We start from the raw sequence: 72,089 nt of genomic DNA on the forward strand, positions 1-72,089 counted from the left end.
GACAACAGAGACACAACGAAGTGGCGCTACTTCAACGACAGCTCTGTGTCAGACGCAGTGTAGTGTACATTCCAGCGACCCCAAACCACTGCTAATTGCAACTTCAGTGGTGCCAAGCGAAAGCTCATTGGAGGCTAGTGTGGAAGTCTGTTGAGTGATGAAATTGTTTCTACCTCGACGGCAGCGACGGCCGTGTGTTGGTTAGAAAAAGGCCAGTTGAGGGCCTGCAACCATCCTATCTGCGTGTTTCACACACTGGACCTACACCTACAGCTACGGTCTGGGGTGCGATTCCGTACGACAGCAGGAGCACTCCCGTATTTATCCCACGCACCCTGACTATAAAATTACTACGTCAGTCTGATGATTCGACCTGTTGGGATGCAATTTATGAACAGCATACGAGCGAGTGTTTTCCAACAGGATAACGCTCGCCCACATACAGCAGTAGCAATGCAACATGCTCTACAGGGTATCGACATGTTGCCCTGGCCTTCTCAGTCACCATATCTGTTTCCAATAGAGCACATTTGGAACATCATCGGAGACAACTAAAGCGCCATCGACAAGCAACATTAACCGTATCTATACTGACTGACCAATTGCAGCCGCGCGGGATTAGCCGAGCGGTCTAAGGCGCTGGAGTCAGGGACTGTGCGGCTGGTCCCGGCTGAGGTTCGAGTCCTCCCTCGGGCATGAGTGTGTGTGTTTGTCCTTAGGATAATTTAGGTTAAGTAGTGTGTAAGCTTAGGGACTGATGACCTTAGCAGTTAAGTCCCATAAGATTTCACACACATTTGAACATTTTGAATTGCAACAGACGTGGAATTCCATCCCACAAACTGACATCTGGCGCCTCTACAGCACACTTGATACATATTTGCAAGGTTGCATTCAACATTCTGGCGGTAACAACTGTTACTAATGTACCAGGATTTCTCACTGGTAATGGCTTGTCTGGCGCTTACATTAACCTCTGACGATGCAATGTTAATCACTTAAACATGTTAACTCGACAAATTTATTTCCAAAATTTGATTGCTCTACATTAATTATTTCATGATGTTGCGATTTTTCCCGTCTGTGTATTTGAATCCCTTTTCAAAGATTTACTATTTTACCAATTTTAATTACATCTCATAAAGACCTTAGGACGGGTGCAAAATTTCGAGCTGCCGTGCACCAAAAGATTTTTATCGTGATCGATATCGCGGTATTTTCCAGGTCAGCTTAATGTGAAATTGCTGTTTAATATTTTCACGTAAAGTATTCGCAGTTGTAGCCCGTGGACGCACAGGGTGAAATCCTGTAGATGCAGTGGGAAATGCTCTGTGCCTGAATACTGCGAGTGGTATTCGTAAAGTTTTAGTTCTCACCTCAGAAACACACAATTAAGTAACTAACGTGTGTTTACTTGCAGGAACCCGTCGGCAGTCGTGGTACATACTGAAATCCGCTCCCCAAAATATACCACCACGCCACTAGCGGAGACGAAACAAAATGGCGCTGACTGTTAGTAAAGTGGAACACCGTGCGGTAATCGGTTTCGGCCGAAGCGGAAATGTTACAACTGCGCCGTGATAATTTAAGTGACTCCTTTAGCCGCGTGCATCTACTGCGCGCCGGGCGCAGCTGCATTTCCGCTGCTGCCGAAACCGATTACCGCACGGTGTTCCACTTTACCAACAGCCAGCGCCAGTTTGTTTTGGCTCCGCTAGTGGCGTTCTGCTGTACTGTGGAGAGCGGATTCTAGAGTGTACCACGACTGCCGACAGGTTTCTACAAATAAATACAACGATAGTTCCGTAATTACGTGTTTCTGAGGTGATAAATGAAACTTTTCGAGTACCCCTCCTACATGCCCGAAGCAATTACTTACCGTTCTAGCCATGAAGAGTCATCTACAGGAGGCTCGAGTTATACGAGGTGCGACAATAAAGTAATGAGACTGATGTGAAAAAAATGTTTCTTACCGTTTCAGTCAAGTTTAGTGTTGTCTCCTTCAAAGAAGTTCCCTTCTGATTGCACACACTTTTTCCAGAGCTTCTGCCATTGATGGTAACATTTGTGGAACTAATCTTCTGTAATATCCTCCAAGACCCTCGCCACAGCTTTTTGGACATCTTGTGTTGTTTGAAAATGGTATCCCTTGACCGACGTTTTGACTCTTCAAAATAGAAAAAAGTCGCATGGAGCGATATCTGGTGAATAAGGTGGCTATGGTAGTACTGAAATTTGTTTTGAGGTTAAAAATTGCTGTACTGGCACAGCAGTATGGGATATAGCATTATCGTGATGCAAAATCCAATTATCATCAATGTTGGCATGGACACGAAGAACTCTTTTATGAAGTCTTTCTAAAATTTCTTTATAGTAATATTGGTTAATTGTTTGTCCAGGAGGCACCCACCCTTTATGAACCACCATGCATGGTCGTCCACTGCAGTCTTCATCTTCAACAATCGTTCTGCCTTCACTAAAGATTTTATACCAACGAAAAACTTGAGCGGTTGACATAACCTGCTCTCCAAAAGCCTTCTGAAGCTAACTGTAAGTTGTCGTCGCGTTTTCACCCAATTTAACGCAAAAAGAAATGGCATACCATTGCGTAATATTATGTGGTTCCCTTTCCATGACGAGAGACACAAACACGTGTTAACTTATTACAGCTCAACTCATGACTGAGCAGTTGGATCGTTGTGCCGCTTGGACTAGAAGCAGCTTATAGACCGAGGTCAAAGATACTGTGCCTACGCAAGCCTGCAGGGTTGCCACATCTTGCAAAGAAAATCAGTCTCATTACTTTATTGTCGCACCTCATATATCGATCTCGACATTCTCGATGAATCTTATTTCTTTTTAAACTTACCTTATTATCTCTACTTCCTCCATTTCACAAGGACTATTCGGAAAGTAAAGGTCCCTCACGTGCGACATAGAAATCACAGTGAAAATCCGATAAATCTTTGCACAGATGTTTGAGCAGTTTCTCTAGTATGCCCGTCGATCGCGTCACATCACTCTTTTCAGTTGTGAACGCACAGCGAGCGCGTAAAGCCCCTAGATCCGTAGTATCTCCCACCAGATATGAGGACCTGATGAAAAATTTCGGCTGATGTCATGCAGGCCACGTATCGTAATTTTCATGCGTTTCCTTCTCCGTGACAATTCTCGGCAGCACTCTGCAGGGGCAAAGGAAGTTCCTCCTGCTGCTTCTTAGGTTGGTTAGTTGGTTTGGGGAACAAACAGTGTGGTCATCGGTCCCATCAGATTTTTGTGTTTGTGACCACCCACAGTACAGCCCATAATTGCCTCCCTTTGAGTTTCATCACTGCTCACCTGAACTGCTGGCTATGAAGTCAACATTTTGGCACAGATAGCGAACAGTAGACCAGTGTAGAGAATTGGCTGAAAGGTATTTGGAAGGGATTTGAGAGCTGATGCAACGTTGTGAGTAGTGTCTGCGGCGGAGCTGCGACTATGCAGAGAAGTAGCTGGAAGGTGTAGCTAACTGTTGCAAATAATACGTTTTTCATTTTTGACAGCAGTTTCCATTTTGCGACCGATTGGACCTTGCTGTCCAAATAGGCGCCGTATTACAGCATGGGCAATGCTCTCATCCTCGTAACGAGACGAACTTCTTTTCTCATAATCAACCAAGATACTCACGTCCACATATCTGACTCCTGTGGCCGAGCTGTTCTGGGCGCTTCATTCTGGAACCGCGGGACCGCTACGGTCGCAGGTTCGAATCCTGCCTCAGACATGGATGTGTGTGATGTCCTTAGGTTAGTTAGGTTTAAGTAGTTTTAAGTTCTAGGGGACTGATGACCTCAGATGTTAAGTCCGATAGTGCTCAGAGCCATTTGAACCAGCCATCTCACTCCTGCAATACAGATAACCTTTAATTAATAAAGATTATTTAAGTAACACAAGTTTTCTTCACGTTTCTCTAAAGTAACAGGACACATTCTCGCTAAAAACAGTGGGACTATATGCACATGTATGTAGACCAACTGTATCTCTTCTTGCAGTGGATGGAAATAACAAAAGCAGCGGCGAGAATCATCCGCTGTTTACAATGCCAGTAACGTGGAAGGTATTTTGCATAGCAAGCGAATCGTACAGAACACTCTGAGAGTAAAGTATACCTGGCTGTGTTAACATGATAGCGGGCATGTTACATTACAACAAGCGAACAACTAGAACGTAGCATAATACGACGCATCGAAGAGAGAGATCATATTGTGGCTGCGTTCTTGCCTTAAGCTACTTCTGCTGTCTCAAAACATTCTCTGCGACAGCTATACCAATAACTATGCTCCCGTTTCTTTAGCGAACAGCTCCTTTCTTTCAGTCACCACTCGGCTGCGCGATATCGACATTTTACACAACTTAATTATCTATCGTTATTTCATAGTAACACGTACTGCTGATGAAAGCGGATACATTACAAATTTTCTACAGTGATGATGATGATGATGCTATTGCTATGTTGTTAATACTTCTGAAATATGAGGGATTTCTGTCACTGTACAGCTCATTCTCGCAAGGCTAAATCTGATACCGCAGACGAAAGTTTAGAAAAATACGGATAAAGTGAGTCATAAAATGTGCCATAGCTGATGTATGGCTACAAATGAATTTAAAGACTGATGAAGACAAAGGAGAAGAGTTTAGACTACTCGCAAACAATATTAAACGTCAGGTAATAGATAAGCAGAGCTGAGAAGCCGGCTGTGTCAAGGGGACTATTCTTCTACAGAAGAAATCAGCTCGTGTCAAACGTTTGCGTAAAACGGATAGACCGTTTCTGAAAAAACGTTTGGTACGGCTCTATTTTTCAGTTTCCCTTGTATGTTTTTGACGTATTACCAGTGCAGATGGGCAGAAACCAGAAAATAAGAATCTGTTGGCCACTGAATGTGGTGGTCTGTTTAAATAATCACGTAGAGAAGTAAAGAAGTGAAATACGTAACGATGATAGATGGAGATGTAGGTCTTTTTGGAGATCGAAAAACGCCTCTATACTGCAAATACCCTAAAATATCGGACCAGTTTTGAATACATTAATGACTTCATAGCGGCAAGGAGGCGTCATGTCCTCTAGAATCTTCGTGCGTACCCGAAAACGGATCGTTAGATTTCGCCCACTTCGAAACGATGCTGTAGTTACCGTCACATATTCTGTCAGACCTTTTACTGGTAATGCTATCATATGGAGGAAAGTAGAAAGGTCTGGAAATTTTAAAGGAAATTAGGAAAACCAGCAGAGGATCGATGGTTGGCGCAGGAATTAGCAGCTGACCCTCAACGAATCGAAATCTCACATACTGCAAATAAAAGGTAGAAATATCCACTATTGTTCGGTCACATGATCAACGATCAATTACTGAAAGAAGCCGCAGTCGGAAAACAGCTCAGGTTACAGTGGAACGACCACATGAAACTAACTTTGGCCAAGGTAGTCTTGGAGATTCATCGGAAGAATAAAAAGGAACCCATTAAAGAACTTCCTTACAAAATCGACTTTGGACAGACAACGTATTACTGTTCGCCCTTTCCAGACAGAATTAATAGAGAGTCTTTTCGGAAGCTTGCTGACAGCCATTCTTCAAACGCAACATTAGCGAAAGCAACATCAATAATTATTGAATGGAAAAAAATATAACAGGTTTTTAAAAATGACTAAAAGTATAAAATAATTTCTCATAGTGCCATACAATCCCTAACCCCACACCGATAGCCCCATAAATTTGTCCTTGTGAATTTTTAATAACTATAACTGTACTTGCAAAATCTAAATCGAAAAAATGGGGGTACTTGCAGTAGATAGCTGATGCACGAGTAATCCACCTAATTCACTAATAATTTTATTGCATTTCAGGTGATATGAACTGTTTTCTGATTTTGCTCAATGAAAGCTACTCTCTACACTCCTTACTATTCTTTGTCTCATGTGCCCTAAGTTCTTCGTTTCATATTTTACGAGTATTGTCATAGCTATTAAAAATTCATAAACAGAAATATTCAGGACCATTTGTATGGTGTTAGGATGCTGTAAGGAGCTATCAAAAATTATTTTATGCTTTACAATCCGCTATAAAACTATTTTACATTAAAAATGGTTATTTAATTTATTTAAATAATTATTTTCTGCTTTTTAGTCTCCTGTGTGTGTGTGTGTGTGTGTGTGTGTGTGTGTGGTAAACTTCCGGTTTCTTTCCGTTTATCTTCCCATGAGACAACCAGTATATCGCTTGCTCCTGCGTATATCTTGCGAAATGACCGTGAAGATAAAAATTAGAGAGAATCGAGTCCACACCGAGGCTTACCAGCAATCGTTCGTACCGGGAAGCATTCGCGACTGGAACAGGAAAAGGGGAAATTAGCAGCGCTACACAAAGTAGCCTCCGCCATGCACGAGACACGAAGGAGAGTTAATACTGCATTGGCATTCAGCCCTGAGACACGCTGAAAGTTTAAAGTCGCTATCTCATCTTGAAGTTGCTTTAGAATCACTTGGAAAACCTGTGCCAAACAGACAAGAAAGAGACCTTATACAAATGCGTTAAAGGGAGGACATAATGGAACTACACTAAATACCCTGTAACACACGTGGTAAAGGGTCTATCTGAGATCAATTAGCTGTGGTTGTGCAAAATGTTGCAACTATTACAGAAATTTTCAAATATTATCTGATTTAACAAGAATGTCTTCTACATGAATGAAGATTTTAATTTCGGTAGGAGAACTACAATTTTGATTTATGGGCATATATGTTTTACATGCATGCAAATAAATCCTTGGAGTGATATTTAAAGATACGTCTGGGACCAAATATTTCATTTACTTTCCACAAAAGTTCAGTGTGTTTTTCACCAGCAGCATGACAAACATCGACACGATAATGAAATTCAGCCCATATTATCGCCAGGTTGTCTGGAGAGACTGCATTCACCTGTTGCTGTCCGCCGTCGCATTTTAACCAAAAATGTTGGCAGGAGAGACAGGTAGACGGAGTCTTTCACAAAGTCGACAAAAAGATCATCTTTCAGGCAGCTCATGAGTAATAAATGCTTTTGAATGTTCACTTATCTACTTAAATGAAATGTGCCCTGTCCGCTGAACAGTAAATCTGAAAAGAAATTTTTATCTCCAAGCTGCACTCCAAGGAACAAATTCTATTCATGCTTAAAGCTTCAAGGTCGCCCTTCATGTTGCCTATTTAAACGGCTTCCAAGAGCAACGATAATTTGATTTTTAATAATTTCTGTAATTACAAGCAGACAAGGGCGAGAACTATCACACAATCAGCTTAACAGCTCATGCATCTAAGTTTATGACAAGAATAATATACGGAATAACGGAAAAGAAAATTGCGGATGAGCTAGATGGCGTTCAGTTTCGCTTTAGATAAGATAAAGGCATCAGAGGGGCAATTCTGACGTTGCGGTTGATAATGGAAAAATCAAGAGATGGTCATAGAGTTCGACAACGTAAAATTGTGCAAGATGATCGAAAATTTGAGAAAAATAGGGGTAAGCTGATAGGAGAGACGGGTAATATACAATATGTACAAGAGCCAAGAAGGAATAATAAGAATGGACGGTGGGACGTAGTCTTTCGCCCGTACTGTTGAATCGCTATATAGAAGAAGCAATGATGGAAATACACATATAAAAAAAAAATTTGCATCATCTCAGTGCCCAGATCTCCTGAATGTAGACATTGAATGTGGATACTGTATCACAGACACAGTCCCTTCCACTGTTCAGAGATGACACTAAACCTGCCCAAAGATGCAAACAACCAAACATGGGCAGCGCCTATTAGACGGAGGGCGTCTGACAGCCGATCAATTTAAGACATTCCACGAGGAAAGAGGCACACGGCTCGTGTTGCCCGTAGTTCAACCCTACCTAGACGGTCAATAGGGCGATTCGATGGTGTCCGCATTGTTACTTTGTGCCAGGAAGGGCTCTCAACAAGGGAAGTGTCCCTGCTGTCGAGACATCTTCGCGGGTACCGGGCGCGGTTAGGCCACCCTCTCCCCAAAGGGAGTGGCGGGTTCAGCGACGTTCGCGGCGCACGAGGCGGTGGGTCAATGTGCAGGCTGGCCGTGTGGCATCGCCCGCTCTGCCTGTGAATGGACATGTGGCCGCTCCTTCAGCAAGCTCCGAGCAGGCACACGGGGGGAGGGGTTTATTAGTGATTGGGAGCTCCAACGTTATGCGGGTGATGGAGCCCCTTAGGGAAATAGCAGAAAGGTCGGGGAAGAAGGCCAGTGTTCACTCTGTCTGCTTGCCGGGGGGTCTCATCCGAGATGTGGAGGAGGCTCTGCCGGCGGCGATAGAGGGCACTGGGTGCACCCGACTGCAAACTGCTGCTAATGTCGGCACCAATGACTCCTGCTGTCTGGGTTCAGAGGTCATCCTCAGTTCATACAGGCGGTTGGCGGAGTTGGTGACGGCGAAAAACCTCGCTCGGGGGGTGGAATCTGAACTAACTATTTGTAGTATCGCGGTCCTCTGGTTTGGAGCCGAGTGGAAGGCTTAAACCAGAGGCTCAGACGATTCTGCGGAGATCTGGGGTGCAAATTTCTCGACCTCCGCTATCGGGTGGAGAAATGTAGGTCAGGCGTGCACTACACGCAGGAAGCAGCTACAAGGGTAGCGGAGTACGTGAGGAGAGCACATGTTGGTTTTTTAGGTTAGAGAATTCCCTCCCTAGGCCCGACAAGACGCCTCCTGAGACGCGGCAAGGTAGGAGTAGGCAAAATGCAACAGGGAATAACAATATTAATGTGCTAATAGTAAACTGCAGGAGCGTCTATAGAAAGGTCCCAGAACTGCTCTCATTAATAAAAGGTCACAATGCCCACATAGTACTAGGAACAGAAAGTTGGCTGAAACCAGATGTAAACAGTAATGAAATTCTAAACTCAGATTGGACTGTATACCGCAGAGACAGGCTGGACAGTGAAGGGGGAGGCGTGCTTATAGCGATAAGAAGTGCAATAGTATCGAAGGAAATTGACGGAGATCCGAAATGTGAAATAATTTGGGTGAAGGTCACGGTTAAAGCAGGCTCAGACATGGTAACTGGATGTCTCTATAGGCCCCTGGCTCAGCAGCTGTTGCGGCTGAACACCCGAAGGATAGTTTGGAAAATATTTCGAGTAAATTTCCCCACCATATTATAGTTCTGGGTGGTGATTTTAATTTGCCGGATATAGACTGGGAGACTCAAACTTTTATAACGGATGGCAGGGACAAAGAATCCAGTGAAACTTTTTTAAGTGCTTTATCTGAAAACTACCTTGAGCAGTTAAACAGGGAACCGACTCGTGGCGATAACATATTAGACCTTCTGGTGACAAACAGATCCGAACTATTTGAAACAGTTAACGCAGAACAGGGAATCAGCGATCATAAAGCGGTTACTGCATCGATGATTTCCGCTGTAAATAGAAATATTAAAAAAGGTAGGAAGATTTTTCTGTTTAGCAAAAGTGACAAAAAGCAGATTTCAGAGTACCTGACAGCTCAACACCAAAGTTTTGTCTCAAGTGCAGATAGTGTTGAGGATCAGTGGACAAATTTAAGAACCATCGTACAATATGCGTTAGATGAGTATGTGCCAATCAAGATCGTAAGAGGTGGAAAAGAGCCACCGTTGTACAACAACCGAGTTAGAAAACTGCTGTGGAAGCAAAAGGAACTTCACAGCAAACATAAACATAGCCAAAGCCTTGCAGACAAACAAAAATTACGCGAAGCGAAATGTAGTGTGAGGAGAGCTATGCGAGAGGTGTTCAATGAATTCGAAAGTAAAGTTCTATGCACTGACTTGGCAGAAAATCCAAAGAAATTTTGGTCTTATGTCAAAGCGGTAGGTGGATCAAAACAAAATGTCCAGACACTCTGTGACCAAAATGGTACTGAAACAGACAGACTAAAGGCCGAAATACTAAATGTCTTTTTCCAAAGCTGTTTCACAGAGGAAGACTGCACTGTAGTTCCTTCTCTAGATTGTCGCACAGATGACAAAATGGTAGATATCGAAATAGACGACGGATAGATAAACAATTAAAATCGCTCAAAAGAGTAAAGGCCGCTGGACCTGATGGGATACCAGTTCGATTTTACACAGAGTACGCGAAGGAACTTGCCCCCTTCTTGCAGCGGTGTACCGTAGGTCTCTAGAAGAGCGTAGCGTTCCAAAGGATTGGAAAAGGGCACAGGTCATCCCCGTTTTCAAGAAGGGACGTCGAACAGATGTGCAGAACTATAGACCTATATCTCTAACGTCGATCAGTTGTAGAATTTTGGAACACGTATTATGTTGGAGCATAATGACATTTCTGGAGACTAGAAATCTACTCTGTAGGAATCAGCATGGGTTTCGAAAAATACGACCGTGTGAAACACAGCTCGTGCTGTTCGTCCACGAGACTCAGGGGGCCATAGACACGGGTTTCCAGGTAGATGCCGTGTTTCTTGACTTCCGCAAGGCGTTCGATACAGTTCCCCACAGTCGCTTAGTGAACAAAGTAAGAGCATATGGACTATCAGACCAATTGTGTGATTGGTTCCTAGATAACAGAACGCAGCATGTCATTCTCAATGCAGAGAAGTCTTCCGAAGTAAGAGTGATTTCAGGTGTGCCGCAGGGGAGTGTCGTAGGACCGTTGCTATTCACAATATACATAAATGACCTCGTGGATGACATCGGAAGTTCACTGAGGCTTTTTGCAGATGATGCTGTGGTATATCGAAAGGTTGTAGCAATGAAAAATTGTACTGAAATGCAGGAGGATCTGCAGCGAATTGACGCATGGTGCCGGAATGGCAATTGACTCTCAATGTAGACATGTGTAATGTGCTGCGAATACGTAGAAAGAAAGATCCCTTATCATTTAGCTACAATATAGCAGGTCAGCAAATGGAAGTACGCATTAGGAGTGATTTAAAGTGGAATGATCATATAAAGTTGATCGTCGGTAAAGCAGATGCCAGACTGAGATTCATTGGAAGAATCCTAAGGAAATGCAATCCGAAAGCAAAGGAAGTAGGTTACAGTACGCTTGTTCGCCCACTGCTTGAATACTGCTCAGCAGTATGGGATCCGTACCAGATAGGGTTGATAGAAGAGATAGAGAAGATCCAACGGAGAGCAGCGCGCTTCGTTACAGGATCATTTAGTAATCGCGAAAGCGTTACGGAGATGATAGATAAACTCCATTGGAAGACTCTGCAGGAGAGACGCTCAGTGGCTCGGTACGGGCTTTTGTTGAAGTTTCGAGAACATACCTTCACCGAGGAGTCAGGCAGTATATTGCTCCCTCCTACGTATATCTCGCGAAGAGATCATGAGGATAAAAATCAGAGAGATTAGAGCCCACACAGAGGCATACCGACTATCCTTCTTTCCACGAACAATACGAGACTGGAATAGAAGGGAGAACCGATAGAGGTACTCAAGGTACCCTCCGCCACACACCGTCAGGTGGCTTGCGGAGTATGGATGTAGATGTAGATGTATAAGTGTCCAGGCGTCTCGGAGTGATAATCACGCCCGTAACATTTTGTGTTTAAATTCTCATGTACCGATTCGTGGCAAGCAAGTCGTTCGTCGGTCGGTCCGTGGTTGTCCCTTGGTTTTGTTCCGACGGATTAGTTGGGCTCACCACTCGTGTCACCTAAGTGAACGAGGGCAGGCCGACCCCCTGAAGGCTTCTGAGTGCTGTTGTCTTTACTGCCTTTCTCACCGTTGCTTAATTGCCGGTTTATAATCTATCACAGCCAATGATAAAAAAATTCTTGGTTTTACTGTGTTTTATGTAAGTAGGCTTGAATTCCGGCAAGTGGATATCTGCTGAAAGGTTATTGCCGTTATGTTGTTTCTTTTAGTCTGGTCTTAGCTACTTAAAACTTAAGGCTTGTGGTTATATTTTTTTTTAATTTTGGAAAATTGAGTATGGGCCTTCAGCTTTGAAACTTTATTTCGAGCTTAAACATTGCAGCCTTCTACCTCTGAAAGGTTATGGGATTTTTATATTAAAATTTTGAAAATTTGATTGTGGGCTTTCAGCTGTTTGTATTGCATCTTTTTTATGTTTGTCTATCCACCCCTGCCTTGAGGCTTCCAGCCTAGCTGTGATAGCACATATATTTTAATTATTTTATTTGGTATTCAACTGCATTTTCATCTTGTTGATTTTTAAGATTTCTTGTTTGGAGGCCTTCGGCATTTCGAAATTCGTAGTTGTAAAGGTTCGGCTATGTGGCGCTTTGGTTGTAAATGTGTTATTAAATTACAATAAATTAGAATTTTAAGGTGAAAGTGATCCCAACCTCATTTGGCCCTTTCCACAATCCTAATCACCTGTTCTGCCCAGTGGGTTTAGCGGGCGTATCAAGGAACTGTCGGTGACATGCCTCGCTCAGGCCGCCCAAGGGCTGCTACTGTAATGGACGACCGGTATCTAAGGATTATGTCTCGGAGGAACCCTGACAGCAACGCCATCGTGTTGAATAATGCTTTTACTGCAGCTACGGGACGTCGTGTTCCGGCTCGAACTCTGCCCAATAAGCTGAATGATGCGCAGCTTCACTCCCGCCGCCCATGGTGAGGTCCATCTTTGTAACCACGACACCATGCAGCGCGGTACAGAATTCTCTTATTATGTCGTGGTGATCATTTCTCTCTATGTAGGTGGGTGCCAACAGAATGTTTTCGCAATCGGAGGAGAAAATTGGTGATAGAAATTTTATGAGACGATCCCGTCGCAACGAAAAACGCCTTTGTTTTTATGATTGCCAATCCAATTCACGTATCATGTCTGTGACACTATCACCCCTATTTCGCGATAATACAAAACGAGTTGCCCTTCTTTGTACTTTTTCGATGTCATCCGTCAGTCCCACCTGATGCGGTTCCCACACCTCACAGCAGTACTCCAGAATAGGGCTGAGAAGCATGATGTAAGCAGTGTCTTTAGTAGACCTGTGAACCTTCTAAATGTTCTGCCAATGAATCTCAGTCTTTGGTTTGCTCTACCCATAATATTACCTATGTGATCGTTCCAATTTAGGTTATTTGTAATTGTAATCCCTAAGTATTTAGCTGAATTTACATCCTTCAGATTTGTGTGACTTATCGCGTAATCAAAATTTAGCTGATTTCTTTTAGTACTCGTGTGAATAACTTCACACTTTTCATTCTTGAGTGTCAATTGCCACTTTTCGCACCATACAGATACCTTATCTAAATTATTTTGCAAGTCGTTTTGAAGCATTCTTGTTGTTTCAAAAGAGATCACTGTCTAACCGCAGATCGGAAAATCAGAACAATTATGAGAACAGAGTTCGAAGCACTGTTACACGGGAGAGAAAAATGGCTGGGATTTTCCGTGTGCTACAGCTGCTGGTCTGGAGATGACCTGATACCGCAATGGCAGATGAGCGACAGCATCCCGCCAGAGATGGATGGGCTGCTTCAAGATGTCTTTGAACATTTGAACAAAGAAGATAACAATCTACTCTCAGAACTTTCTGCAGATACCTTGCCCCTCTGTAGAGGCTCCAATGCTGCTGCACAAAGGATGTCATGTGAATGAATGGAATATTATGATTAACTATTACTGAATTTACCCATCAAACTGCTGCTGTGGGAGCAATGTCCGCCATGTTTTTTTTTTCTGCAGACGAGAATTTCAGCAGCGAAACTATTTTGTACAGATCATCATATTGCACTGACACTTAAACTCTTCAAAAGTGGTCTACACATCGTGAAATATGGAAAGGCACTTCCTCAATTGCACTGTTCTGCTATTGTTGAGCAGAGCTTGAATGTTTCTGTGTGAAACCCGCCAAACTACTGCTGCTGGTGCGGGAGAACCATCCACCATTTTCTGCAGATAAGACTTTCAGCGACAAAACTATCTTGCACAGATTGGCACATCACACTGACAGTTACTCCTTGCAAAAGTGGTCTACAGATCATGAAATAGGGAAAGAAATATCCTCGACTACACTGCTCTGCTACTGTCGAGGATGGCTTGTATATTTTAGCGTGAAGCCCATCTCCAGATCAGTGCTATCTCTACATACCATATCAATGTAGTAAACACAAATTTGTATCCTGCGCCATGCAAAATCACCACTTCTCCATCCTGCAATCCTGCATATAACTATCGACCACTAGACACTCAAACATACACCACGAAGACAGACAGCGTAAGCACATGCACCGTATATACTCCTCGTACCACTAGACGTCCCCCACGAGGTCGGGTGGTCATATACCGCAGCTGACAGTCACACGTCATCTGCGCCCAGACACAAAGTGGCCCATTGCATGACCGGAGCACCCTCGGCGGATCAAGGTCAATCTGCGAACTGTTGTACAAAGTCTGGGTCGGTGCCCCACGACAGAAATGCGTTACTGTTTCCGACCCTGAGCTGCCTGTTTGCCTTCTACACTCATCTCCAGACTCTGGCGTTAGAAGACCATTTGTTTTTTCACATGGTACTAGAATATCATACCATCAACGCGATAGTTCTTGATATCAAGCACACAGAAATATAGATTTCATAGCAGTATCGCGTGCACAGTGTAATTCTGAAGATATAGACTGGAAATTATTTCTCTAGAAACCCGACACTTTAGCGAAATGGAACGTGCCATAAACCTAGGAGAACGAGGAACTTATCTCGTCTGCGAAGTCCTTTATGTGAAAACTCGAGCCGCGCGGGATTAGCCGAGCGGTCTTAGGCGCTGCTGTCATGGACTGTGCGGCTGGTCACGGCGGAGGTTCGAGTCCTCCCTCGGGCATGGGTGTGTGTGTTTGTCCTTAGGATAATTTAGGTTAAGTAATGTGTAAGCTTAGGGACTGATGACCTTAGCAGTTAAGTCCCATAAGATTTCACACATATTTTAACATTTTTTTGAAAACTCGAAAAAAGATAGAGGAAATTGACAGTTTCACTCTCGAATACCGATGTCGGTGATGTAATAGATTCTAAATCATCATTATACTTTACAAAATCAACTAAGGTGTTTCTCATGTCTAGAGTACCAGCAAACGTGTCTTTCACACGTCTTTCACTTGCTAGTTGCACACACCACAATCGATGTTCTCAACCAAGTAAAGATGGGAAATGTGCAGAAGCACTCAACCAGACAATTTACACGGGAGGGAATAATGCTCTTCTCAAATGTCCATGGAGGACGCATGTCACCACGAAGGCTGTCCAACACATACTGAGTATCAGTTGGCTATTCAGATGTCTAGAAGGCTACATGGTTATGTCAGCTGTATTCCTGTACCCCATCCGGCCTTTCCATTCGGACGGCTCCTGCCATAAGCCTGAAATGTGATTGGTTCCCGCTACAGGCCACCGCCGCTGCAAGGCCCAGGCAGAGTCATCCTAGCAAACCAGCCACATATATATTTGATCGCAGTACTTACAATTGAATATAACCATTGCATTCGACAATGAGTGAAGTATCGGAAATACCCCCTCCTGACAACTGCACCATTGGAAATAGAGGTATCTGTACCATTCTTATGAACTGACATAATTTTCCAAGTGAAAAAAAAAAATCTTTCACTCGCTTTGTTGCTATCGTAATTTTCCACTGTCCCTTACGACAGGACATACCCATTTTCTTTGCACATGTCAGAATACTCACACATACTTTATAGGACTGATGCTCAAGAGGAATCTATCACGCATCCCCTACTACTGAGTATAATACTTCGCAGATAGTTGGATGCTTGATACGAAACAATACTGAGGGAAAGTCAGCCATGGGTGGACATGTAACATAAGTTTTTCTTGTGAGTGGTACCACTGTGTCTTAGAAAAAGGAACGTAATCGTCTTGCAAGCTGCCACATGCTAAACACATGATTGCAGTGACTGTTACTGTCACACTCAGTCTTGGTTCTACAGGTGCTCAGAATCTCATTAACGATACCCTTGTTGAAAACTATACAAGCCTTATAAGTCGATGCATGGCCTTACCTCGAAATGAAGTGGTTTTTCCACACAAATACCTAGACACTGAATATAGACGGTGATGGCCAGACAGTGTGTTAACAGACCAAAATTGCAGTTACACGTCGCTGACGGTGTAAGCTCGTAATAAAATCACCGAATTTAGTAAGTGATTCGGCTAAGGAACGTGGTATGAAGCCGATCTTTGCTACTCCTTCATGCCAATGCTAGATATTTCTCCAGTATTTGTAGCACATTCTGTCTCAATGCCACATCAGAGGTCCTGCGATATATCCACTGGGTTATAGGCGATGGTTAATTGAGAACCATGACATACAGTAGATGGTGTGCTGTTTGAGGCAGTAAGAAACGTACACAGGCTTTTCGATCTGGTAGAAATGCTCTCTGCGATTTGGAATCAAATCTTTGCATTCAACCACATACCTGCGTTGAATCCTATGAAGAAGCCTTTTCATGATGACAACTTTTTCGAGCCTATGAGTTACGGTAAAATTTCAATGTGATTTTGGATAGTCCCTATACATCGTGCAATTTCTCTACAGACTCTACCCTGCAATCCCTGCAGCTTGTCGTATGTTATCGTTCCAATTTAAGTCGAAGAGAGAGATTCTGCAACCCGGTTAGAAACAGGATAAGCTTGGTTAGTTCGACAGGACCGTGTTTTGACTATTCGGTGGAAATGAGAACATGTTGTCGTAGCTCTACAAACCATATACGACGTGTAAGGTCAGCATCAAATGAAGACAGATCTTGCAACATGACGTAATATGAAAGACAGTACGAACAGTAACGGTGGTGTTCCTTATCGGGAAAATTAGGAAGACTCAACATCACACAGTCCGAAGCAGATCTACGTTCCTCATGGTCCATTCGCTTCTATCGCACCAATAGTCTATCACCGTTATTCTGTACTATCCAGCAGAGAAAAATTACGAACTATAAGGGCTCCGCTAACTTCATCCGATAGAGAACTCGATAAGATTTTTACCGCATCACTGTCTTCCGATAGATCGAAAACAAATACAGCACATATGCAGGCATCGATTATATGCTGCGATCCTATAAAATATACAGGTATAATTCCATTGCAGAGACCAGTGTATAGTGTCAACGCCCGCACTGTAGGCGGAGGAGGACAACATCCCACAGACTTTCAATTGCAAGAGAGCTACCTTTGACTCTGTGTCGTTGTTTGAAACATTGTTTTTCTTCTGCTGTAACGCACTTTCTACACTGCCATACATTTTGTTTCTTCCACCGCAACTTCGAGGTGGCCGGCCGCGGTGGTCTCGCGGTTCAAGGCGCGCAGTCCGGAACCGTGCGACTGCTGCGGTCGCAGGTTCGAATCCTGCCTCGGGCATGGATGTGTGTGATGTCCTTCGGTTAGTTAGGTTTAAGTAGTTCTAAGTTCTAGGGGACTGATGACCACAGCAGTTGCGTCCTATAGTGCTCAGAGCCATTTGAACCATTTGAACTTCGAGGTCTGTGTCAGGTTCTCACTGACAATAACATATTCTGATCCATTGCGACTCACAGAAAACTAGATGTTGCACGGTGTAAGTCATGTTGTTGCTGCTCCTACCACAACACACACACACACACACACACACAGACACACACACACTGCATGATTTTGAATAAAAGACGGTCATATCATAAGGAAACTGGAAAACTTCTGTGGCGTTGTGGAGCATTTACAAAGTGCTGTCCAAAGGTGATTGACGACATCTACATTTGAACTCATTTGTCACAGTGACAGGAGGGCCGATGGTTCTGTGTTCCGTTTCTATTAATTCCTCATATTGCAGTCATGTACGCAATCACTGTTTCAGTGCTAGCCATCTCCAGAAGGTGTTGCCCCTCCACCAAGACTCTTTCTCAATCTCAAACAAACTATCTCAGTCAATCATTATGAGGCTACCGACAGTATAACGGTGAACAGATGGGAAGGAAAAGATATCCTCGATGTACCATAATAATAAGCATCACGGTTAATTAGCGTGAATAGTATTAGCAATTTTACCTTAATTTCAACACCACTCAATTTGCAGTACGTCCATTCATTGTTAATTCTCGAACATATATATCAAAATATACTGGACAGTGATTTACATATTTCAAGAAGTTCGAGCATAGTGCATAATTTACGATCTTTCTCTGTGTGGATGGGGGTCTCAGGGCATTCTCGCATTCTTAGGATAAAGTTAGAGACTGAAAGATCTCCTTGCGCTGTCTTTGACCAGGCCGCCCTGCAGCACTGTCACCGATGCAATCTGCAGCTGACCAGAAGTAGACCATTACATTCCGCGTCCCGCGAAAGAATGGAGTTTACTGTGTCCATATCTGCTGTTAAATACCCATCCAAGTGCACCAGATTTCTCCAGATAAGCACATGCCAAGGACATTAGAACTCCTTATTGGTGTAGAGTAGTAGATATGAAAGTATTGTAATGTAATAGCAGACGTTTAAGAAGAACAAGAAACATGTGGTTTTTTTGCGTAATGGAGCTTCAGACAGACAGAGTTCGAACCATTTTACGTAAATAAACTTCACTATCAATTCTAAAGTATTGTTCTAGTGTCTGGGATCAGTACAAAGAAGGTATTTGGGTATTTGTAAGAGCGAACATAAAGATACTCCTAAGGCTGCAAATTTCTGCACTTTAAATAGGCTATAATGTTAGATCGTTGCAGTCTCCAACCTATTAGCCATGTGGAAAGCAACGCTGTTAATATTCAAACATAATAAATATATTCCCGGCGCGTGAATACATCCTTCTTGCAGGTTTCTCTACGACAAACTACGGTGACAAACTGTAAAATGACGAAACTACTTCGTTACAAACATCGGGATTCTGTGTGATACATACACACTATAGAATGGTACCGATATTACTATTTCCAGAAGAACAGAGGGATCTCTCCGATATTTCACTCGTCTCCGATATTTCAATCGTAATATTTAATTCTAAGTACAGAAATCAAACATATGTGACCAGTTTCCTAGGACGACTCTGTCTGGGAGTGCAAGGCAAGCAGGGCTGGTGCCCTGTGTTGGAACAATTCACGTTTCTGACTTACAGCAGGAGCCGTTAGAATGGAAGAGTCGGTTCGGGTCATGGAGCAAATATCTCTGGAGTGAGCATTGCGTTCTGCGCACGTTGTCAACATTCAACCAGGATTGTCACGTGTTTTCGGGACTTCGCTGTGCGTGTGTGTTTTGCGCAGCGTTTGAAGTTTGTAATATCAAGAGTTTTTGTTATATTTCACCGTTTGTTGATAGGGTAATAGCGATGGTGAATTTCTATTGTTGCTACGGATGCAAAGAAAAATATGTGAAAAGAGGGATGGTAACTTTTCATGGGTACGTACCAAGCACCTCTAATTATGGTTATCATATTAGTAAGAGACACTGTATATGTTAAAAATTTCGAGACGCATTATAATTAAGGCTTGATTCTGTACACCTATTTTTCTACGATTTTATGACTATATAATAGATATTACGGCTCGTACAAAAGCTTACAAACAATCGCTTCCTCTCGTAAATTTGCTAGTGGAACAGGAGAGGGAATGGTTAGTTGTTTCATCAAATACCATACTCCATGCATTTGTCAGTGACTTTTCGATTATCTATATAGATTACTCAGTCTACTATTTATTTAATAAACTGGGAGCAAGTACTTAAAATGCGTTAAATAAATACTTCAAAGTGTCACCAGTAAGAAAAATTGTGCTTTAGGTCGCAAAAACGAGAAAATAAATACGCAGAAATAGCAGAATAAAAAGGACGAATTAGTAGGGATATAATCACCAATGTGTGGTAAACTCGGTGTTTTTCGGACACTTGCAAAAGTACTAGCATACTGTCGTTTTGTCAGACTATCACTGCAAAATCGTACGTCTGGCTCTGTAATACTATAAAGTGCCGTATCATACCGAAAACTACCAAAAATCGAGTCCATGTGAACTGTGACACCTATCGCAAAGAAGCAGAATGCAATATCACTTGCCCTTAAAAGTTATTCCCGGTATCAAATGGATACTGTTAAAATGACTGCGCAACATACACTCCTGGAAATGGAAAAAAGAACACATTGACACCGGTGTGTCAGACCCACCATACTTGCTCCGGACACTGCGAGAGGGCTGTACAAGCAATGATCACACGCACGGCACAGCGGACACACCAGGACCCGCGGTGTTGGCCGTCGAATGGCGCTAGCTGCGCAGCATTTGTGCACCGCCGCCGTCAGTGTCAGCCAGTTTGCCGTGGCATACGGAGCTCCATCGCAGTCTTTAATACTGGTAGCATGCCGCGACAGCGTGGACGTGAACCGTATGTGCAGTTGACGGACTTTGAGCGAGGGCGTATGGTGGGCATGCGGGAGGGCGGGTGGACGTACCGCCGAATTGCTCAACACGTGGGGCGTGAGGTCTCCACAGTACATCGATGTTGTCGCCAGTGGTCGGCGGAAGGTGCACGTGCCCGTCGACCTGGGACCGGACCGCAGCGACGCACGGATGCACGCCAAGACTGTAGGATCCTACGCAGTGCCGTAGGGGACCGCACCGCCACTTCCCAGCAAATTAGGGACACTGTTGCTCCTGGGGTATCGGCGAGGACCATTCGCAACCGTCTCCATGAAGCTGGGCTACGGTCCCGCACACCGTTAGGCCGTCTTCCGCTCACGCCCCAACATCGTGCAGCCCGCCTCCAGTGGTGTCGCGACAGGCGTGAATGGAGGGACGAATGGAGACGTGTCGTCTTCAGCGATGAGAGTCGCTTCTGCCTTGGTGCCAATGATGGTCGTATGCGTGTTTGGCGCCGTGCAGGTGAGCGCCACAATCAGGACTGCATACGACCGAGGCACACAGGGCCAACACCCGGCATCATGGTGTGGGGAGCGATCTCCTACACTGGCCGTACACCACTGGTGATCGTCGAGGGGACACTGAATAGTGCACGGTACATCCAAACCGTCGTCGAACCCATCGTTCTACCATTCCTAGACCGGCAAGGGAACTTGCTGTTCCAATAGGACAATGCACGTCCGCGTGTATCCCGTGCCACCCAACGTGCTCTAGAAGGTGTAAGTCAACTACCCTGGCCAGCAAGATCTCCGGATCTGTCCCCCATTGAGCATGTTTGGGACTGGATGAAGCGTCGTCTCACGCGGTCTGCACGTCCAGCACGAACGCTGGTCCAACTGAGGCGCCAGGTGGAAATGGCATGGCAAGCCGTTCCACAGGACTACATCCAGCATCTCTACGATCGTCACCATGGGAGAATAGCAGCCTGCATTGCTGCGAAAGGTGGATATACACTGTACTAGTGCCGACATTGTGCATGCTCTGTTGCCTGTGTCTATGTGCCTGTGGTTCTGTCAGTGTGATCATGTGATGTATCTGACCCCAGGAATGTGTCAATAAAGTTTCCCCTTCCTGGGACAATGAATTCACGGTGTTCTTATTTCAATTTCCAGGAGTGTATATAAATAATCCACGACACGTACGAAAAGAATCTGTCTGTACTAAGGATGTAGTGACATTCTAAATATACAGGGCGCTATATGGACAAACACACGACGTCCCGAGAACACGTGACCAGGCCGGCAATGTTGTTAGGAACACAAAATCTGTTCTGCACATGTGAATGCTCACTCCAGAGATATTTACTCTATGGTTCGGGTACAGGGATGTAGCAGACATAACCATTGTAAGGGATCCGTGTTCCCACGAACATTGACATTAGTTTCCGACACCCAGGTCGATAGCAGACCGGAATCGATTGTCGATCGCTGCAGGAGGCAGTGAGACGAGTGTCGTGTGTGCACTGTGCAGTAGTACTAGAGAGACGGGCAAGAATGGTGGTCGAGTGAGTAGTAAACGCTAAATTCACCGGAATTTGACAAATGAACGCGTGCCCCTGATCGTCGTGCGGTTGACAGTCATCGATACCGATTCGCGAGTGATATGAAACCAAAAGTGACAAGTGCCGAAATACGTGTTTCGCGTCAACAGTGTCGGCCAGTAACAACCATGGATTGCAGTGAGGAATGTTGCGAATGTTAACCATCATCATTGCGTGTGACGAAGTACCTAAAATCAGCAACCAGTTAAAGATATAACCGTAATTAGACGTGTAAGGCGAAGGTAGCAACTGCCTCAGAATTTGTGTGTTAAAGAAAATACATATCAGTTTGTACATCGCAACATTTGTGGTCCTTAATAATAGACAAGCTTTCAATCATTTTGGTTTAATTGGAAAGACATTTGCGATTATCGGACGATTGTAGTGCTAGAATAATTCCGTATTGTCGTTACCGTGACTAAAATTAGAGTATTTCAACTAGAAACAGTGTAATATAACGTATTTATTGTGGAATTAGAAATCGCGGGAACAAAGCACTTCATTTGGACAATACAGTGCAAAAGTGGCTGAGGTACAGTAACCAATTTGTTTTTAAAAATTTAAGTGAGAAAATTAGTTTTAATAAGCAATGTATTGAAGTGTGGACACGAAAACCTGCGTGAATTACTGTAAAATTCAAACTCTAAAAAGGCACGTTTGTGCATAATTGCGAGTGAACCAGCCAAAATTCCGTTACGAAAGTATCAGGAGAATGTTCTCAACTGACCTTGTATCCGAAATTATCTTTTGAACGATGTAAATCGCTCAATTTGATGTGGACCTTTAAACTGTTACCGCATTTGCGAGTGTTGACTGTGGCGTAATTGTTGGATGACGTCACACATACTCTGTGAGCGGCTAGCCAAAGTATCTGAAGCAGTGAAGAACGTCCACACGCCGCAACAGCAAGGATTTGGATAGCGGAGATGTACCACACTGACCGGTGTCTACAGCGGAGCTAAATGGCTGACGAAGAATAAACGACTACGCGGAGTACGACATCCAGTGACGAACTCCCGAAGTATACGACGCCTGCGCCACCTACCCGCCGATGAGCGAAATACGTGATAGCAACTCTATCCCGTCGCCAATCACCGAACTACGAGCCTGTGTCAGCGCGATTCGTCGCGGACGTAAGCAGGGCACACGGCTCCACACCAGCTACAACGACGCTTCGCCTGACAGCCGCCGCGCCGGAGGAACCAACGTCAACACGACTAGTAGCGCCTAGCGCGACTTCAAACGTCAAAACATCGTGACTTCGACGAGCGTCGATGGGTGAGTGAGGACGATTTGCTGGCGTGAGACTAATTAGTATTGCACTATCTTGAGAGCGCGGAAGGAGCTTGAAATTAAATTTGTCAGTTGCAGAAAATATAAAAACAAAATTTTTTAAACATTTCTTTGCGAACTTGCTCTGAAGCAGTGCAATGTAATGTGTATGCTAATATGCTTGTGTTTTCATGCTGTACAGCACAGAATAGTGTCTCATTTACATAATTTATTGTAAACTACATGTTTAAGTTGTGTGTATGTTACTTCGAGAAGTGTATAGAGGAGATGTCTAAAGGAAATGAAGGAATCAAGAAAGAAAACAAAGAAATGCTAGGTAAGCATCAGATGGAACCAGTAGCAATCTCAAGATATAGACTGGTCTCCAATCCGGCCGGACGGTCCATGAAGGAATTAAATCGTTTATGCAGCACATACTGTCACAGGAAGCACAGGTCATGGAAGGAGTACCTGGGAGAATTTGAACGTATCAGGAATCACCTCTCATGTGACTCGATGGGATTTGCACCGTATAAGATCTTACTTAACCAAGAACCTGATAGTGTGTTTCGTGAGCTATTAGATTATCAACCTGGAAATGATATAACGTGGGAGGAGAAATAAAAGTTAGTGGAACTGAGTATGAAAGAGAAAGCAAAGACGTGACAGGAGAAACATGATAAATTGGTAAAGCCAATAACTTCTACATCTACGTGATTGCTCTGCTATTCACAATAAAGTGCCTGGCAGAGGGTTCAATGAACCATCTTCATGCTGTCAATCGTTCCACTCTCGAACGGCACGTGGGAAAAACGAGCGAGCCCTGATTTCTCTTATTTTATCATGATGATCATTTCTCCCTATGTAGGTGGGTGCCAACAGAATGTTTTCGCAACTGGAGGAGAAAACTGGCGATTGAAATTTCATGAGAAGATCCCATCACAACAACAAACGATTTGGTTTTAATGATTGAAACTCCAATTCACGTATCATGTCTGTGACACTATTTCCCCTATTTCGCGGTAATACAAAACGAGCTGCCCTTCTTTGTACTTTTTCGATGTCATCCGTTAGTCCCACCCGATGCGGATCCCACACTGCACAGCAGTACTCCAGAATAGGCGGACAAGAGTAGTGTAAGCAGTCTCTGTGGTAGACCTGTTGCACTTTCTAAGTGTTCTACCAAGTCTTTGGTTTGTTCTACCCACAATATTATCTAAGTGATCATTCCAATTTAGGTTACTTGTAATTGTAATCCCTAAGTATTTAGCTGAATTTACAGCCTTGAGAATTGTGTGACTTAACGTAATTGAAATTTAGCTGATTTCTTTTAGTACTCATGTGAATAACTTCACACTGTTCTTTATTCAGGATCAATTGCCACTTTTCGAACCATGCAGATATCTTATGTAAATCATTTTGCAAGTCGTGTTGATCATCTGATGAGTTTACAAGACGGTAAATGACAGCATCATCTGCAAACAATCTAAGACGGCTACTCAGATTGTCTCCTATGTCGTTAATATAGATCAGGAACAATAGAGGGCCAATAACACTAACTTGGGGAACGCCTGGTATTACTTCTGTTTTACTCCATGATTTTCCATGTGTTACTATGAACTGTGACCTTTATGACAGGAAATCACGAATCCATTCGCAAAACTGAGGCGATACTCCGTAGGCACGCAATTTGGTTAGAAGACTCTTGTGAGGAACGGTGTCGAAAGCCTTCTGGAAATCTAAAAATATGGAATCAATTTGACATCCCCTGTCGATAGCACTTATTACTTCATGAGTATAAAGAGGTAGTTGTGTTTCACAAGAACGATATTGTCTGAATCCGTGCTAACTATATGTCAATTAATCGTTTTCTTCGAGGTACTTCATAATGTTCGAATACAGTATATGTTCTAAAACACTACTGCAAATCGATGTTAGTGATATAGGCCTGTAATTCAGCGGATTACTCCTACTTCCCTTTTTGAGTATTGGTGTGACTTGAGCAATTTTCCAGTCTTTAGGTACGTATCTTTGTGTGAGCGATACGTATCTTTCTGTGAGCGAGTGGTTGTATATAATTGCTAAATATGGAGCTATTTTATCAGCATACTCAGAGAAGAACCTGACTGGTATACAATCTGGGTGATTTAAGCTGCTTTGTTACACCGAGGATATCTAAAAAATGGTTCAAATGGCTCTGAGCACTATGGGACTTAACTGCTGTGGTCATCAGTCCCCTAGAACATAGAACTAATTAAACCTAACTAACCTAAGGACATCACACACATCCATGCCCAAGGCAGGATTCGAACCTGCGACCGCAGCGGTCGCGCGATTCCAGACTGTAGCGCCTAGAACCGCTCGGCCACTCCGGCCGGTTGAGGATATCTACTTCTATGTGTCTCATCTTGGCAGTTGTTCTTGATTGGAATTCACGAATATTTACTTGGTCTTCTTCGGTGAAGGAGTTTCGGAAAACCATGTTTAATAACTCTGCTTTAGTGGCACTGTCATCAGTGACTTCACCGTTGTTATCGCGCAGTGAGGTGTTGATAGTCTTGCCACTGGTGTGCTTTATGTATGACCAGAATCTCTTTGGATCTTCTGCCAGATTTCGAGACAGAATTTCGTTGTGGAAATTATTAAAAGCATCTCGCATTGAAGTACGCGCCATATTTCGAACTTCTGTAAAACTTTGGCAATCTCGGGGATTTGGCGTTCTTTTAAATTTGGTATGCTTTTTTCATTGCTTCTGCAACAACGATCTGACCCGTTTTGTGTACCATGGGGGATCAGTACCATCACTTATTAATTTATGTGGTATATATCTCTCAACTGCTATTGATACTATCTCACTAAAAACATTCCACAACTTACACTTACATGATCAGATCGGAAGGAGTGAAGACTGTTTCTTGGAAAGGCGTTAAGAGCATTTTTATCAGCTTTTTTAAATAGATTGCTTTTCTTTTTGATGGTTGTAGGTGTTACGGTATTCAGCCTAGCATCAACTGCCTTGTCTTCGCTAATCCCTGTATTCCTCACAATACTCACTATTTGTCCAGGATTATTTGTTGCTAAAAGGTCAAGTATGCTTCCGCAACCATTTACGCTTCGAGTGGGCTCATGGACTAACTGTTCAAAATAATTTTCTGAGAAAGCATTCAGTACAAAAAAAATGGCTCTGAGCACTATGGGACTCAACTGCTGAGGTCATTAGTCCCCTAGAACTTAGAACTAGTTAAACCTAACTAACCTAAGGACAACACAAACATCCATGCCCGAGGCAGGATTCGAACCTGCGACCGTAGCGGTCCTGCGGTTCCAGACTGCAGCGCCTTTAACCGCACGGCCACTTCGGCCGGCAGCATTCAGTACAATTTCGGATGATGTTTTATGCGTGCCGCCGGCTTTAAATGTATAATTTTTCCAGCATATCGAGGGTAGATTGAAGTCACCACCGACTATAATTGTATGAGCGGGATACTTATTTGAAATGAGACTCAAGTTTTCTTTGAACTGTTCAGCAACTATGTCTTCTGAGTCGGGGGTCGGTAAAACGATCCAGTTAATAGTTTAGTCCGATTGTCAGGTATAACCTCTACCCAGACTATTTCACATGAACTATCTACTTCAATTTCGCTGCAAGGCAAACTACCTGTGACAGCAATAAATACTCCACCATCAACTGTATTTAATTTATCCTTTTTGAACACTGTTAGGTCGTTTGAAAAAATTTCGGCTGAACTTATTTCGGGCTTTAGCCAACTCTCTGTACCTACAACTATTTGAGCTTCAGTGCTTTGTATTAGAGCTTGGAGATCGTAGACTGCCTTGGATTAACACAACATCGTACGTCATCCGAGGCAAACTTTCGACAGACTGTTCCGTCTTTACAAGAGATAAGATTTTATAGACGGATTCACGTATTACTTCCTCGGAAACAGATCGTAGACTACCTGGTAAGCTAACTTAAGCGATTGGTGCCTACCATGGGTGCACTAGTGGCTGGTGCGCCTTTTCCATCAACAAGCACTGACGATAACTAAGATTTGTAAGCAGAATTTCCTGATGAGGTGAGTGACATTGAATTATTATTAACAATTTTTCAGTGCAAGTAACGTCATCAGCACTGATGGAGCTGTATATTAATATTTAAAAATTAAATATAAATAACGAAAGTTTCGCTCCTTGGCGCCCAACGTTGTACGTGACTCCCTCTGTCCCTCGGAGTCCAAGTACGATACGGCCCTTGCTCGCCCGGCAGTTCTCACGCTTTGTGACCATCTGGTGTGTCGTTCCCTGAGACTGCTTTGTGATCCTACTTACTTGCTAGTCCCTCGTTACAAAATCTTTCTGTACTCTGCAGCAGGCCGGTGTGGCCGAGCGGTTCTAGGCGCTATAGTCTGGAGCCGCGCGACCGCTACGGTCGCAGATTCGAGTCCTGCCTCGGGCATGGATGTGTGTGATGTCCTTAGGTTAGTTAGGTTTAAGCAGTTCTAAGTTCTAGGGGACTGATGGCCACAGCAGTAAAGTCCCATAGTGCTCAGAGCCATTTGAACCATTTGTACTCTGCACTAAAATGTACCAACAAAAACGTAAATAATGTGGGTAGGGATGTGTTATAAACGCCACAACTACGTACATCGGAAGGTACAGCTGAATCACGCTTACAAGTGTTCTGTGCTTTTACTCCAAATGTATAAGTGTACACCCGGCCTCGATAACACTCTTAGCCTTGTTTGGAGTACCCTCCACTTACCGACGTTAAGTGTATTTCCCACCCACTCTACTATTGACTTTCATAGGCAACAAGACATTGCCCTATCATAATGTGGCAAAAGCGAGGCAGCCGACGACAAGTGGCAATACACGGCGCAAGAGGGTGGGAAGCCAAACTATGTGACGGCAGTACTTCGTCGGATTAAAGCAGCAGAGCACTCAGCACACAGACTTTATACGCTCTCCTCTCTGCAGCGATGCGGTCCCCGGCGCCGGAGTGCTGATCTTCGCCACAACACAATTTAGCCTTTTGGACCTCCAATTAGAATGAAACACGATGTGGCCCTTTGTTTTCGCCTGTCGGGATTACGTGCGTTCTGTCAGCCAGCTTAACTGGTCACGTTAATTAGCCAGTACTTCGCAGTACGGAAGTTCGGACCACGTGTCGTCTGTGGAAATCCATGAATGTACGGCGCTGGGGGCACCAATAGTAGGGATCAAGACAAAACAACGAAGCGACTTTACTCCACCAGTGACTTCTCTCCTGAAAATATCAGCAGCCAATTACTACAAAATTGACAGGACACATGTTTCAGCTGTAATGGCATTTCATTTTAAGAATTAGTTAATGCCTCGTGTGTTTTATATAGCATATTCGTTGTGTGGAAAAATTTTCCTAGTGTTTTAAAGAGAATGCAGGTTAAATTCACCACCACAAAGGCTATCAAAGCGGGTTCCACACAACAGTTACTTTGAGGAATGGTGAGGTGGGAGGAGTTGTATCCCTCTTTGTGTCTCACGGAGACATTATAGGGGGTAGCAGAAGTCTTATGCTCAACCACCCGCGTTTTCGGAATACTGAGTCCCATCTTGCAGGGCAACTGCCACACTCACTGGTAATATAATTTTCACTTTTGGAAGGTCGTCCCTATTAGTGTCGTCCTCCATTGAAACAGTTTACATTTTTCATGTTTCTGTGGTTATTTGGCCCACAGTGACTGGCTGTGAATAATACTATACATTTATATAAGGTAATACCGTATTTGAAATATTGAAGATAGCAGGGATAATATACAAAGAGCGAAAGGTTATCTACAGTTGTCGAGAGTTTATTTGAAAGAGCTGGAGGAAAATTTTGGGAATTTGTGGTAAGTTCCTAAGGGATCAAACTGCTGAAGTCATCGGTCCCTAGGCTTACACACTACTTAATCTAACTTTATGTACTTATGCTAAGGACAAAACACACACAGACACATACACACACACACACACACACACACACACACACACACACACACACGCCCGAGAGAGGAACACCTGCCAGGAGGAGTCGCGTGAACCGTGTCAAGGCGTCCCAGACCGCGCGGCTGCCACGCTGAGTTAGTCGTAGAGGAGAAAAGGAAAAGGGCTGTAGCGTATCCCCAATGCTATCCAATTTGTACATTGAGCAATCACTAAAGGAAACCGAGGAGAAATTTGAAGAGAGAATTAGAAGCCATGGAGAAGAAATAAAAGTTTGAGGTTTGCTGATGATATCGAAATTTTGTCAGAGACCTTAAGACTGTGAAAACCAGTTAAACGAAACACATAGTGTCTTAAAACAGGAACAAAAGTAAAACTAGTGTAATGGAATGTAGTTGAATTTAATCTGGGAAATTTGATTAGTACAGAAGTAGATGAGTCACGCTACTTCAGGCGCAAAATAACTGACGATGGCGGGAATATAGAAGGTATAAAATACATAAAATTAAGAAACAGCAAGCAACGAGTTTCTGAAGAAGAAAAATGTGTTTACGCTGAATGTAACGTGTTAGGAAGTCTTTTCGAAGATATTTGGAGCGTAGCTTCGTACGAAAATGATGCCTAGATGATAACATTTCAGGCAAGAATAGAAGCCTTTTAGATGTGGTAAAAAAGAGAATATTTAATTTCAGATGGCTGTTTATCTGGTAAGCAAACTTGGGAATTTAAAAAGTTTGGCACAACTTGAGTAAAAAAATGATCAGTCAGTAGAGAACATCCTTAGGGGCAAGGAATCGTCAGTATGGATAATGCGGAGAAGTGTGCGGATGGAGAGGGGTACAGATCGCAGTCGGAAAGCAAATATTGAGTATAGAAAGAGGCATATGTTGGATAAAGATCGCAGCAATTAATGAAGAGACTCAGAGAGGTTATAATAGCGTGGAGAGCTGTATCAAACCGACTGAAGACTGCATCGTTATCAGTGAGAAAATAATGAATAAATAACGACTAACGGTTCTGTACATGTAGTCCGGTAATCACAGGACATTACGTAGCCACTTCGAATCCAGTCCTTTCACATATGGAGAGTTACAGTATGTATACTTCCGCATGGCGCCTCGTATATCTCCTCTTAATGATTCCTACTCTATGATTCGTGACAATAACAACGATTTCGTTGCAATGTTTTTCCTTTTATCTCCACCGAGCATAAGTGATAAAGTTTTGCACAAACTACTCTCATCTGTTACGTTGCTAGCTGATCGGCCCGTGTAATCGACCGACGTCTGCTGTAGTGCCTAACTGCTGCAAGCTGCAGCACTACAGGATAATATGTCGCACTGGTTTCATATATACGGTTTTCTTTGTAAACGTAGTGCATTTCCCTAGAAACCTGCAACATGTCTGATTATTTCATTCACGTTCCCTACTGAAGATTTCATGTATGTATACAAGTTCATACATTTTTTTTCCTTTACTACCCTCAGCATTTAAGATATGCAACTCGTTTCAGACGTTTCCCTTATTTTGCCATCGATACTATCTTATCGCTTCTCCTATTTACGTGCATTATCGGTGCATTTAACAACGTATAAAGAGAGCTGCCATTCAATACAGTAATGAGAAATACTTTCCAGTATTTTAAGCACACAATAAAAGGAGCATTATTTAATGAAATAGGCTGAAATAAACAAAACTATTCCGAAATATCTCGGAGAGGATGTACGAAGATGTGTGACAATGTGATAAGGGAAACAACTGAACACAATAAGAGTATGTTAAGAATAGACCACATTCCAACAGTTAAATTGGCGAACAACTTACAAGGGGAGGGTTTGATATGAGGGTCACCGATTACAATCAAATTTCCCAAGTACAATTTATACTCTATAAGCATCTGTGGACCGCTTTACCCGTCATTGATCTATAGATAAGCAAATCTCCACCTGGGAGGATGATACAGCTGTGCTGAGACACCTGCGTTCTCCAAACATCCCATTTGACTGAACTAAGAAACAGCTTATACAAATCCCAAAAGTATAATTTTCTTTCTTTTCATTTTTCTTTGGTACCCCTGTGACAAATGATACTATGCAAACTTCCATTTGTATTTTCTGTCCTGCCAGTAGGGCATCAGATGCAACACTGACGCACAGGTACTGCCTTGAACGCTTCGACAGGATCCGTTTGCCATGGCTTCTCGCGCAGTCCATATTTCAAATATTTCTTAGAGGTATTTGTAATTCGAATACAGCCAAATCGTTCGATGATCCGGAGTAAACGCTCCAAAGATGTGAAACATCGATAATATTTCTTGGATAAAAATAGTTTTATGGTGGATCTCCCCTTAAATAAAGAGCAAAATCATGCAGGTTTAAGATTTCATTAATATTCGTAAATTTCCAAAGACGAATTAGAGACAGATAGCTAATAATTAAAATAATGACGCTCTGGATGTAATGGCAAATTATATGTATGAATTCATTCCAAGACGAGAAAAATTAGATGTGATTTGTTGTTGTTGTTGTTGTGGTCTTCAGTCCTGAGACTGGTTTGATGCAGCTCTCCACGCTACTCTATCCTGTGCAAGCTTCTTCATCTCCCAGTGCCTACTGCAACCTACATCCTTCTGAATCTGCTTAGTGTATTCATCTCTCGGTCTCCCTCTACGATTTTTACCCTCCACGCTGCCCTCCAATGCTAAATGTGCGATCCCTTGATGCCTCAGAACATGTCCTACCAACCGATCCCTTCTTCTAGTCAAGTTGTGCCACAAACTCCTCTTCTCCCCAATCCTATTCAGTACCTCCCCATTCGTTACGTCATCTACCCATCTAAATCTTCAGCATTCTTCTGTAGCACCACATTTCGAAAGCTTCTATTCTCTTCTTGTCCAAACTATTTATCGTCCATGTTTCACTTCCATACATGGCTACACTCCATACATATACTTTCAGAAACGACTTCCTGATACTTAAATCTATACCCGATGTTAACAAATTTCTCTTCTTCAGAAACGCTTTCCTTGCCATTGCCAGTCTACATTTTATATCCTCTCTACTTCGACCATCATCAGTTATTTTGCTCCCTAAATAGCAGAACTCCTTTACTGCTTTAAGTGTCTCATTTCCTAATCTAATTCCCTCAGCACCACCCGACTTAATTTGACTACATTCCATTATTCTCGTTTTGCTTTTGTTGATGTTCATCTTATATCCTCCTTCAAGACAATGTCCATTCCGTTCAACTGCTCTTCCAAGTCCTTTGCTGTCTCTGACAGAATTACAATGTCATCGGCGAACCTCAAAGGTTTTTTTTTCTTGTCCATGGATTTTAATACCTACTCCAATTTTTCTTTTGGTTCCTTTACTGCTTGCTCAATATACATCAAAGATTTTATTTCTTCTCCATGGATTTTAATACCTGCTCCGAATTTTTCTTTTGTTTCCTTTACTGCTTGCTCAATATACAGATTGAATAACATCGGGGATAGGCTACAACCCCGTCTCACTCACTTCCCAACCACTGCTTCCCTTTCATGTCCCTCGACTCTTATAACTCCATCTGGTTTCTGTACAAATTGTAAATAGCCTTCCGCTCCCTGTATTTTACCCCTGCCACGTTCAGAATTTGAAAGAGAGTATTCCAGTCAATATTGTGAAAAGCTTTCTCTAAGTGTACAAATGCTAGAAACATAGGTTTGCCTTTCCTTAATCCTTCTTCTAAGATAAGTCGTAGGGTCAGTATTGCCTCACGTGTTCCAATATTTCTACGGAATCCAAATTGATCTTCCCCAAGGTCGGCTTCTACCAGTTTTTCCATTCGTCTGTAAAGAATTCGCATTAGTATTTTGCAGCAGTGGCTTATTAAACTGATTGTTCGGTAATTTTCACATCTGTCAACACCTGCTTTCTTTGGGATGGGAATTAATACATTCTTCTTGGAGTCTGAGGGTATTTCGCCTGTCTTTACCATCTGGTGGGCAAGATGTATGAGTTTTGCCAGGACTGGCTCTCCCAAGGCCGTCAGGAGTTCTAATGGAATGTTGTCTACTCCCGGGGCTTTGTTTCGACTCAGGTCTTTTAGTGCTCAGTCAAACTCTTCACGCAGTATTGTATCTCCCATTTCGTCTTCATTCTCTTCCATTTCCAGAATATTGAACTCAAGTACGTCGCTCTTGTATAGACCCTCTATATACTCCTTCCACCTTTCTGCTTTCCCTTCTATGCTTAGACCTGGGTTTCGATCTGAGTTCTTGATATTCATACAAGTGGTTCTGTTTTCCCCAAAGGTCTCTTTCATTTTCCTGTAGGCAGTATCTATCTTACCTCTAGTGAGATAAGCCTCTACATCCTTACATTTGTCCTCTAGCCATGCCTGCTTAGCCATTTTGCACTTCCTGTCGATCTCATTTTTGAGAAGTTTGTATTCCTTCTTGCCTGCTTCATTTACTGCATTTTTATATTTTCTCCTTTCGTCAATTAAATTCAATATTTCTTCTGTCACCCAAGGATTTCTATTAGCCCTCGTCTTTATACCTACTTGATCCTCTGCTGCCTTCACTACTTCATCCCTCAAAGCTACCCATTCTTCTTCTACTGTATTTCTTTCCCCCATTCTTGTCAATTGTTCCCTTATGCTCTCCCTGAAACTCTGTACAACCTCTGGTTTAGTCAGTTTATCCAGGTCCCATCTCCATAAATTCCCACCTGTTGGTAGTTTCTTCAGATTTAATCTACAGTTCATAACCAATAGATTGTGGTCAGAGTCCACATCTGCCCCTGGAAATGTCTTACAATTTAAAACCTGGTTCCTAAATCTCTGTCTTACTACTATATAATCTATCTGATACCTTTTAGTATCTCCAGGGTTCTTCCATGAATACAACCTTCTTTGATGATTGTTGAACCAAGTGTTAGCCATGATTAAGTTATGCTCTGCGCAAAATTCTACAAGGCGGCTTCCTCTTTCATTTCTTACCCCCAATCCATATTCACCTACTACGTTTCCTTCTCTCTTTTCCTACTACCGAATTCCAGTCATCCATGACTATTAAATTTTCGTCTCCCTTCACTACCTGAATAATTTCTTTTATTTCATCATACATTTCTTCAATTTCTTCGTCATCTGCAGTGCTAGTTGGCATATAGACTTGTACTACTGTCGTGGGCGTGTGCTTCGTGTCTATCTTGGCCACAACAATGCGTTCGCTGTGCTGTTTGTAGTAGCTTACCCGCATTCCAATTGTTTTATTCATTATTAAACCTACTCCTGCATTACCCCTATTTGATTTTGTATTTATAACCCTGTATTCACCTGACCAAAAGTCTTGTTCCTCATGCCACCGAACTTCACTAATTCCCACTATATCTAACTTTAATCTATCCATTTCCCTTTTTAAATTTTCTAACCTACCTGCCCGATTAAGGGATCTGACATTCCACGCTCCGATCCATAGAACGCCAGTTTTCTTTCTCCTGATAACGACGTCCTCCTGAGTAGTCCCCGCCCGGAGATCCGTATGGGGGACTATTTTACCTCCTGAATATTTTACCCAAGAGAACGACATCATCATTTATTCATACAGGAAAGTCGCATTCCCTCGGGAAAAATTACGGCTGTAGTTTCCCCTTGCTTTCAGCCGTTCGCAGTACCAGCACAGCAAGGTCGTTTTGGTTAGTATTACAAGGCCAGATCAGTCAATCATCCAGATTGTTGCCCCTTCAACTATTGAAAAGACTGCTGCCCCTCTTCAGGAACCACACGTTTGTCTGGCATCTCAACAGATACCCCTCCGTTGTGGTTGTACCCACGGTACGGCTATCTGTATCGCTGAGGCACGCAAGCCTCCCCACCAACGGCAAGGTCTATGGTTCATGGAGGGGTTATTTGTTAGGTACGGAGAAATTTTTGGCTTATTTTAGTAGTGTAGTAACATTTTATATTTTACGATTTTTAAAATTTACCAAATTGCGGCGACCTTTAGAAAAATAGCTTAGTGTGTAGGAGAACGCCACGAGCACAGGGACACCTCTGGTGCGAGCCAGTTTGAAAACAGCATCAGTCAGGTTACGCCAGTCTCTGTGTGTAAAAGGAAATGTCCTGCCAGCTCAGTGACTCATCACCGCCCAACCCAAACCGCTAAGGAGAGGAACTTGTAATTTGGAGAGTATAGTAAGCATCACATAGAAAGGGGATGTTCGATATTCCATCCCTAAGGGTATGAAGTAGAGAGTGAAACGTTTTCTCATAACGCTTTCGCTATTAAGGCAATTTTAAAGTCAGAAATACGAAAATTGATATTTAGTTTCTCAGTTAGAAATAAAAAAAACAGATGCTTCAACATATTTGGAAATTCAGCCAATAAATAGGTAACATAATAGTTAATTTTTAAAAATAGATCAGTAATAAAGTATCACTGAAGCAGTCTTTGAAAATTGCTATTTGACAATCCAGTTGGAAATAAAAAAGTGTGTTTCAGAGTTTTCGACATATCAGCCGCTATGGGAGTGAAATGGGGGATAAAGTTTTTATGGAAAATATTTCATTAAGAAATCATTTTTGTAAATAAATTTCTGAAAATATGTATTTGTCTTCTCGTTTAAAAAATAATGAAAATAGTTTCAGTGTTTCTTCGAAGTTCAACCGTAAGGGGGAGAAATAGGGGATGGAAAAATTATGAAAATATTCCATTACATTAAAACATATTTAAAACGAAATCTGTGAAAATTTGTATTTGCTTTCAAAAGAAATATGTGTTAAGGGAGGGTAGATTTTATGGAAGTATCACCAGAGGAACTTAATACAGAAGTAAAGACTACCTCAGACTATGGAATCGCCTTCTGGCCGGGAGTAGATTCGGCAAAGACGATGCCTCTATGGGCTTAATTAACGCGAAAAGTTTAAAAGATGTTGCATTTTGTAAGCAAAATAAGTAAATAAAACCGCGCGGCTCCCCCCGTCGGAGATTCGATTCCTCCCTCGGACATGGATGTGTGTGTTGTCCTTAGAATAAGTTATTTAATTTCGATTAGGTAGTACTGTGTAAGTCTAGGGACCGATGACCTCAGCAGTTTGGTCCCATAGGATCTTACCACAAATTTCCAATTTTCCAAATAAATAAATCTGTGCAGACCACAGAGCCTTTCTCAGCTTTATCATTCCACCTAAGTTTCAACATTCTTCTGTAGCGCCATAACTCATATGCTTCAGTTTTCTTCTTTCCTCGTTTTTTCACACTCCTTGTTTCAACCCCACATAACACTGTGCTACAAACGAGCAATAGAAATTTTTTCTTTGTTTTACCCCAAATCCACATTCTGCACTCACTAGACTGTTCAGTACATTCAAGACGTCCTGTAGTTTATCGGCACTTTTACTGTCAATGTCATCAGCTAAGCCAATCATTAATATCTTTTCACCTTGAGTTTTTGTCCAGTTCTTTTATTTCCGTCATTTCTCCTTCACTGTACTGACTAAACATTAGGAGAGAACGACTGCATCACTATCCTACACCCTTTTTAAGCAGATCATTTCTTTCTTGATATTACATTTTTGTTGTTTTCTCTTAGTTTTTGTAGACATTGTACATTACCCGTCCTTCTCTGTAGCTAATGACTAGTTTGCCGATACTTTAGACGATTTTCCGCCATTCTACTTGTCATAAACCTGTATGAATCACTGCACCAATTGCGTGCTTTAGTTACCTGTAAGCTGGATTGTATACGATGCTTTCGAGACTGCACGATTCGGAATTCTTTTTTCTTTTTATTTTACTGCGTTGGGCTGACCAGGGAGATATTTACACCCGTTCCTCAGCCGGCAAGACTTAAACTATAGAAGTAATTTTAAAAAAAGGAACTTCGAAAAGGTATTGCAGTTTGTATCGTTAAACTAAAATACTGATGAATTTCTTGGAGTTATCTGGAAAGATGCAATTTGCTGTGATTAGATCTACACAAACAAACTCATGCCTGATACTGGAGTTTAGCGTTGATGATGGTGGCGGGCAATGACTTTGGACCGAAAGTTCGACTGGAGTAGGACAAAAGTGTGCAGAGGACAAGGATTGGTAATCAAGGAAGAAACAGTTGGGTGGATGCAATTGGTGGATCCTGTCAAGATCGATGGCACTGTAGGTAATCCGATAGTACTCAGTATTGCAGAGGTGAGAGAGGGGAGTGATTAATAATTTAGTATCCTGCCTGGATCTGTTCCTGTGAACTGTTTCTGTAATATAGACCGAGAGTGAAGGACGCAAGTACGAGGAGGAGAGGTGAAGCACTTCAGTACTGCATGTAGCTAACAGTTTTTTACTACTCAAAAACACAAGTTAATAAATGCATACATAACTTTGACTCGGATGAGCATGTAGATGTGAAGCCGTAGTCAATGTCGGATCAAAGGTTGGCTCTGAACACTATGCGACTTAACTTATGAGGTCATCAGTCGCCTAGAACTTTGAACTAATTAAACGCAACTAACCTAAGGACATCACACACATCCATGCCCGAGGCAGGATTCGAACCTGCGACCGTAGCGGTCGCTCGGTTCCAGACTGTAGCGCCTGGAACCGCAAGTCCACTCCGGCCGGCTTCGGATCAAAGTCTCAATAGCAAGCTAGCCCACTCGATAGTCGTAGCGATGTTTCCAGGCCGTCTTCTCTTGATGAAATCGGCAGAAATCAAGACGGCACTCGCTGAGCTCCACGGCGTCGGCCAGGGGGCGCTCTGGTCGGCGTAGTCAGTCTTCTCTCGTAGTGCCAACTTACGAGAGCGCGCACCTACGTTGTGACGTCTTAACTATCGATGCCACACCCCTCCCCCCTGAAACGGCGCACCGTCGTGGAATAGGGCTCCCGACTGTGGGGAGAGGGACCCAGGGGCGGCGCAATTGAGGGGCGGACAGCTGAACAGCGGGGACGCGTTGCCCATCCGCGTCCTCGAATTTGGGGGCGAAGAAAACGCCCCTTGCAAAACCTGGCCGGGTCGCGCACCGCCACTGGGTATGCTCTGACGAAGAAGCGGAGCAACAGCCTCCGTGGGCGACGTCAGCCTCAGCGTCCATCGGCTCCGGCCGCGGCACCGCGGAGGAACACGTCGGCGATGACAGCCGGAGGTGGGGCCGTGGCGGCGAACAGAGGCATCCACCCGGCGCAGCAGACCGGACCGGCGACGTAGGCGCGAGTAGCGGAGGCAGCGCCGCTGGAGGCGTCGTGGGCTGTGGTGGCGGAAGCCGCGAGGCATCCAGTTCTGCTGCAAAAGAACCAGCGGCAGAAAAGAGGCGACGACACAAACGGATCTGGTTCTGGCATCACTTCACAGCGCCGGAGGGACCAGAAATTACAAACAAGGCGCGGCTAAGCTGGCGAAGAGTGCGCCCCTGCTCCCAGCCAGAGAAAACACGATAGAAAACCAAATCGTGGGACACCAAGCCAGAACGAGGCGAAGCAGCGGGAGCGTGCACTGCGGTAGGTGCAACAGCTGCAATAGCGACCGATGTGCGCGGCCATGCAGCAGTTCCCCCGCGGAACGGGCGCCGCGCGGCTGGGAGCGATATGAAGCGAGGGAAGTCCGTAGCACGCGCACGCGAGACTGCATGTGCGCAACTCTTTCGTCTTCGCACAAAGCGTTCAGTCTCGCCGCTCGACTGGGGGTGGAATGGGGCGGAGGTCAGATGGTGAATGCCATTAGCAGCACAGGACGCTTCAAACTCGAGGACAACAATTGGAGGTCATTGTCGGACACGATGACTTCAGGAAGGCCCTCAGTGCAAGAAATAGACGTTAAGGTCCGAATAGTACTGGTAGATGTGGTAGATGACATAGGTACAACAAAAGGAAAGTTGCTGTAAGCATCAATGACTATCAAACAGCGAATGTCCCAGGAAGGACCTGCAACACCAATATGAACGCGCTGCTAAGGCGCAAAGAAGCGCTAGTGGGAGCAGATTGATGCTCTGCGCAAGAGCGACAGTTAGCAAGCAAATTCTCAATTTGGTTGTCAATACCGACCCAAGTGCAGTGACGACGCGCTAATTGCTTCGTCCGCACTATACCCCAATGACCAGTGTGCAGTAAGCGGAGGATTTCTGACTGCAATGAACGAGGTACAACCACACGAGTCTGATCATTGTCACTTCGGAACAAAATAACACCGTGGTGTACAGACAATTTGTGACGTTGAACATAGTAAGGTCGAACAAGGGGATCACTAATCTGCGTAGCAGATGGGGGCCATTGAGTACAAAGATAATGCAAAACTATCTGCAAAGAAGCATCGGCGGCTGTCGCGGAAGCAATGCGACGAAAATCCACCGCAAACCATCAGCGAATTCCTTATCTTGCGAATAAAGGAACATGCATGACAATTCGGAAGAATCAAACACTTCTTCAGGACCGATAGGTAGACGATACAAAGCATCGGCATTGTCACGCTGGGACATAGGCCGAAACAAAATTTCATAATTGCTGTTAGACAAAAACAAAGATAAACGTTGCAATTTTTTTGCAGTACGGGCCGGAACTGGCTTGGTCGAGTGAAACGACGACGTCAAATGCTTATGGTCGGTGACCAAGTACAACCTGCGACCGCACAAAAAAATCATGAAACTTGGTCACTCCATATACAATAGCTAAAGCGTCGTTCTCGATGAGAATAGTTTTGCTGGGCAGAATTGAGCAATATAGACGCAAAAGCGATCGGGCGATCGACAGAAGTAATGCGGTGTGAGGGAACCGCTCCGATGCCGTGAGAAGCAGCATCGACAGCCAATTCAACTGGTTTGGAGGGATGGAACGGAATCAAACAGTGAACACGGTACGTGTTGTTCGGATGCTCGCTGACATTAAAATCAATGTGGGCTCTTGCGCCGTCGTGTTGAAACCACAGTCTGCAAGATCTGTGGCAGCACATCTCGCAGGAACGCCAGGCAACTTGGAACAGTCAAGCAGGGAGACAGCAAATAAGCAGTTGATCCTCGGTAACGCGCATACTTTCACAGAGAATCGTTGACAGTGGCCAGCAATTCGGACGGCGTGGGGATTGTTCTCACTCCATAGACGGCTGTGAAAACACCGTCACGGATGAATGACGCCTCATACGTGAACACTATACAGTGTGCGAAGTTCGGCGTTACAGCACTAAGGTGGATAATGTAATGACAGAAGTGCAGGTGGGGATCAACATCCGTTAGTCGCACTTCTGGCACAGGTTCTTTGTGATAGGGGTGTAATACCTGCTCTCCTAGTACTCTTCACACAATTTTATGAGCTACGTTGATGTTGGGGTCTAATAGGCGCTGCTCATGCATGGTTGTTTACATCTTTGGGCGGGTTTAGTGACCTCTCTGAACAATATACGGATTTTTAATATTAATTATGCAAGGAGGCCAATGAAACTTACATAATTCGCAATATACTTCGCAGTAGATGTGCACACAGTAAAAATCGTGTGCACGTAGCTATTACGAGTGGTAAAAGGAAGTTGGTGATTTCATATTCATAACTATGAGGATGCCTTCTCCGTCACACATTAAAATCTCCTATACGTGAACTGCAAAAACTGAATTGCTACCAACGTCTGCCCAGCGTACCGATCACGTGCTATGGTATATGTGATACACGGAAGTAACAATGTTCAGTGAAATCACATTCTAGGTATTTTCATGTTCACAACTGCTAGGTCGATGATGGCAACAATGGAAATCAAAATATTATATTAACGATGCCTGTAAACAACTTTATGTATTTGCGTCGTTATTTCGCTTACTTTTCTGTAACTTTTTGGTTATTTTGCGGCGTTACCAGAAAATTTGAAGCAGGTTCTTAGTTTTTTTACTTCTTCATTTTGAAGAACTACGATATCCGACTTCCCGTATTATGTGGAAACTGTATTTGTTTTAGTCTATGCCTAGGAAGAGATCGCTAAAGGGTCAGAGTGAAAGACAAAGATCCAGAGCCAGACAACATTTGCAAGGATGAAGTAATAGGAATAATGTTGGTACTGATGATGAAAATTTTATTGTTGTTCTGAAAGACACTTTAAAATATTCAAATGTGTGTGAAATCTTATGGGACTTAACTGCTAAGGTCATCAATCCCTAACGTTACACACTACTTAACCTAAATTATCCTAAGGACAAACAGACACACCCATGCCCGAGGGAGGACTCGAACCTCCGCCGGGACCAGCCGCACAGTCCATGACTGCAGCGCCCTAGACCGCTCGGCTCAAAATGTTCGCTGAACATAACTACAAATAATTATACATTAGATTTGATAAATTTACTATGCAAAAAAAATCACATCGGAGGTTGCTTTACGTGATACAACAGCATTCACATTGTGTTGTCATGAAAGAAAATTTCCCGCTGTTGGTATAAACTTCAGTTTTCAATGCACTATATGAAAGACTCACTTGAAGTGATCGAACAATTGAAGAGAAACCAAAGAATTATTTGAATAATATTCGTAGCTCCAATGCAGCATCTTCTGAGGACAAAATTTCAGACACAGTTTTACCTTGAGTAAATCACTTTCAGATAAATAACAGTTTTTTTTATCATAGATATGGTGCAATGACTCGTGTGTATCGTCGTTTACCGTGTCATGGGCAGTTTTATTGTTATGACACAGACACTGCTTGCTCTTCGCCCTTTTTTCTCATATTGTTGTGGTAAAAACTAAAAATCTGCAATTGCTCTTGTAAGAACTAAGAATTCGCATACGAATAAATTCCAGTTAATTAAATGGATAAATTGGACCTTCATTACTTTATAAATACAACTGGTCGAATTTCGACTACAGATGACACTAGTCCATATTATTGAGCATAAATCCCATTATCGTTTAGATACTTAGTGATGGGAAAGCTAGGCACTCCAATAATTGTTGACGTGTCAGTTCACGAACTGACATGTTAAATGCTTGAGCTTTCCCCGTTATGGGACGAGAAACAGAATAGTCTCTCCGCCAGGGAAACTAGAAAATCATACTCGTATACTACATGTTACGTAGTGCTGCACGTTGAGGTCGAGTGCCGCAAATCCGCCGATGCTTCGTGCCTCGCAGTGTGACGGAGCGTTCGACGGCAACCGAGCCGAGCCACTGCCTGGCGCCCGTCGCTGGAGGACAGGTGAAGAGAGCGCGCCGCGCCGCCTTCCCCTTTGCGCAGCCCGCCCGCCCGCCCGCCTCACACGCCGTAATCGCCGTGCTCGTCCCGCACTCACGGCAACAATAGCGTCGCCGATGATCAAAGACGCTTCCAATTAAGGCCACTCGACGCGCCTCCCGTTTCTGCCGCCATTAATTCCGAAGCCCGGCGGCCTGTCATGTCGTCGCTTGTTAGGTGGGCGCCGTCAAACAGGCGCCGCGGCGCACCCCGCGACAAAGCAGGCGCCGAAGCCACTTACGTCACAAGGCGGCGGCCGACGACGCCCGGCGTCTCCCGCGGAAAGGCAAACCGTGTCTCCGCCCTACAAAGGCGTCGCCGCGAAGCCGCCCCCGCTACCTTTGTAATGCCGTATTTACTGGACCACCTGCAGAAGGTTTGCCACTTTGCGGTGCGGTTCTGTCGGTGGCGGTATCTTTGTGCACAGTTCCCTTTTATTACTACACGTGGCTGTCAGTGATGACAGCTCCGTCCTACACACAGAGATTTATAATTTTCTAGTTACACCGCCACCTCCTTCGGCTTCGTAGTGACTACGGTCCGACGACTTCTGCCGTAGCGGTAATTTCCTTTATAGCCAACCGGCCAGAGTTGTGACTAACATTCAGTGAACAATGTTAGGTAACAGAACATTAGCGCTGTAGCTCAGGACATAGATGGAGGGGGTTTAGCGCTGCTGGTAGTGCAGGGGTTGGCTTGTCTTACAGTAGCATTTATTTTACAAACGTATATAATGTCATACAAACAGTAACATGTACAGAAGTGATAGGCAGTTAATAATAAATAAACAGTATTCTGTAAAAGTGGGTGCTGCATTGCAATAAATAACAAAATAAAATACTTAGTGGAAGCAAATATAATATGTAGAGCTGTAGTTTGATTCGGCCTCTGTGACTCACAAGTGAGCACCAACCACGAACAACAGACCAGGAGTCACAAACTTCACAATTTCAGACCATAGTACACTATAATTGGGGAACCTTAATAGCACAATACAATAAATGAGTAACTCATACAGGAACCACCTCTACTACCAGAACCTCCGCCAGCTAGTCGTCATTGACACGTACAACAGGACTGCACACTAGTCCACAGGCAACAAACATCAACATAAAAATCACAAAATTTACAGTTGTATGCAATAGCTGAATACACCTCTAGCGTGGTTATAAGACGCAATACGGAACTCTCTCTTGTACACTGTCGGACACCCTCTCATTGCGAAAATGAAACACAAAGGAGACAGCACACTCTTGCGCCTTCACGGCCACACTGTGCAGTGTCACTACTTGTATCGTACACACATCAACCAGTGGCATCCTTTACTGTGCTCAGAACCGCCACAAAAGAAGGTGAGCCTGAAAACTTGTCTGCTGCCCATGAATCACTGTGGACAACCGAAGCAGGCCCTAGTGTTCAATACACTACAGTAATTGAGGTGTGCGTACTGTAAGACCTTCGGTACACACACCATCAGATTATTTGACTTGTCGCTCTAACGAAGTAGGCGAGTGTCAGCAATATGTTTCGTGATCTTATCGTGGCGTGTTTGTCTTCTGCCGTTAGGTCAGACGATAGAAATGCCACTTGCACGCTTAGAGTAGCAGATTGACGGTGACCAACTTTAAACAGAACTTGATTAATCTACACACACATTTATTAAAATAATAACAAGCATAAAAATAACTTAACTTGGTTCTGGATGCTATTTACAATTGAGAATCTGAAGTTCCTTTGGTCTTGGTACGTTAATCTTATTCTCGCATATCTCTGATACTTGACAAAGTGTCTATACATTTCTCTTCATGGCTACGTACAGGAATGTGATAATCTTATTAGGCGCAGACTGAAACTTGACTATAGACTGGTACAGACAAATGCAGACTGACTAATCGGAGGTCTGTACACTCGTTATAATACCTCGCGCGTTCAGGTATCACTACTCGAGTGTGATCCGCGAGTAGAAAAGGTTCTACGTTAGCAGCAATCTCATTTGCTGCGTTGCATATTAATACGCGGATCGGCGGAAGCAGAATTTGGTCTGTCTCTGAGGCAGTGCCATCTCGTAGTGCGGAGACGGACGAGCGCTGCGCCTGCGCTGTTGTGCTTAGCGGGGCGCGCTCTAGTGGGAAAGTTGTGTACGCGCTGACTACGCGGAACTATGTACACAACAGTAATAGCAAATCTCCACTGTTCCCCATTTCTGGCTGTACTTGTCTTCGTCTCTGGCCTCGAAGAACAGACACCTTCCGCCATCCAGGTAGGAGGTGTCCACGACCGGTCGGTCACGTTCTGCGTGGAACGCTGTGACTGTGTAGGTTATCACGCCACTCAGCACGTCACGTCGCAGGCAGGAACTTCTACATCTGAATTCTGCAAACCACGGTGACGTTCTCGGCCGAGTGTGTGCCACATTGTACCAGTTATTAGGTTTTCTTCCCATTCCATTCGCATTCGGAGTGCGGGAATAATGATAGTTTAAATGACACAGTGCGTTCTTTAATTAATCTAATCCTCTTCACACGATCCCTACGTGAGCGACATTGCGGGGGAGGGGGGCGGGGAGCGTTAGTATATCCCTAGTCATAATTAGTAGACGGTTCTTGAAACTTCGTTAAGTAGTGTCTCTCGCGACAGTTTACGTCTGTGTTCAGGAGTCGGCCAGTTCACTTTCTTCAGCATCTCTGAGACACTCTCCCACGGCTGAGACAAAACTACGACCATACGCGTGTTTTTCTCTGTACACGTTTAGCATCCCCTGTTCCACCCATTTGGTAAACGTGCGACAAGCTTGAGCAATATTCTACAGTCGGTCACAGTCATGACTTGTAACCAATCACCTTAGTAGACCAATTGCATTTCGCGACTAGAACCGCATTTCGCCTGTAATCTACCAATAAACGGAAGTCTTCCACCTTCTTTACTCCAGACTGAGGTTATGTGATCGTTTCATTCCAACTCTCAACAGACTGTTACATCATGGCATTTGTATTAATTGGTAGATTCCTGCTGTCAGTCACTTACATTACATTCATAACATACTCCATTTTCTTCTTTTTGTGAAGTGCAAATTTCTGAACACTTAAAGCAAGTCGCCAAACTTAGCATCGTTTTAAATGTTAACAAGATCTGGCTGCTTATTTATGCGGCTTCTTTCAGACACAACCTCATTACAGATAACTGCATCATTTTTGAGCAGTCTGGGGTTGCTATTAATATTGTCTACAGTGTCATTAATATACAACATGAACAGCAAGGGTCCCAACGCACTTCGCTGGGGCACACTCGAACTTATTTCTACATCGGTCGATGACTCCCTGTCCAGGGTAACTTTATACATCCTACCTACCAAAAACTCCTCAATGCATTCACAAGTTTTGCGTGACACCACACATCATCATATTTTTGCTAATAAGCATAAATGTCGTGCTCCGTCAAATTCTTATCGGAAATTTAGAAATACCACACCTACCAGTCTGTCTCGATCCAAGGCTTTCAATATGTCATGGAGGAAAAGCGCCAGTTTTGTTTTACATGATGGATGTTTTCGAAATCCTTACTGGTTGGCATAGAAGAAGTTATTCTGTTCAAGATACCTCAGTTATATTTGAACTCAGAATACGTTATATGATTCAACAAACCAACGTTAAAGCCGACCACAACTCCCGGTCTGCTCTAACTGTGACCCGCGATGACAACCTGGGCGCGCCAGGCTGCATCTACAACAAGTGTGGACAGAGCCCCATAGTAGGACCGGCGCCACCCGCAGACTTGTTCGCCACTAACCAGTGCGGCTTTCTGGAGGTGGCTGAGGTTGACGTTACAGCATCTCCCCGCCTGCTGAACATCACATTCAGGCGCAACCCGCAGACACGAACAATCCCAGCCGCCGCTCCTATACTCGGCCCTGACAACGCGCCACCGGCTCGTCAACCGCTTTCGCCGCGGCGGCAGCGGCGTAGGGCTCCAGATGGTGATGTCGTTATCTCTCGGCGCAGCTGGCTAAACTTTTACGTGTCGCGACACTCCAGACAGTCTAGTAACAGCGCTGCTGCAGCTCAGACCCGATCAACTGCAATGACTGGCCAAACTACCAGCGGCATAGACAGCACTACCGGCACTGGCTGCGCAGAAAGAAACTCAGCCTTGCCGTGAAGTTCAAGGCACAACTGCAAATACTACAGCGTGAGAAGTCGCTCCTTAATTTTAAGTGCACACAATTTTTTTATTAACGAATATTTTCACACTAAACAAGTTGTAGCTGGTTCTCAGGATCATGAGAATATCTGTACTGCGCTACAATTCAACACATGCTACTGCGTTGTTGAACAAATGACGTAAAGGAATACAAATGTCATCAGTCGATTTGTGTAGGAAAGTCACAGGTACTGCTCCGAGGAAAACTGTGATCAAATGGTTCAAATGGCTCTGAGCACTATGGGACTCAACATCTAAGGTCATCAGTCCCCTAGAACGTAGAACTACTTAAACCTAACTAACCTAAGGACATCACACACAGCCATGCCCGAGACCGGATTCGAGCCTGCGACCGTAGCGGTCACGCGGTTCCAAACTGAAGCGCCTAGAACCGCACGGCCACACCGGCCGGCGGAAAAGTGTGATCCTCTCCTCTAATTCGACTAGAGTGCGTGGCTTTCTTCTTTGGCCCAATCTACCAAGAAGTCTCTGGCGCTTGAGATAAGGACTTCTTCGAGGCCTTTCGTGCGGTTCTCGCCGTCCCAGCCAACGTCCTGGAAAGTGTTCATCCAGCCAGTCACGAACGATGCAGGAAAAATGATGATGTACTGCGTCTTGCTGAAGGACATCTGGAACAATTGTCGCAATGTTAGTGCTTAGACATATTCTTTCAACATCTGATGATACCGTATCCATGGTGTCTCGCAATATGGATGGGCCAATGAAACGATCCGCGGTCATATCTCAGACTGTCAATTTTGGTCGACTTAGTCATTTTTCAATTGCCCAAATTGTACGAAATTTCGGCAAGCTGACTTGTTGCCATTTGCAAGTGCTCCTGTTGACTGATGTTCCGGAATATCTGGAACATGTAGACTACCCATGGAGGACCGGCTGAATGTCCCCACATTCCATAATGCCGCCTTCACTAGCCTGCGTCTGTGGCGAGACGCGTGTTTAGAGCAGCCATCCGTTCTAGAGGACGGCGTATCCGGGCACGACTACAAACTTGGTGCAACAAGGAACATGTGTCATCAGTCTGATCAGACGGCACACGTTCCCACTGATCCGCCGTCTAGTCTTGATAATCCCATGGACTCTGCTATCGTATCTGGCGATGTCGTTGGCCCAAAATCGCACGAAGGGGCTGTCTGCTGTAGAGCCCTAGGTTGAACGATACGCGCTGAGCATTCTGCTCCGAAACACTGTACTCTGTTATCAGATCTGCCGTAGATCGCCGCCTATCCTCCTTTAAAGAGAGGATAAGGCTCCGACCTCCTGTGACGAGGCGTGGACGCCCAGTACCGCCTGGCTTACCCTTGCTGTCACTGTGCTTCACCCGATGTCTACTCAGGTACGACCTCTGTGAATGATCGAACTTAACGTTTTGTACCACAGTTATAAACCTTAGAAATGTCTTTCGCGCATTTAAGTTGAAACCGCAATCCGTAATAGATAAATAAATAGTGATTTACTTCAAATACATTATATTATCTTACTTTTTAGGTACGAATACAATCTCGACTTGCGTCATGTTGGGACATGTACAGTCACAGTTTGAAATTGCGAGATCGTGACCAACACAAAAACTCCGTGATGCTATTCTGAGTTCAAACAGTTGTAGTAGTCACATACGTTCTGCCACGGCAAAGCGGAATATATTTAGACTCATGAAAAGGTGGAATTGAATAGTGAATTTCCATGCAATAAAACCAGTTTGGATATCTTACTAAGTGAAAGATTCAGCTCCGTCAAGCTGCAGGCTATTGATGTAGATTATTCATACAACATGCATGATTGATTTCGGCATACGCATTACATTCTCAGACGAATCTGGGAAAGCAATGACGTCTACATTTATGCAAATGACAGATCACAGTTCAACAATATATATTACCTGAAAAAAAGTAGTAACATTATTATGACCGTACGTAAGCCGACTGGATTCGTACACTGAAAATTCGGAAAATTTCCAGTAAACTAAACGGCATAGTGGTACAGCCGGAGGACACATTACTTAGTTTTGGTGTCGTATCACTATTCACTATGGTTCCGCTGAATGAAGTATTGCAACATTTGAATCGGCTTTTTCCTCCCGATGTTGCAGAACTGTTTACATATTTCCTCAAAACAACTCATTTCAAATGAAAGGAAGAGTTCTATCAAAAGACGGATGTTGTCTTTACGGGGAGCTGTGGGGAACCCCTTCAGCCCAGTTACAGCGAAATTCTTTATGGAAAAATTCGAGTCGCAGGAATTGGAATCTGCGAACAAGAAACTGAAAATTTGGTTCCGGTAATTCGATGATACGTCCGTTTTGTGGCGGCATGGCTGGGAGGAACTAGATCGATTTCATAAATACCTGAACGGGATCAATCTTAAGATTCAGTTTACCATGGAGGAGGAGACAGGCGAAATTGAATTTTCTTGATGCGCTAGTTTTCAAGAAACAAGATTATAGCTTGGTCCACACGTTTCACCGAAAACCCACGCACACAAACCGTTACCTACACCGGGAATCGGACCACCGCCAATAACAAAAGCAAGGCTTCATATGAACGTTGCAGGATAGAACAAGGAAAATCTGCGAACCAGAGCTGCTTGACGCAGAATTAAAATATGTAACCAACGCTTTGCTCAAGAACGATTATTCTTTCGCTGAGGTGAAAAGAGCGTTAAGACCACCGCATAGAAATCATAGCGATGCTCAGGTGCCCGTGAAATTGAAAGTTTTCCTCCCTTTCATTAAGAACGTTACTGACAGCACGGAAAAAAATGGTTCAAATGGCTCTGAGCACTATGGGACTTAACAGCTGAGGTCATCAGTCCCCTAGAACATAGAACTACTTAAACCTAACTAACGTAAGGACATCTCACACATCCATGCCCGAGGCAGGATTCGAACCTGCGACGTAGCGGTTCCAGACTGAAGCGCCTAGAACTGCTCGGCCACACCGGCCGGCCAGCACGGGAAAATTTTCAGACAACCGAACATCGCGTTAGTCTACAAACCCACCCAAAAATTACAAGGCAACCTAAAATTGGTCAAGGACGCTCGCCAGCAGCTGGAAAAAGCACGAGTTTACACGTTTCCGTGTAGTCGTGGGGAGATGTAAGTGGGTACTACAAAGGGAAGGTGAAAAAGCGACTAGAAGAGCACAAGGGTAACTGCAGAAGAGGGGTGACTCACCGATCAGCCGATCCGGAACATGTTTCGCAGCCTGGAGTCACCACATTCATTTCGATACGACTAAAGTACCGGCAGCCACAAGTGGATACCACTAAAGGTTATACAGAGAGGCCATAGAGATTGTATAACACCCCAGGAATTTCACTAGGAAGGAGGAGGGCGTAAAATTGATTGATATCTGGATTAGGATGCTGAAGAAGATGTGTACCTGTCTTCCGTCGTGGGGTGATGGTAACAGCGGACGACGGCAGTCGACAATGAAGGAAGGAGGAAATGAAATGAAATGAATGTGTGATGTCGTTTGAGTGACTGCCAAATAGTGTCAGATTTACGAACTTGAAGACTGCGCCCACTTACAGTATGACGTTGCCCCTCTGTGGCTGGGGATTGTGTCGCGTCGGCAGTGGTGTCGCTTGCGGCTCGCGACTTCACCTTCGGCGAGAATAGAGTGCGTGTCCGACGCCGACAGAGGACGCGGCTGGCTACTCGCTGGCAGGTGTCTTGCTGGCGCGCGCGTCGTGGGGTGCAAGGCGAGGAGGGTGGAGGAGGGTGGCGAGGTGATGCGGCTCGACCTCGGCTACAGTGGCGCCTTGGACGACCTCGGACCACAGACGTGCCAACTCTCCCGATTTAAACGGGAGACTCCCGATTTTTCCTTCTTCCTCCCGATTTCCCGACAGTGAAGACCGATCTCCCGATTTTCAGAGCAGTTTCAATACTTTCCTTACTATTTGAAAATCCTGCGCCTTCGATATATTGGTGAATGACAAGGTATGGCTGCTACTTGTCTATGTTAACTTGGTAGATTGGTGCGGTGGCTGTCGGGAGCGGCAGTAGGCGTAGTTCGCGCTTCGTATCTACAAGGAAGTGAGGAACTTATCGTTGGCAGCGTTCGGAGACAAATGAATATCTTTCAACTAGTGCCAATTTCCTCCGCTTCTGGTAGCACCAGAGCAATCGTAAAGTTACCGTGGACAAGGAGTATTCGATGGTTGTTCCAAGCGAAGTGATTAGCATTGTTGTGTCTAAAAGGCAGTGTTGCCACGTTAGGGGATTTCCCCCTGAATTTAGGGGGAATTAAGCTGCCCAGAGGGAAGTTAGAGAGAGTGTGAGAGAATTTTTAGCACAGTTACAAAGACCAAAACTCAGTTCAGGCCCATGCTTTCAGAAACGACTTTGGAGAAATTTTTGATTTTAAAATCAGTTCAAAAAGACAAGTGCTTTGAGCAGAAATTTAGTTCAGAGTTTTTGAAGAAGGCTAAGTCAGCTACGGGTGTGCTGAATAAGTAACTACCGTAATCAGACAAATTCAGACTGATAACCTATTCAGATTATTTGCCAAGCCTAACATGTACATCCTGTATAAAATTGATTTAAATTTGGGAAAGATGTCTTACGGATATAAGATGCCATGTAAATATGGGCTGCATTATGAAATGAAAACGTGTGATCATTTAAGAGTGATTTATTCATGCAAAAACTGTGCTAATGTCAAAACAGAAATCTAATATACGTTAATTTGTTTCCTCGGATCGTAATTTCGAACTGTAGTTCTCTCAAGAGTGGTTCATTTGAATGTGTGTGAATCCAAAGAAACCTGCAGAGCTTATCATTCATATTGTTTAGCATGTTGAATGATAAATTATACAGTCCGAAGGCTCAGATATGTCCATTATTTAGTATCTACATGAAAATAATAAAGCAAATGTAATTGAATTGTTACAGTTATTGAGTTATTGCAACTTTAATCGTCAGGAGTGTGTTGTAATTCACAATAGTACACCGCTAAAATTCTCCTGATTTTTCACTTTTGAAAGTTGGCATGTCTGCGGACGGTTGGTGTTTGACAGAAGCTGGATTGGGACATGCATGGCGAGTTGTGTGTCCAAGATTTGATTATGTCCAAGGGAATTGGCAGTGCCACCGAGAATGGTGTTCCTGATGTCCGAAATTGGCACTGGTCAGGGTGTCATAATAAACCACTTACAGTGCTTATCCCGACGAAGTGTCCTTGTGGATTACTGTGCAACTGACCACCATTCAACATTGTCGCTGCAGGTCGTAACATGTGGCATTTTATTGAACTGTGATGTTCCACAAGCACAAAAAAGATATGTATGAGAGTGCTATTATTGGCGGGAGAAGCAAGCACCAATAGGAATGGTTGAAATCTTACGGAAGTATTTGACTCCGCAGCAAGACACTGATAGAACTGAAGACACGTTGCTTTATATAATTAATAGTGTATTTGTAATATTTCTTTTTGTTCAATGCTAATGACATTCTTTCTCTTGAAGAACTAATTTTAATGCACCGTAATTAAATACTGCTCTGTCTTTATGTAGTACTGTTACTGGAGTCACTGAACGGACATACAGACTGGGTGGCTCTAGGATAGGGGAGCTCTTCCTTCGTCACGTTTTGTACTGTTATTACGTTATACAGAAGTCGCCAAGTCATTTAAGGGATGACTTTGTGCAAATTCTCTTATTGCTAGCTGACGATCTTTCATGAAATACCAGTTTGTACTTCTTTGTCGGAATATTTTCTTATTTAACATTTGCTTATGTCGAGGAGCCTTTGGGGTGCAAATCTATTGTTTAACAGAAATTTTTGCTGTTGTGTTTTTCTAAAATAATGCGTATCTTCTGTTACCGAATGATTTCAGACACTATTGCGTGTTGGATTTTATTCATTTCTGGAGTGTCTTTGATTTTTTAAATAAATGTATATGAAAAGTAAAAATCACCTAACGCTCATTCAGTCGTTCCAGCCGTTGACTTACAGCTTCCTGTTACAGGATCCATGCAAGGATTCGGTTGGAAAGGGTGTCCTACAGCCGTTGTATCCCCTCCGGAGACTAACAGTTGTTGTAATCGGTGCGTGACATCTTGGATGCTGGCTCTGGGCGCAACTGACGTCTCAACTGGTCCCAGATGTCAGAAGTGGGAGGGGGGGGGGGGGGAGCTGACGACGTCCCATTACTTGTGGTCGGATGACTCTGATGTGCAAATTGAAGATGGAGAGGGGAAGAAAGTAAAGAAAAGGAGGGGACCACTCCTATCGGCTGCATGTGGACATTACGCGGAATCAGCGGCGACGAGTGAAAATGTGTGTTGGACCGCAACTCTAACTCGGTTACCATCTCGGCATGCCTCAAGGTCAATGCACACTTCCATCGAGCGCCCTTATCCGCAATTCGCTCTTCAGAGATTCCTACGGGTCGGACATATTTGTGCATTCGCACTAAAGAAGGTGGGTCTACTGCATAATTTTATTGGCTCAGCCGGGCAGTGGACCCACCTTCCTCAGTACAGCTGAGGGAACCTCAGAAGAGCGCGTATGCACAGGGAGTGCGGATAGGTGGCGCTCCATGGAAATGTGGATCGCCCATGAGGCGCGCCGAGACGGTCCGCGCAGCTGCGGTAACGCGGTGTCCCAAAAAATATTCAAATTTGTGTGAAATCTTATGGGACTTAACTGCTAAGGTCATCAGTCCCTAACATTACACACTACTTAATCTAAATGATCCTAAGGACAAACACATACCCATGCCAGATGGAGGACTCGACTCTCCGCCTGGACCAGCCGCACAGTCCATGACTGCAGCCCCTAAGACCACTCGGCTAATCCCGCGTGGCCGCTGTGTCCCGGACTGCGCAGTGGTTAACGCACCTGCCTAGTAAGCAGGAAATCCCGGGTTCGAATCCCGGTCCGGCACACGCTTTCACTTGTCGCCGCTTATTCCGCGTAATGTCCGGATGCAGCCGATAGGAGTGGTCCCCTACCTTCATCTCTCTCCATCTTCAATTTACATAAAATCTTCACCGTAATCATCCAACATCTGACACTATTCACGGCCTTTGCATACCCTACCAGACCTAGTAAAACCAATACTACCGATAAACACTGACGCATTCTGAGGGCCGCTCTACGAGTCACTTTACATGCACGCACGATGATGAATACTTCGAAATCACTACATCTACATCCATACTCCGCAAGCCACCTGACGGTGTGTGGCGGAGGGTACCTTGAGTACCTCTGTCGGTTCTCCCTTCTTTTCCAGTTCATGGAAAGAAGGATTGTCGGTATACGTCTGTGTGGGCTCTAATCTCTCTGATTTTATCCTCATGGTCTCTTCGCGAGATATACGTACGAGGGAGCAATATACTGCTTGACTCCTCGGTGAAGGTATGTTCTCGAAACTTCAACAAAAGCCCGTACCGAGCTACTGAGCGTCTCTCCTGCAGAGTCTTCCACTGCAGTTTATCTTTCATCTCCGTAACGCTTTCGCGATTACTAAATGATCCTGTTAGGAAGCGCGCTGCTCTCCGTTGGATCTTCTCTATCTCTTCTATCAACCCTATCTGGTACGGATCCCATACTGCTGAGCAGTATTCAAGCAGTGGGCGAACAAGCGTACTGTAACCTACTTTCTTTGTTTTCAGATTGCATTTCCTTAGGATTCTTCCAATGAATCGCAGCCTGGTATCTGCTTTACCGGCGATCAACTTTATATGATCATTCCATTTTAAATCACTCCTAATGCGTACTCCCAGATAATTTATGGAAATAACTGCTTCCAGTTGCTGACCTGCTATATTGTAGCTAAATGATGAGGGATCTTTCATTCTTTGTATTCGCAGCACATTACACTTATCTACATTGAGATTCAGTTGCCATTCCCTGCACCATGCGTCAATTCGCTGCAGATCCTCCTGCATTTCAGTACAATTTTCCATTGTTACAACCTCTCGATATACCACAGCATCGTCCGCAAAAAGCGTCAGTGAACTTCCGGTGTCATCCACAAGGTCATTTATGTATATTGTGAATAGCAACGATCCTACGACACTCCCCTGCTGCACACCTGAAATCACTGTGTCTTCTCAGTGCTTCCTGTTTTATGTTATACAGTGTATAGTCGTATAGTATAATTTCTAAAAGCTGCACTGGCCACTTCTCCTTTAGCTGGCCAAATTTTGACAGTTAAAATTCACTCTCCGTCAGTCTTTCGCTTCTCCACCAGGAATGTCAGCATTCTGATGATTTTGGTAACAGGTGAGATCGGCAGTTCACGACTTTGAACAGTAGACAGCACTTCTCATCCCTCTATCCCTCTGCAGTTACGCCCACGACCGTGTAGATGGTACTGACACACGTCACTGCTGTTTTGCGAATTTTTTGCTCTTCGTTCACACTGGCTGATTTTTTTTTATTAAAAATGCGTCACAAATCAGAACACCGCCATGAGGCACATCCTGTATGTAAGCGTACAAATTGACAGCAATTGTCAATATCCGTCTCAGGTCTGTACAGATGCTCTCGTCGGTGATATTTCAAAAGGAAAAAAAGGAAAAAAAAGAACGACGTAACGTGACTCAGATTGGGACACAAGAAGAAAGGAAAGTTAAATGTACCGACGCCAATGAAATTTTAGAGACAGGGAACAAATTCGGACTGAAGACCGAATAAATCTTTCGGCCACAACCTTGTGCAACAATGCGTACTGTCACTCGTCACAGAAGATCTAAATGAGGATGTCTGGACGGGGACATGAACCTATGGAAATCTTGCGCACTGCGTACATTTCTCCGTAGAATACACGAGATTTTCATAAGTAAACTGTGAACACCACATCCGCACTTAATAGTGAGCTAAAATACTTCACAAGAAACTGAAGCTTGTTTACTACATGTCTTGTAATGGAAAATACAGACTCCGAAACTGGTACCGTGAAATACTGAGTATGTCAACAACTGTTTCAGATAAAGATATCCTGGAAAAAAAAACTCTTGGATCAGCACTCTTCTCAATAGACTGTTTCTTTTTCTCGAACAAAGTACAACGTTTTCATTAAATCTGATCTTAAACGTTTTTAGGAGTGGGATTTATAGTATTTTATACACTACATCCTCAATAACCCTTAAAACGGCTGGTAAACGCAGTAGGCCGACTTTACTATCTTCCATTTCACAACTACAATTTTAAAACTGCACTCGAATCCTCATGATTGTCGGCATAGATTAGAAAAGACAATTCATGACCTGCTTTGTCTGTGCAACTTCTCTTCGTGGATATTGTGCGAAAGCAGCATTTACGGACTTATACAAAGAAATTGTTATCGTGAAAGTGCCTGATTAAATGTAAGGAAAACGTATGGATTGTGTCTGTAAGCAGCTATACAGGGGTAAAAAGATAACGTTATCATTCCAGTAAGTAGTCCAGTAACTAGTAACTCATTTAGAAACGTGTAATAAAAAGAGCAATTTCTCACGACGTTTACGACTGCAGTAATATCTCTGTTTGGAATCGCCGACAGTAATATACAGAGAACATTTCGGCTTTTATTGATATTGAAAGTACTTACTGCTTACAGGAAACATTCGCAATGAAATGTAACATTTCCCGTTGCTGATGTTGTTGGAGCAGTTTGATTTACTCCGTACATTTACAAGAGTCTGAACGGCGGAAGCGCATTCTCCAGGACGTTGGAGGCCACTAGGAGGTAACCCACATCATGAAACTTGTGGGCTGCCTATGCCACTGCTGAAGAGGATAAATATTTCCTAAAATAAAGTGTTTAACGTGTAAAGCCCTGCCTCCGTGCCACCTCAGTTACACGACTTGACAGGCCCAGTCACTTAGGATGACGTGCATGCAGTCAACTAGGAAAGCTTCCTTCAACAAATACGCAACACACGTGCAGAAATGCACCGAAATTTCAGAAATTATTACGTTACGTCCAACGTAATGCCAAGTTCGTCGACTGCAACGAAATGTGAATCAAACGTAAATTTGTAAATAGAGTCCGTAACTGCCATTAGATTCTTCTCTGTATTCACTCGAGAAACACTCTGCGCTATGTTCACGCGAGAAACACAGCACTAAAAGACTAAAATTTTCTCAATTCACAGTCATTCATCTTTATTACTTGGCTTCTCTTTGTATAGTTTTAATAAATCATCTTCGTTCATCTGTTGCATTACTTTGTTTCCATCGTTTCATACTTACCATATTTTGATATCCTTCCATTTTACTTCAGTTAGTGTTTCCCCAGATCTCTCTATTTTGCGACTCTGAGCAGCTCATCTGCGTTCTTTATTTCTTCCACACCCGCGATTTTCAGCTATCATCGATCAAGGTATTATCAAATACTTCTTACGTTCATTCAAAGCTGCAACGGCTAGCGAGGATTTCGGTGAGCGGGAGATACCAGGCCACAGAAAACTGTAATCTGGGAAAATCTCTCAGACCTTTATTTTAATTTTTAATTTAGCAAACTTCACGAGTAATAGCAAAGAGCGCTATACTTCAATCGTTTACATAAGTTAAACCAACTTGAACAAGCTCTCTTGAAAACTTAACATCAGTGCGCATAACAGGAAATACCTTAATTTGAATTCCTGCACAATGCTGAAGTTATAAAAGACTTTGATCATAGCAGTTTGGAAGCCACTTCAGTCTTCACCTCCGTTATTGGGCCCAACTGTTCAAGTGGTTAGATATGATTAGAACAGAGAGAAGTTAAACCGGTCACAAGCCCGGGCCTCCTCTTACAAGCGATGAGGAAGGAAGAGCGAGAGGAGTAACGCCTCGTAAAGAAACCGGGGCTCAGCCGGCCCCTCTGACAGCACCCTGTAAGGACCCCTGCCCAGGGTACAGGTGAAAACTGGCCAGCGGCTTCCAAGGCGGATGAAGACGGCTGATACAATGTCAACGGCAGGGAAGGCGGAAGAACACAAGGGAAAGTTGCTCTCCATAGTCTGGGAAGGCAACTAATCTAAGGGAGTAAACCCTGAAATCAAACCTACCGGAGCTAGGTAGTAACATGATTAGGTCGTAACAATCCTAATCCACCCAACAACATTTTCAACGAAAGCATGGAGGACAGACTTAAGGATATAACTACCCCAGGTGGTACTCAATCCACCGTTGCCTTGAACGACGTTACTGGGCTCTTGGATTCTGGGGAGCCCACACCAACATGCTACAAGAATGAGTCGGAGCATCCTGAAACCTCTAGAAACAAGATACGACATAAACAATGCATCTACTTCGCTACGCTGAACGTTAACTTGTTGCTCAAGATGGCAAGTTGAAGCACAACACAAGATTCTTATCACAATGGTACAAGAGATCAGGCATAAAGATGAACATGCCTTTGAATCTCAGGGTTATCGAATCTTCAAGGGCAAAGTGGGATGTAGGAAGATGAAGAACGTCCCTCACCTGGGAACTGGATTCATTGTCAATAAGAAGATACTAGATTCAGTTATCGACTTCCATTCACCTAATAGTCGAGTGTCTCTATTAGCATATCGATACTCCAATAAGGCCTACGCCATTGTGAATGTACATGCACCTATTAACCAGAACAACAAGAAAAACCCTGAAGGCACAGACCAATTTTTGGAAGAACTCGAGTACATTATCGGCAAGATCCCTGAGCGGAATACAGTCGTATTATTGGGTGATTTTAACGCCCAGTTAGGGAAAGAGCTGAAGTATAAATATATATAGAGGAGGGGGGGGGGGGGAATACCCAGCTCACATCTCACATGCTCACTAACAGAAATGGAGAACGAATTGTGGGGCTCTGTAAAGCATTTAACCTAGTAATGAAATCAACGGCCTTTAAGCATCTGCCAAGAAAACAGAAGACATGGACTTCACCCAATAAACTCGTGGGAGAGTTTCAGATAGATCATGTGGCCATTTCAAGAAAGTCCTGTAGAGAAGTTCAGAAAGTGAGTGTGTTAAAAGCGGCGAACCTGGACTCAGACTACTACCTCACAAAAATAAAGTTCCGATTTCTACCTAGGAATACAAGAAAGTCTCAAACTCCCGAACTTACCCAATTTGGCTTGGAAAAACTGAAAACCTGCAATATGCTTGGAAAGAGAGTACAAGCACTAGATCATGAATGCAACAACTGGGACCAATAAAGGGACAAATCAGTAAAAGCCGAAACAGAAGCCGCCCCACTAAAGAAACAGAAGAAACATGAGTGGTGGACAAGTACCTGCGACCAAGCGATCGCAAAGAGACAAGCAGCTTGGCTAAGATGGAACTCACAACAGTCCGAACAGTGTGGCTGACTGCCAAAACCATCAGGCAGGTTAAACGTTAGTGCACTCAGGACCAATTGACTCAATTAGATGAAGATTTCAAGATGAATAATACTAGAAACTTTTACCAAACTTACAAACGAAACCTTAAAAACTATGCCCCACTCAGCTTACACTTCAGAGGGCCAGATGGAAACATAGCCTATAATGAAAAAGACAACTGCCGCATATTGGCCAAATATTTGGAGAATCTCCTCAACTGTGAGTCCCCAAACACCTCCTTTATCTGTCAAGTCAGTCCCAGACAACCAAACTCTCACCCTCCGACAGAAGAAAAAGTGAAAAACATCATTCAGTCGCTGAAGAATAACAAAGCACCAGGAGAAGGCGCTATAGTTGAAGAGCGGTGGAAGCAGGCTAGAGACAAAGCAATCAACAAGTTGACCGAGATCTTACAGAACATTTGGGACACTGAGAAGTTACCAGATGACTGGATATCTGCTCTGATCCAGCCCTTACACAAGAAGGGTTATTTGACTGACATAAACAATTAAACAGGGACCTCATTGATACCAGTCGCTTATAAGATATTATCTAAGGCATTACTGAACAGAGCTGAACCCCAGTTGGACCCAAAACTTGGAGATTATCAGGGCGGTTTCAGAAAAGGACGTTCTTCTGCTGAACACATCCTTAATTTGAAGTCAAATTAAACTAGCGAATAATCAGTACGTAGTTACTTTCTTTGATTTCGAGAAAGCATACGATTCCATCGACAGACATACTCTCATGAGAATTTTGCAGGAAATGGGCCTAGACCAGAAAACCTACAGCCATATTCAAAAGATTCTGAGTAACACAAGATCACGAGTTAAGTTCAGGTGAACGCTTTCAGAAAGCTTTGAGATAAAGACAAGAGTTAGACAGGGACACGGACTTTCATCTCTTCTCTTCAACTGTGCACTGGACAAGGCGATCAGAGAGCGGCGGAAAGAAATGGAAGTACAAAATATACCGAGCGGTGTTTACCTGGGACGCAAACGGAAGGGTCTAGTAATAGACTGTTTAGCTTTCGCAGATGATCTGGCACTTGCAGCAAGCTCAGTGGAAGTAGCAGTAAAGCAGCTCAATATGCTCAAACTCTTGGCTGCCAAGGCTGGACTTCAGTTGTCACTAGAAAAAACAAAATACCTCACCAAAATCAGTGATACTCCTAGTGAACTTCAGCTGGAACAAGTTCAAATTGAGAAATTTGACAGATTCAGGTATCTAGGAGAATGGTTGGAATATAATCTATCAGAATTAACAGCACCAACAACTCGGATTAATAAGTTACAATTAGCATATCCATTGACAAAGAACATCTATAATAAGAAATGTCTGTCGCGCAATTCCAAACTAAAACACTACCAATCAGTTATCCACCCTGAATGCTTGAATCTGAACAGGAAAGGCTTCACAGAAAAACTAGAGATTCAGGAGAGGAAGATCCTGAGAAAAACTCTGGCACGGGTCAAAACGGACGGTGAGTACAGAAGACAATCAAACCAGGAGCTATACAATCATACCGAGAAAATCACAGATGTAGCCAGGAAGAGAGATCTCGCTTTTTACGGACATATCTCAAGGATGTACCAAACAAGACTAACCAACCGTCTTCTCAACTACTGGTAGAGCAGGAAGACCGTGACACCATGGTTGATAAAAATCAAGAAAGACATTCAGGAACTGAAAATAACTGAAAGTGACATTAGAAACCGAGTACTTCTCAAAAGGACACTAAAAAGAAAAGAGGTTTCGGGACAGATCTCCTCGTAAAAAGACCCTCGTCCTTTGGACAGAGGAGAGAGAGGAGAAACATAACAAGGTCATTACTATTACTTAAAAAGATCATTACTATTATGATAGTTTTGTACGACTCTAATACTGATGATGTAAGTTACCAATAATTACTTTTCCTCAATTAGTAGAATTAATTGCTTGGAGGTTACAGGTTCTCCAAGTAGTCCAACCATTATACACATTTGTTGTGCTTTGCCCCCTACGTAACTGATGTAAGAGAGAAACATATACGTAACAGTGCCAAATATCTCAAGAAAATATCTTCTCCAAGTTGTAGATAGTGCCTGCAGTAGTCCAAAAATTGCTTCATTACTCACTTCGAAGCAGATAAATAATTTAATTGGTTGGTTGGTTGATTTGGGGAAGGGGCCCAAACAGCGAGGTCATCGGTATCTGAATTAATTGACAGCACGGCACAGCAATGACTACATAAGAGCTACTATAGTGCTGTCCACAGTAGCTCTATTTCAACTTGTTTGATTTTAAATGAGGTTGAAGCGTGCAGGTCAAGTTACATCCGCAATGGAGAGAGAGTAACGCAGGGGAAGTATGTTTTGCAACAAGTGTCTACTCTCGCTGTGGATAGCTTTCTTATCTGAGGAGGAGGTTTAGGTAGCACTTGCACTCAGGGGTAATGGTTTAAACGACCAGCTAATGCACATAGTTTAACTTACAGCAGTGTTTCTAAATCTTTTCTTCTTTCATTAACGTAATAACTAGCGTAAAGGCTAGTGACTGTGCAATGCAATCCTCAACACTGAAATTCCTTACAACCACTTGCAAGCGAAATCATGGTAATATTACTGATGGTCGAAAAAAGCAACGTAATCCTTAAAAAAATCTGACTCGGCTAAAGAATTAACCTTTAGTTGTACTATTAAGACGCCGATGTATCGAACATATGCTCAACTTCATGAGTGCAGCCGAGTAACTTCTCCAACATGCTTAAATCACAGAATGAGATTTTCACTCTGCAGCGCAGTGTGTACTGATATTGAATCTCCCTGTCGGATTAAAACTGTGTGGCGGACCGAGTCTCGAACACGGGACCTTAACATTTCGCCGCACGATGGGTGACTAGACGGTAGCTCAGCGTGTCTGGTCAGAGGGTTAACTGCCTTCTGTAATTAAAAAAAAAAACTGAGTGAATGGATCAACTACGAACTTGAACAAGCGTCACTGGACGTATGGCTCAAACAAATACAATGAACAATAACGAACAAAATGAGATTTTAAAAAAATCGGTAGATCACTTGCCCGAAAAAGGTCCCAAGTTCGAGTATTAGTCCGGTACACAGTTTTAATATGCCAGGAAGTTTCATTCTGGAAACATTGCCCGGGCTGTGGCTAAGCCATGTTCTTCCAGGAGTGTCAGTTCTGCAAGGTTCACAGAACAGCTTCTGTGATGTTTGGCAGGTAGGAGGCTAGGTACTGGCGGAATTGAAGCTGTGAGGATGGGTCGCAAGTCGTGCTTGGGTACAGCACTTGCTCGAGAAAGGCAAAGGTCCCGAGTTCTAGTCTCTTTCCGGCACACAGTTTTAATATTCTAGGACGTTTCATGCTTAAATTGGTTATTAAACATGTGAAAGTTAACCCTGGTGGTAATATTTAAAATGGTTGAAGTTGTAGACAAAATTTAGTGTACTAACAACATTTATTTTCCCGAAACAGACATAAATAATGTTAAATAAGTTATTGATTGAATACTGTAAACAACTAACAGGTGATTTAAGACTACATTGGACAAGGATCCTGGATTGGCAAAGACGGTATAACTCTGGTCCTAAAAATGTAAATAATGCAAGCTGAATTGATCTGACGCTGAGCAGACGTTGACTGATCAAATCTACTGAAGTTACTCTACATAGGAGCAGTTTAGAGCAAGTAGCGATTGACATCTGTATGCCCCGACAATGCCGGAGTGGCAGTGTGTTACCGTGTTTGCTTCGTGCGGTGATGTAACTTGCAGCTGGCGAGATGTGTGCGGCGGAGGTGAGACGTGGAGGTGGCACCTGTGTATCGATCGTGGCCGCGAAAGAAATGCAAAAATCTCGAGGTCCAGCGATCAGGCAGACGGATCGCAATTTACTCTCTACCAGAGCCCTGGAATCACGGTACATTTCAATGTGTGACACACCCGTTCGCTAGTCGTACCAAGGACAAATTTGGCTCACTTATACGACAGAGCGCACAAGGATACCAAACGTCAAGACTGGTAAACCAAAAACGAATAAGTGTGCCCCCGGCAAACGAGTAGTCCGAGACGTTTGAAGTCACACTGTCAGTACAGTAAGAACTTCACCACAGGATCCCCAGCCTCAACTACTCACTAGTGAAGTCAGTCACAGGACAGGCCCCAAGTACCAACCACACATACCAGAACTTCGATCAGAAGTCCATACCAGACAAAAGTCCTGATCTTCTCCAGAAAAAAAAAATCTGTTTTCCGCACAAGATGCCCGAACGACACCACCTTCACTCCGTCTTGAGCCACTCACAGAGCACTAGAGGCGCTAAATCTCCCCTCCCACAAGACAGAACAAACTCATGTCCAACCAGGGCAAGAGTTATGAAGGTCTCTGGAAAAAAAGAAACCGTTAATTACTGGCGCCAATACCTTCTACGTTGTCCAATTGAACTCCGTGTTATGTGCTGATTGGGTGAAGCGGAGATTACCTCGTCGGTTGGGTTGTCGTCGGATTGACAATGGTTGGGCCAACTGCCTGTCTCACCTAAGCGACGGTTAGTGTTTAAATTCCAGGCCGACCCTCGGAACGTCTGAGCGCCCTTGGGTGTACTGCCCTTTCTTGTTTGTTCTTGTTGTTTGTACTTGTATGGCTTCTAGCCGATTGCTAGATTAAGATTGCTTTGCCCTTGAGGTGTCAGAAGGTTTGGGTCTTCAGCCTAATTTAAGAACTCTTTTACGTAAAGCCTTTGGCATTTATAACATTAATGTTACTGAGTCTTAAGTGCTGGGCCTTCAGCCGATTTTGAATTTATGTTGCTTTGCTCTTAAAGTGTCAGATTCTATGGGCCTTCAGCCTAATTAAGGAACTGTTTCAAGATAAGGCTTTGCCTTTTAAATTTCTGATTTTGGTTGAGCTTTAAGTTACCGGCTTTCAGCCGTTTATAAATTAAAATGGTATTGCCCTTAAGGCATGATATTGCACGGAGCATTCAGCCGCCAATTAAGTTCCAAAACTGAAGCTGTGTTTAAAACAAAATTCTTGGCTCCTGTAATGTTTGATCAAACAAAAGGTTATATGTTCGAGTGTACCTGACAGCCGCTAATTTTGGCCACTTTCCACTAGTTAAACTACCTGTCCTGTCCTGCGGGTTTAGCAGGGCGTCTCAGTGCCCACTAAAGGTCTTAATTTTGTTGTGTGCTATCGAGAACTTGCATGCATGTAAACATGAAGTCAAGAATTTTTAAACTCGTATGAAATAGTTACTCGCTCCCCGCCGGAGACAGCTGCTGGCATTCGTAAGAAACGCAGTGTCACGTGCTGTGACGTATGTGCCATGGCCTGTCTTTCTCGTGGGCGTGGCAGAATATCGGTCCTACGTCACTGGGACTCAGGTATCTGACTGGCTGGCGGCGGCGACTGCCAGAGAGAGCCCTGTATCCGCGGACGACACGGAATCACGTTGTCTTCGTAGCGCCGCCAGCACGACACGTAGGCAGACACTGCAATGCATGTTGACCCGCTATACAGAGATAGGCACAGTCGATATATCGCACTCGAGACAGTATCAAAGTGGCTCTTCCACCAGGGTTTCGATTTTTAAAATCTTGTACTGAACTAATCTTTTCATTTCTACAAGCCTACCGCTGACCTTGATAATCTGTTTCGTCCACTGTATTGTTTTTGTCACTAAAACTTTCCCCTTACAATACTGCAGTGCAACTATTTCTCGAGTCAGTAGAAAATGTTCCGCAAACCTAGCCTTCCTTCTCATTAATCTTTTTCAAAGATTGCTTGTTGCGCATGCTCTTTCTAATACACCTTGATTTAGTATTATAGGCATGCACTTTCTTGCTAACATCTGTGTGTATTAAAAATTTTACATGCTTTTGGTTTCATTTATTCGTTTCCCCCACGATTCATATTTCAATTTCACACAATTTTTGCTTCAGATGTACACATTCATAAATTTTTCACTGATTTTCATATGAGGAATTGATAATAGTTGACGCTCAATGTCTAAGTGAGCATCAAACTACTAAAACAAAAGTCCAGGGTTCAAACCACAGTCGGTCGTAGGGTTACTGTGTCAATTATGGCTTCTTTGGCAATGTTACGTATATGCCATGGCCCCGAGTCCATATTAAACTATAGGTCGCATTATAAATGTATTGGTACGACAGTTGAGAGCTGGGATGCAAACGGGCACATGCCTAAACGAAGGTGTTTGGTATTAAAGACCAACCGCCGTGTTGTTGATAGCTTTGAAAAATTAACGCCAGTAGAGCTTCGTACGCATTCAGCACACGTAGGCGTTAAGGTGCGTTCATTTCTTTGCAAGTAATAGCTTTCACTGTTTCTTTCATCACTCCCACTGCGTGTTTATAAATATTGTAGGGGTTAAAGCAATAGTGAGGAAGCTTCACTTTTTAAATATTTTCATCCGCTGTGTGTGATGGACGAATAAAAAATTTACGGGCGACACATTTTCTTTTATTCACAAGTGAATGCTTTGCAGATTTCATAAATCGATGTCGTACATAAAGTATAACTCGTGAACACTGCCATCCGAAAGGACAGTGCCGATCTAGCGAGCACTGGAAGGGACATACAACACCGTACACATAATTTTATGAATCCGCGCTGATCAGATATTAACTGTCGGCCCCGCAACGGAATGAAATAAATACACTGTAAAATTAATAATTAACAGAAACTACATGAATGCTCCTGCATCTACATGTACAGTGCTTCACCATGACGATATATTTACAGTCTCAGAGCGTTTCGGACGTCTCTTACGCATTAGAAGGGTAGTAACTCATGCGATTCCTGCATCTCATACCAAAAAGAAACGTCTCGGAAATTTTTCCCTCACAGCACGGAGTATAAAGTGATTTACGACTTAAACAGAATAACAGCCTTTCAGACTGTAGGATATTCAAAATGATATAAAGAAATTTAGAGTTACTCGAGAGGTTCATAGAGAAGATGATACTGGTTGACGACGCGATGTGTATACTTAAGTATCAAGCAAAAATAAATGGAAGAAGTGAAGTAAGCTATAAATTTGTGTGGGATAATCATTAGTTACTAAGTACCCAAATATCAGTATTAAGCAGTCCGGGCAAAAACTTCTTCTTACACAGAAAATATTTTACTTGGACTAGTAACACCGCCTCTAGACTTGGTAAAGTCCTCAATTTTTCGAGGTTAAGAGGTACCATATCCATCTGAAGGTAGTCATTGATGATTACGTTCCGTAGAGTTAGTAAATTTGGGGAATGGTCCAAACAGCCCCACGTGTTTTGTATGGGATTAAGACGGGGTCATTTAGCTGACCAATCGAGGTGCGACAAGATTCCTGAATGTTCTTCAAACCAGTAACGTAAGCGTGCAGACCTTTGAACACGGATGTGTCGGCAACATAAACACCGTGTAGACGCAGAAGAAAGAGCAACACTCGATAACCAACAATTTTGAAATACGCTGCCTACTGGCTTCTGTCTCGGGTTCTTCGGCCGACGTTCATCTAATGATTTTTCTGACGTTTCGCCAGCACGAGTGGCTGGCATTGTCAAAGCTTCACCCTCCATTGCCGGCAATGGAGGGTGAAGCTTTGACAATGCCAGCTGTTGTGACTTGGCAAGACAGCCAAGCCACTATGAGGAAGCCGAAAGGCACGCGTTTAAGCTCACGCAGGCTGGCGTGAGGTCTGGAACAGGACAAGGTAATTAATATAGCCAATAACGTACGTAGCTGCTGGAATACTTAACTTTAATCCATAATTGGTGAACATCGGTCTGACGGTACATGCATCACAAGATAAATAGCAAATGATAATGGCGCATTGCTAGGTCGTAGCAAATGACGTAGCTGAAGGCTATGTTAACTATCGTCTCGGGAAATGAGAGCGTAATTTGTCAGTGAACCATCGGTAGCAAAGTCGGCTAGCAAAGTCGGCTGTACAACTGGGGCGAGTGCTAGGACGTCTCTCTAGACCTGCCGTGTGGCGGCGCTCGGTCTGCAATCACTGATAGTGGCGACACGCGGGTCCGACGTATACTACCGGACCGCGGCCGATTTAAAGGCTACCACCTAGCAAGTGTGGTGTCTGGCGGTGACACCACACCAGCCACTCGTGCTGGCGAAACGTCAGAAAAATCATTAGATGAACGTCGGCCGAAGAACCCGAGACAGAAGCCAGTAGGCAGTTTGTCAACAAGTGGCCACGAATGCCTCAACAATTTTGAATTTTGAAATAAATATCACGTTTCTTGTTCACGGCAACGGGAATGAGTGGGCCGAACTCAGGGAACAGGAAACGCTCACAAAATACCACAGAACCACCTGCGGCCTGAACTACACCCTCCGCGCAGACAAAGATAAATGACGGTGCACTCGGTGCTTAGCATCATTTGAAAAAAGGCTGGGTCGCGTCTCCTCGGACCTTGCTACAAGTCTCCAACCAGCTAGTGTCCAATTTCTGTGTTGTCTGCCCTGCTGGACTCGCAACTCTACGCGCCGCCGTGAGCAACCTACCCACACACACGTCTGTGGTGTACGGCGGAGGGAACCTTTTACCACTACTCTTTACTGTTCCACTCGCAAATAGATCGAGGGAAAAATGGCTGACCTTATACCTCCGTACGGCCGCTAATTTGTCTGTCTCGGTCTTTGTGCGAAGTTGTTGGCGGCAGTAGAATAGTTCTGCAATGAGCAACAATTCTAAATTTTCTCAGTAGTGTTCCTCGAAAAGATCGTCGCCCTCATCGAGCTGGATGGCGCAGTGTTTAGCACACTCGACTCGCATTCGGGAGTACGACGGTTCAAACCCGCGCCCAGCCATCCTGATTTAGGTTTCCCGTGATTTGCTTGAATCGCGTCAGGCAAGTGATGGGGTCGTTCCTTCCAAAGGGCACGGCCGACTTCCTTCCCCATCCTTCACTAATCCGATGGGACCGATGACCTCACTGTTTGGCCACCTCCCCCAAACAAAACAACCAACCAACGTCACCTCCCTTCCAGGCATTCTCATTTGAGTTACCAAAGATTCCCTGTAACACTTGCAATCTTTCAGCCCAACTTTGAGTTTCCTCGATGTCTTCAATACGACCTGGTGATTCCAAACACCCGAGCAGTACTCAGGAAAGGGTGGCTCTAGTGTTCTACGCTCGATCCCTTTTTTCAGATGAACCATACCTCCGAATGAACCGAAGTCGACAATTCGCCTTCCCTACTAACGTCCTTACGTCCTCGTTCGGTTTATCCCTAGATATTTAATCAACATAACTGCGTCAAAAAGCACATAAGGTGTGCTGATTTCAAAAATTACGGAATTTTTTTCGCAAGTCATCCAGTCTGCAGTGGAGCACTGCATTAAATGCCTTTCGGATGTGTAGGAATATGTAATATGCCTGTTGTCCTTCATCTATGGTTCTCAGGATGTCGTGTACCAAAAGAGCAAGCTGAGTTTCGCACGAGCGATGCTTTCTTTATCGGTATTGACTTTTGGACAAAATATTTGCCGTCCCACGGAAATTTAGCCTTTTGTGAGGTACCAGAGTCCCGTTGTAATGTTTCGTCAGAAACTGAAATAGAACCGTAGGCTTTGAAACCGATTTTAATTGACATTTTTCGTCTCTAGGCTTAAGTCATGAAACTGGGAGTAGCACACCATTCCCTGTAGACATGGCGGACAGTCCGCGCTGATACACCGGCAAATCGCGCTGCTTCATTCATGGTAGAGTGACGGCTCGTACAATCTCATTAGCTTGTTTCAGCCATTATGTCACATCGATCCATTTTACTGTGCCGATCCCACACAAGTGATTGTCACACACACACTTCAAAGCGATGACGGACGTCAGCTGTGGAGGGTCACATGACTGCATGGTCCTGCATCTTCCACAGCGCTTAAAATCGACCACTGTGTCCAATTAAGGGGGTGTCTAGTACTTTGTCGAATGAGCATATCGTTATGTATGTTCTTGAGGCCATCGAGAGATGGCGCTAAAGTGATGATCTTTATTTTGTACAGGGTCGTTATTCCATAATTTTAGGGGCTGAATAAGTTATCCCCCTATCAGGAAGACGGCTCCTTCTATTTAACCGAAGTCGGATGACATTCATGTCGAGTCTCCAGCCGGAACACGACGTCGTCTTGAACAAAATTTCGGCGGTCCACCTGGCCAGTGTCTTCAGTTGAGCAAGCCGTCGCAGTAACTCGCAGGAGCTGATGTTTACGCTCACGATGCAGTGGAAGGGAGAAACGACCTCAAGCCGCAACAATCTAACATTAGACAGTGGCTCCTTCACAACCCTCTCAAAAAAGGTCCACTTAATTTGGAAACAAAAAATAGTTCCATTTGCGCTGTCGATTGCTTTTCTATAGGTAAGTCTTTAAATAAACCCAGAGACAGCAGCCAACCCGCACCTTACTGCTGCACTGTGAGAAGGCATCATTCGCTTCCGTAGTCGGTTCAGTCTACAGCCAGGCCACACAGACGTAAAGCACCAGACCCCATGTTAGTTTATTTAATGAGTTCTAACACTTCAGAAGAATAAAGAAAGCAATAAACTCAATGAGCAATTACTTCGTTCGCATTGTCAATCGCGAATTGAGATACATTTCCAAATATAACACTGGTAATACAATAGACGATGGTCGCGAAGCCTAGATATCGGACAGTTACCCTCGAGGAAGATGCCATCGCCATCTGGAGACGTATGCAGGTGTCCACAATAATGTTCACGTACTTCACAGCTCGTGCCTTCGGTTACAACCATAAATCCCTTGGAATCCCAGGTGGATGTCTCCCCCATAGCGTAAAATTATTGCAATGGAATTGTCCGTGGCACCGTGAATGTTTGGGTAGCCCTTCGCCTGGATGCCAGTGTATTTGGCGACGACGATGTACCTGGTGTAAAAAGAAACGTCGTTCGTCCGACCAGGTGGCATATCTTCATTGATTCACAGTACAGACTCGATGATTGCATGCCCACTACAGTCGTAACAAAATGGTTCAAATGGCTCTGAGCACTATAGGACTTAACTTATGAGGTTATCAGTCCCCTAGAACTTAGAACTACTTAAACCTAACTAACCTAAGGACGTCACACACATCCATGCCCGAGGCAGGATTCGAAGCTGCGACCGGAGCGGTCACGCGGTTCCAGACTGTAGCGCCTAGAACCGCTCGGCCACCCCGGCCGGCTCAGTCGTGACAGATGACGACGCTGGGTCAACATTGGAACACAAAGGTGCCGTCTGCTGCGGAGTTCCACGTTCAACGACGTCTGTTGATCGGTGAGCTACGAAATACTTGTGGTTGCACAAGCACAGTACCCTGTCGTCATATCCTGCTTTATAGAGCGGGCAAGTTTTCGATCTCCATTCTCCATGATGTGAGATGGACATCCAACATGATCTCGCCCGCTCATAGTTTCACCATCCTTCATCACTTCCCATCGATGATCACGAGAGTATCACGCTTAAATCCGACCAGCTTCGCCATTTCCGAGATGCCCGTTGCAAGCCTCAAGGCCATTACAGTCAGCCCTTCGTCAGACTCGCTTGTGTCGGCGGAGTTCCCCATTTGTTCCTTTTTTCTTATAGCATCACATGTTCCCAGCGTCACCAGGAGGAATTCTGTCTCGCACTAGTCATTGGAGCCTCTCTCTCTCCCTCTCTCTCTCTGTCCGTGTGTGTGTGTGTGTGTGTGTGTGTGTGTGTGTGTGTGTGTGTGTGTGTGTGTGTGTATCACTCATCATGTCAAATAAGACTCAGTATAAAATCTTCATATAATTCCATCTTGGCAGTTGGGAACTAAATCTCATGATTTGGTGTACCATAGTCCAGAAATGACATTTTGGTTACAGTTGGTTTATTTGGGATTTGGCTACGAACAGAGGATACTATAGAAGTTGAACTTCTGTTAGAGGGTGCAGTTTAACAATTCTTTCAAGAACTACCACACCGATCCACATCCGATGACGCAAAGGAGCATAGAAACTGGGGACTCCAAAGCCTATCGGTAAGCTAAACACATTGTCATCTTCGAGTCGGGGCACTACGGCAACCACACACTGACTTATATGTTGGCGAAGTCGTTAATTTTCTTACATACAAACGAGAGGAAAAGCCAGTATAAATTACTGACGATCGAACAATACGTTTTAAGGGTAAATACTGTCTTTAAAGTGCCCCTAGTCTAGGGGTAGTGTCTTATTCATAATCAAAACGTCTTCGGCCCCGTCTTCGAATCGCGCCACTACTTAAATTTTAATAATCAGCATTGGCGGTCAAAGACTTCCAGCATAAGGAGTCACCCCTCATTCTGCCAAAGGCCTTGCCAAAGAGGGCGGAGGAGCGGACAGAGGTTCAGAGCACTCTTGTCCTTGGGGTGAGAAACTGCCCCTAAAGGCGGAAGAATCAGCAGTGATCAGCGGCATGTGGATGCAGAAGGCAATGGAAACCACTGCATTAACGACACGTAACGTGTATCCACAGAACCTGTGGCCTGCAATTGAACAAGTGTCATGATGATCTCCCCATTGGCTAAGGATTCCGGAATAGTTCCCCAATCGGGTCTCCGATAGAAGACTGCCAAAGGAGAGGTTACCATGAGAATCAGATTGGATTATCAACGGAAGGATAACGTTCTACGAGTTGGGGCGTGAAATGTAAGAAGCTTGAACGTGGTAGGGAAGCTAGAAAATCTGAAAAGGGAAATGCAAAGGCTCAATCTCGATATAGTAGGAGTCAGTGAAGTGATATGGAAAGAAAAGGATTCCTAGTCAAATAAGTATAGGGTAATATCAACAGCAGCAGAAAATGGTATAACGGGAGTAGGATTCGTTATGAATACGAAGGTAGGGCAGAGGGTGTGTTACTGTGAACATTTCAATGACCAGGTTGTTCTAATCAGAATCGACAGCAGACCAACACCGACAACGATAGTTCAGGTATACACGCCGACGTTGCAAGCTGAAGATGAAGAGATAAAGTGTATGAGGACATTGACAGGGTAATACAGTATGTAAAGGGATATGAAAATCTAGTAGACACGGGGGACTGCAATGGAGTTGTAGGGGAAGGAATAGAAGAGAAGGTTACAGGAGAATATGAGATTAGAACAAGAACTGACAGAGGAGAAAGAGTAATTGAGTTCTGTAATAAGATTCAGCTAGTAATAGCGAATACTCTATTCAAGAATCTCTAGAGGAGGATGTATACTTGGCAAAGACCG

This window comes from Schistocerca americana, chromosome 2 (genome assembly GCF_021461395.2).
Source record: "Schistocerca americana isolate TAMUIC-IGC-003095 chromosome 2, iqSchAmer2.1, whole genome shotgun sequence".
NCBI lineage: Eukaryota > Metazoa > Arthropoda > Insecta > Orthoptera > Acrididae > Schistocerca > Schistocerca americana.